This window comes from Lactuca saligna, chromosome 7 (assembly GCF_052625555.1).
Source record: "Lactuca saligna cultivar CGN05327 chromosome 7, ASM5262555v1, whole genome shotgun sequence".
Taxonomy (NCBI): Eukaryota; Viridiplantae; Streptophyta; class Magnoliopsida; order Asterales; family Asteraceae; genus Lactuca; species Lactuca saligna.
Window position 1 is genome coordinate 161,194,389 of NC_136423.1, and position 72,089 is coordinate 161,266,477.

The 72,089-nt window shown below is 35.4% G+C and overlaps 1 protein-coding gene across 1 annotated transcript; it reads left to right on the top strand.

The window, feature by feature from the left end:
• Positions 1-38,183: 38,183 nt before the first annotated feature.
• Positions 38,184-40,414, top strand: LOC145005883 (ras-related protein RABB1c). The gene is made up of 6 exons (XM_078964997.1): positions 38,184-38,469; positions 39,262-39,401; positions 39,507-39,589; positions 39,676-39,880; positions 39,963-40,031; positions 40,131-40,414. Exons 1-6 carry the CDS (start codon positions 38,424-38,426, stop codon positions 40,221-40,223), a joined length of 636 nt encoding a protein of 211 aa, XP_078821123.1. The 5' UTR covers positions 38,184-38,423; the 3' UTR covers positions 40,224-40,414.
• The last annotated feature ends 31,675 nt before the right edge of the window (positions 40,415-72,089 follow it).

Consider the following 72,089-nt stretch of genomic DNA (forward strand, 5'->3'; position numbering starts at 1 on the left):
TTGTCAGTGGATTTAGACATAAAACATTGCCCTGAAATGTTCTCTTCGCAATCCTCAAAACTTGCGAACATTGCTCCATGTGTGGGATGCCTCATTTCTTCGTCATCAGATCCTGAAGACCAGATCTGATAAGTTACACTTTCTTCTTCATCAGATTCTCCCTTAGCAACTAAAGACACTCCTTTGTTCCTTGCACGTAATTCTTCAATCTTTTCGGAATAGTAAGCTTCATCTTTGACTTTTTCTTTCTTTTCTTCTTTCTTTCGCAACATGCAATCAGCTGCGAAATGATTCTCACCATTGCAATAGTGATAGTAAATTCCTGAATCACCCTTCAACTTTTTCTCTTCATTCGCATTTTTCTGTTTTTCATCTATTTTCTCTATTTTCTTCCTCTCCCCTCCTCCAGTTCTTGTGACATCATTTTTCACATCACTATTATTTCCTTTTGGATTAAAAGGCTTTTTGAAAAACTTTTTAACTATGTTGTTTGAATAGTATGCTACTGCTTCATCATCGGAGTTCATCAAAAATCCTTCTACATCTGAACCATCTTTTTCATCAGTTTCTGATACTTTTGAAACAAGAGCCAAAGGACCACCAATAGCTTGTTTTGATTCTTCATACATTTCTGTGACCTCACATTCATGTGTTTTCAGTTGATTGTAAAGATCATTCATTGTAGTTGTATCAAAACATTGTTGATTCTTAATCATCATGCTCACACCTCGCCATTCCTTGCGAAGACTCATAATGAAAGTTAAATTGAACTCCATGATAGATCTAGTGATACCATATCTATTGCAGCGAAACATAAGCTCATTCAGATGATCATAACAATTTCCGAAAGTTTCTGTATCCTTTTGTCTGAATTCTTTCAGTTCAACTAGGCATTGCTTCATAAAGTTGATCTTCGTCTTCTCACTACCTTGATATTTTTCTTTTAGAGTATTCCATATCTCTTTTGCTGTTTTACAACTACGAATGTAATTGTAAACCACAGGAGGTAGAGCACCTCTTAGTTCTCTCATGCATCTCTTTTCATTTTTCTTCAGTCGATTTCATTGTTCTTCAACATCAGTAGATGCAGTGGATGTTCCAATTGGTTGAACATTAGCAGGAGCTTGTACTGTTCCATAGATACACTTCCAAAGTTCTTCATCAATTCCATTTAAGTAATCTTCCATTCTATCAGCCCACTGATCATAGTATTTTGGAATTAACATCGGAATTTTGGTTGAGGAACCAAGCAAGTGAGAGAAAGAAGTCATTGAATTCATGTTAAAGTTCGCCATTGATGAACACAGAAAATGTCTGAAAACTTGAAAACTTGATGAATTTTAGAATTTTCTCAAATGAATTGATCACAAATCACTAATCGATTACTCGACTTAACAATTCAAATGCAGAATCAATTCAAATCTGAAGATCAAAAGTGATTTTCAAAATCAAAAATGCGCGGAAAATTTGAGTGAATCTGTAACTCAAAAAGCAAATGATTCTTATACGAAAATCAGATCTAAGCGGTTTGAATCCTGCTCTAATACCAATTGATGAGAATTGTTATCGAGAATTTAGAAAAGAAAAGATAGATTTGAATGAATTAAGATGAAGAACACAGAGAGTAAATATTAATTAGATCTCATATTGATTAAGATTGATTACAAAATAAGCAGAAGTGAGTTCTAGCATCCATCTCTCTACTTCTAGCCTAAGTCCCTATTTATAGGGAACAAACAAAAAATATACTAAGTCTATACATTTTCACTTCGCATAAAAGATGACTTAGTAAAATAACATAAAATGCGAAACTACACAAAACACTCTATTCGACTTTTACAATATACATCAACAGGTTATAAGACTGGCACTAAATCCATAGTTGCTAATACTTGTTCGTAAAGCAGTAATTACATAGCTACTGGTACTAAATCCATAGCTACCAATGTTTATCTAGGTACTAAGTCCATAGCTACCAATTCCTAACATGTACTAAGTCCATAGCTACTAGTGTTTCTCAAATAGGCACTAAGTCCATAGCTGCCGATGTTATTTGTTAGGCATTAAGTCTATAGTTGCCAATGTTTACTCACATCATCTTTTATCTCTCATCATTCATCTAACCATCTCATACCCAACATACTTGTATATTTAAATTACGTATACAATTCAAATCATTTAAAACATGTATAAAAAAACGTTTATCCAGCATAGACAACAAGTATTCAGATAATATGCACACATAGCACGTAGTTTATATAAAATACTTCATATCTATGTGTAAGATGAAAGTAACTATGCACTCACCTGAGAAGGTGGTGACTCGGTACTCGGACAACGCTTCGTTTACTTTAAAATAATTTCCTTCGACGAAACCTAGTATTATCACCACTAGGTTTTAGTCTAATATTTACTGTGACTAATTATTAGTCTTATTATTATTATTATATAAACGTTTAAACAATACTTTCCAACCACTATGTACAGACAGGGCCAGACATAAAACACCGGAGGGCATGACCATTTTGGCGCATATCACTTCTGAAATCCAACAACCCTATGCGGCCCTTTAAACCAGATTCCCCGTACCGCGAGTAGCTAAAAAGATATTATAACGACACTTATATAAGTCATAATAATAGCTCAAATATTTATTATAAATTTATAATAACAATACTAATTTTAAATATAAACTATATTTAAAATAGGGTAAGCATAACTTACTTACAAGGGGATTTTAGCTAGGAGTCGGGCTCTGCAAGGGTAGAACTTCGTCGCTGAAGCTTTCTAAGAAAGATTCGTGCAGCGCTTCAGCGCTCGCCTTACTATACTAAAACTACAGAAAGAGAAGTCGAATCACGAGGGACCGAAATGCTCGGGGGATAAGGAGAGAAAAACTCTTGAATCAAGAGAATGGTGCAAGAAATATGAGAGCCCAAGCCTCTTATTTATAGTAATTGAATTTACAAAAACTACCCTCCATAATTACTTAATGACCTCATAGTTATATAAACAACTAAACACCCCTTTATAATACTATTTTAAATAGATTGAACGATATTTTCACTAAAATAATGTCGAAAGAACTTAACATTAGTCTTATAATAACCGCATCGTCGATACATTTCTAATGATATATACATATGTATATATATATATGTGTGTGTGTGTGTACGTATATATGATTTATACTTTATTTTAATATGTAAATATGCTATTATAATTTGTCACGCGTTCATAAAAACTCCATTTTTGACGTTATTTATATCCACGTGTAGGTGGAGACGTACTCTACAACTTTCGTTTAGACTCCGTCAGCTAATTTTGACTTTATTTTTAAAGTTATATTTTTAACAGGTCGGGACAGGATTGGTCCGTTAAAATCTCATAACTTCTTTATCCGATGTTCATTTTCGTCTGTATTTTTATCGGTACGCTACTAATAACAAGATCTTCAATTCTTGTTTAGGTTGTGTTCGCTAAAAACTGCTCGATCTAATACTCGAACTTCAGACTGTACACCGTTAAGCTAAAACTTCGAAAAATCATAACTTGCTCATAAGAAGTCAGATTTGGGCGTTCTTTTTATGGACGCTCTCAGGTTAACATATTCTACGACTTTCATTTAGATTACTAAGGCTAAAAGAAGCTCTATCATAAATTCACTATTTACGTCTTCGCGGTCGAACAAATCAGAGATCAAGATAAAGTTGATGATTTGGTTTGACTTATGTGCCGGGCCCGGTCAAGATAAAGTTGATGTGTTCAACTGAGTTCTATGTCGAACAAATCAGAGATCAAGAAATAAAATGCTAGACAATAAGTATTGTTAGCATGATATCTAGAACAGAGGATTATGTGATGCCTTATCTAAAGGACAGATTATTGGTCAGGGTTGACAGCGGCTATTGAAAGCTACGATTGCTATCGGGTACGGAAGTAATACGTGAGATATAGTTACTAGACTTATCCAAGTGGGAGACTGTTGGATTAATGTCTAAGTCAGTAACCATATTTGGTATATACTTGACCCGAGTGTGCATGGTCCTTTTGGGTTCCCTTCACCAAAGCAACTTGACAAGGTAATTTGATATGAGAGAGGAGATATTATGATTTACTAATATATTATAAGAATAATATATTAAAGGAGAAATCATATTTATTTAATTAGTATTAGTCATAAATTAATTAGGAATTAATTTGGTGACTAAAAGAGATTAATTAAATAAAGGGGTATAAACTGTCAAATGTGTGATAGTTGAGTTTTGGGCTAGGAAATCTAATGGACTAAGGGGGAACGAAATTATGATGAAGGATCATCATATTTTCGTCCAAGGCCTCATTCCATAAGGTTTCTTGGGCTGCTTGGTGGCTAAGCTGTCCATTAGGGTTTAGACTAAAACCCTAGCACCCTATAGTATAAATACATGCCCTATGCTTCAATTTGAGGCCACTTGATTCCAAGGGAACCCTAGGGCCGAAATTAGCATCATTCCCTTCTCTCTCTTAGTTGCCTTCTTGCTTCAAGGTGTTTGTGAGCCATTAGAGGCACTACAATTGTGGTGCTTGCTTTCAAGAGTTCAAGAGAGTTCAAGAGATCAAGGAAACTAGTTGTAATTACTATATAACAACAAAGGTATGTCTACTACACTTCTATGTAATTTTCGAAAATTATAGAAGCATGCCAGGGTTTATTTTGTGTTCATAAAGTTGTATGTCTTATAGTGAAAACATAGATCCAACTAGGGTTGCATGCACACATAGGATTGTTTGTATTAAACCTAACAGTGGTATCAGAGCCATTGGTTTTTTGTTTTCAATTGGATTTGATACATATTATGAATTTGACAAATTAGGGTTTATGGCAAGTAAACCCTAAGGCTTGGTGATTTTTGCAAATTAGGGTTGCAAAACCCTGGTTGGCGATTTTTGATAGGGTTCTTAAAACCTTTTTGCCTAGCCTCCAAATTTCAAAATTAGGGTTAAGAAACCCTAGGGATTTCGAAAATCCCTTGCCCCCAAGATAAGATCCCAAGATTTTAGGGATTTGGATATTGCTATCTTTGTGATTATCAATTTAATTGTTTAAACTAGATAATTGAAGATCTAGTATTATCCTTTCCATATATTTAAAAATCTAGGGGATAAAAGGATTAAATAAATTAATAGTTTGATTTTATGATAAACCTTAAAGATTTAATAGTTCAAAATAATTGCTTGATTTTGATAATTATTAAATCAAAGTATTTTTGGTGTTTAAAATTTTAAATTAAATAGCCTTAATTTTCGAAAATTTTAATACACATTAAGATACTAGTATTTTGAAATGCTTTAAAATACACCCTTATACAATTATGATATTATAAGATTAATTATTATATATGTATAAGAATAAGCTAGTCTTATCGCTAGTAGGCCTCATTCACGAAGCCGGTCTATAAGGTGGGTATAAGGTTGCTGCCTATAAAATGGTGCTTAATGGATGTACACTCACATCTACCGCTTGCCTGACTGGTGGAGAGTCGTTAGCCGAACGGATAGGATAGGGCACTTAACTCCTCATTAAAAGTATAATGGAAATATTAAAGTAACTATATTGTTTTACAAATTCCCACTCTTAGTTACTTTAGGGTAAAATGTGAAAATGATGCTAATCCATGGAATTACACTTCGTACCCATGTCAAACATTGATGGAGCGCGTGTGGCTAACCGGCACATCAATTTGGGGATGACATCGGTAGCGAAGGGTGACTCGATGTTTGTCATAGATCAATGGAGCGTGTGTGGTTCACCGGCACATTGATTAGGTGATAAAGACATTGAGTGCACCGCGTTGATTCGCATGGTTATTCACAAATTTGTTTGCGATCCTCGGCATCCCAGTCGCAAATTTGAAATGCGTATCGAGATTTAAACATGCCATTGAAAAGTTCAATGAATCTCAAAGATCTAGGAGTTTTCAATACATTTAAAACCTAAATTGCTTTTTCGTTTTTTATGGTGAGAATTAGTGAATCGTCATTCACTTACCTTCAAATTATTTACTTTTAGAGTACGGCATCCCTTTCTAAGTTGTAAATAATGTTGTTGGATCCTAGCCCTAATTACTCATTTGGGTGTTTAATTAGGGATTCATTTCTAATCAAACTTTGTTCCTTTCCTTTTCAGATGTCTACAAACAACAACAACAACGCTTCTGGGTTATTCTCGTTGATGAACTTGTGTCAGAAAGTGACATTTGATGGTTCAAACTTCAACGAGTGGATGAGGTATATCCGCATGATCACACGCTACGAGGACAAAGAATATGTCCTCGATGAAAAGCTTGAGAAGATCATCCCAGATGTTGCTACTCCTGAGGAATTGGCTGCCTTTGAGGCCCACGAGCGTGATGCCACGAAAGTTCACTGCATCATGCTGGCCACCATGAACCCCGAACTCCAAAAGTCCTATGAGGACATGTATCCATATGAAATGCATCAGGATTTGCTGGAAAGGTATCACCAGAGCGCGAGGCAAGAGCGCTATGAGAGCATTACTACCATGATCACCGCTAAGATGGGGAGTGGAGAATCCCTAACCTCTCATTTGCAGAAAATGCAGAGGTATGTTGATCGTCTTCTCAAACTTAATGTTAAGTTTGATGAGGATTTGGCTATCGACATAATCCTCCACTCCTTGCCCTCCTGCTACAATCAGTTTAGGATGACCTACCATATGAACAAAGAGTAGGTCTCCTTGAGCAAGCTCCAAGGACTCTTGAGGACTGCTGAGAGCAACCTCAAAGACAAATCCGTTGCACCGTCCCCTGCTGTGGCCGCTCCTGTGATGGCGATAGGTCAAGGAAAGGGTAAAAAGAGGAAGGCTCCATTTAAGAGCCACCATAAGGGGAAACCCCATGATGGTTCGTCCTCAAGTGGGACCAAAGTAGGCCCCGCTAAACCCTCTTCCGATCCTAAAGAAGCAGAGTGCTTCTATTGCCACCAAAAGGGCCACTGGAAGCGAAGCTGCCCACAATATCTGCAGGACATAAGAGATGGGAAGATCAAGCCCACATTTGCAGGTATGTATTCTATTAAATCTAATAACTCATCATTTGCTACTTCATGGATTCTTGATACAGGATGTGGTTACCACATTTGTTCTGATTTGCAGGGCCTAAAAAGAAGTAGGGAAATGGAGCATGGGAAGATGAACCTGATTATGGGAAACAGAAGATCATCGCCTGTGACCAAAGTCGGTGCTTATTCTTTAGTGTTGAGTAATGGGTTAGGAATAGATTTAGAGAATTGTTGTTATTCGCCAGATATGGCAAGAAACATTATTTCTTTTCACGGGTTGTTTAGACAAGGTTTCAGATATTCTTTTGATAATAGTAATGGTTCTATTAATGTTTATTTGAATGGTGTCTTTTATTTCAATGCATTACCTTGTAATGGGATTTATGAATCTGTGATGATTGTTGATAATTTCGAAAATAATGTTTTGAATATTGATTCGTCTACTAGTCTAGACAAAGCATGTTTGTGGCACTGTCGCCTTGGCCATGTCAACAAGAAACGCATAGCCCAACTCCAAAAGGATGGAGTGTTGGAGTCATTCGACCTTAGGGACGATGATACGTGTGAATCTTGTTTACTTGGGAAGATGACCAAGTCACCCTTTACTGGCACTTGTGAAAGGGGTGAGGGTTTATTGGATCTCATACACACTGATGTGTGTGGGCCCTTTAGATCCACCACAAGGGATGCTTGCCGCTTCTACGTGACTTTTACAGACGATTATAGCAGATATGGATATATCTACTTGATCAAGAAAAAGTCGGAAACCTTTGAAAAGTTCAAAGAGTTTAAGAGTGAAGTGGAGAATCAGCTGGGCAGGAAAATCAAGATGCTTCGGTCAGACCGAGGAGGAGAGTACCTAAGTCTTGAGTTTCACGACTATCTAAAAGAATGTGGAATCGTTTCGCAATTGACGCCTCCGAGGACGCCACAATTGAATGGTGTGGCTGAGAGATGTAATCGGACCTTGTTGGACATGGTTCGTTCTATGATGAGTCGGACTTCGTTACCAATAGCTTTCTGGGGGTATGCCTTAGAGACTGCCGCCCATATACTTAACTTAGTTCCCACTAAGAAGGTTTCCAAGACTCCTCACGAGATGTGGACAGGGAAGGCTCCCTCGTTGGCACATATCAAGGTTTGGGGTTGTGAGGCTTTCGTAAGACGAGAGACTCACGACAAACTAGAACCTCGTAGTGAGAAGTGTTATTTCATCGGCTATCCACAGAAGTCTTTTGGCTACCTTTTCTATAGACCGAGTTACAATGTTGTCTTCGTTGCTAGAAGAGGAGTTTTCCAAGAAAAGGAATTGATAGGCCAAGAAGACAGTGGGAGGCAAATTGAACTTGAAGAAATTCAAGATCAAAGCGATGAAGGAACCTCTGACACTGGCACTCAACTTGAGGAGGAAACTCCTGTTGAACCTGTTGACGTGTCCTTACCTCTTCGACGTTCCTCTAGGGCTAGTGTTCCACCCCAGTTTTATGGTTTTCATATTACTACTGAAGGGGATACATTTATTAGTGATAGTACACTAGTAAGTTTGGATGAACCTAGCAGCTATAAGGAAGCCATGGCAGGCCCAGAGTCTGCAAAATGGAAAGAGGCTATGGACAGCGAGATTCAGTCCATGTACGACAACCAAGTTTGGAATTTGGTTGATAATGTACCGGGTCGTAAGACAGTCGGATGCAAGTGGATCTTCAAGAAGAAGACGGACATGGATGGGAAAGTGCATACTTATAAAGCGCGATTGGTTGTGAAGGTTTTTACTCAAACTCCCGGAGTTGACTATGATGAGACCTTCTTACCAGTTGCGAAGATAAAGTCTATTAGGGTGATACTTGCCATAGTTGCGTTTCATGATTATGAAATATGGCAGATGGACGTGAAGACCGCTTTCCTTAATGGAAAGTTGGCTGAAGATGTCTACATGAATCAGCCAGAGGGTTTTGTCGATGTGAAGCATCCGAATAGAGTATGCAAGCTTGAGAAATCTATTTATGGATTGAAACAAGCATCTCGCAGATGGAATCTTTGTTTTGATGAGAAGGTTAAAGAGTTTGGCTTTCTGCGAAGCGAAGATGAATCTTGTGTGTATGTCAAAGCCAGTGGGAGTATAATAAGCTTCCTCGTATTGTATGTCCACGACATATTACTCATAGGAAACGATGTCCCAACCTTGCAGGAGGTCAAGTCCTGGCTTGGGAAATGTTTCGCTATGAAGGACCTCGGAGAAGCTGCTTATATTCTGGGAATAAGAATAGTAAGAAACAGGGAAAAGAGACTGATAGGACTCAGTCAGGATACATACTTGGAAAAGGTGCTAAAGCGTTTTTGTATGGAAAATTCCAAGAAAGGGGAGTTGCCAATCCAAAGCAATACCAAGCTGAGTAAGACTCAGAGCCCGAGTACAGAGACAGAGATAGCTGATATGAGCCGAGTACCTTACGCTTCCGCAGTAGGCTCTATCATGTACGCTATGACTTGTACTCGCCCTGATGTGGCCTTCGCTTTAAGCATGGTCAGCAGATATCAGGGGAATCCTGGTAGAGCACATTGGATTGCAGTTAAGAATATTCTTAAGTACCTTCGGAGGACCAAGGAATGGTTTCTAGTCCTCGGTGGGAGTGATGACCTAAGGGTACGAGGGTACAGTGATGCTAGTTTTCAGACGGATCGGGATAACTTCCGATCGCAGTCGGGCTGGGTCTTTACCCTAAATGGAGGAGTAGTGACTTGGAAAAGTTCCAAGCAAGAGACCGTAGCTGATTCAACGTGCGAATCAGAGTATATTGCGGCGAGCGAAGCGTCAAAGGAGGCTATATGGTTGAAGAACTTCATTGGAGACCTTGGAGTTGTGCCATCCATAAAGGAGCCCATGGAAATTTTCTGTGATAATGAAGGAGCGGTTGTCTTAACCAAGGAACCAAGGGATCATGGCAGATCTCGACATATCGACAGGAAATACCATTTTATTAGACATCGGGTAGAAGAGGGACTCCTCGTTGTGAAGAGGGTATCGTCAGAAGACAACCCAGCAGATCCCCTTACGAAGGGACTGAGTAGGGTCAAGCATTTTTAGCACGCTAGGAGCGTAGGGCTGAAGGACGATATTAGTTTAGATTAGATAGGTAGGAAACTTGTAATAGATAATGTCATATTCAACAATTGATGATTAAATAAAAGTGTGTTAGTTATAAGAAAGTTTCTATCTTGTGTTGATTATTTATCTATTGTGTCGATTTTGCATGTTTTGACTTCCTGAATAATAAGATTATTCGAACAGTTCACAATCGCTCATATGTTGGAAGTAGATATGAAGGAAGATTGTCATAAATTTGTTTGTAGATTGTCTAAAAAGTTTTAGACATAGCAAAGGTTTGCTGCAAAGTTTATGAGTGCTTATGAAATTTGTATTGAGCATTGAAATAGACCCACACTTGCTGGTATTACTTCATGAATGTTATCACAAGTGATCGCAAGATGATAATATCATATAATCTTTAAACCTAGAGATATGGTTATTGTTTGCTGGTTGATTATACATTGATAATGCGAAAACACATCAGTAACTTGATGTTATAAAACGTATTATTGTGTGTGGTTTAACTAGTAAATGATAAAGGCATATTAGTCGACGTTTTTCTGTTCCTTTTATTCTATGAGGATAAAAGCGATATCTCGGCCACTTGATGATTTGGTTTGACTTATGTGCCGGGCCCGGTCAAGATAAAGTTGATGTGTTCAACTGAGTTCTATGTCGAACAAATCAGAGATCAAGAAATAAAATGCTAGACAATAAGTATTGTTAGCGTGATATCTAGAACAGAGGATTATGCGATCCCTTATCTAAAGGACAGATTATTGGTAAGGGTTGACAGCGGCTATTGAAAGCTACGATTGCTATCGGGTACGGAAGTAATACGTGAGATATAGTTACTAGACTTATCCAAGTGGGAGACTGTTGGATTAATGTCTAAGTCAATAACCATATTTGGTATATACTTGACCCGAGTGTGCATGGTCCTTTTGGGTTGCCTTCACCAAAGCAACTTGACAAGGTAATTTGATATGAGAGAGGAGATATTATGATTTATTAATATATTATAAGAATAATATATTAAAGGAGAAATCATATTTATTTAATTAGTATTAGTCATAAATTAATTAGGAATTAATTTGGTGACTAAAAGAGATTAATTAAATAAAGGGGTATAAACTGTCAAATGTGTGATAGTTGAGTTTTGGGCTAGGAAATCTAATGGACTAAGGGGGAACGAAATTATGATGAAGGATCATCATATTTTCGTCCAAGGCCTCATTCCATAAGGTTTCTTGGGCTGCTTGGTGGCTAAGCTGTCCATTAGGGTTTAGACTAAAACCCTAGCACCCTATAGTATAAATACATGCCCTATGCTTCAATTTGAGGCCACTTGATTCCAAGGGAATCCTAGGGCCGAAATTAGCATCATTCCCTTCTCTCTCTTAGTTGCCTTCTTGCTTCAAGGTGTTTGTGAGCCATTAGAGGCACTACAATTGTGGTTCTTGCTTTCAAGAGTTCAAGAGAGTTCAAGAGATCAAGGAAACTAGTTGTAATTACTATATAACAACAAAGGTATGTCTACTACACTTCTATGTAATTTTCGAAAATTATAGAAGCATGCCAGGGTTTATTTTGTGTTCATAAAGTTGTATGTCTTATAGTGAAAACATAGATCCAACTAGGGTTGCATGCACACATAGGATTGTTTGTATTAAACCTAACAGTGGTATCAGAGCCATTGGTTTTTTGTTTTCAATTGGATTTGATACATATTATGAATTTGACAAATTAGGGTTTATGGCAAGTAAACCCTAAGGCTTGGTGATTTTTGCAAATTATTGGAAAATGGAAACAATTGTAACAAATAACCAACTAGACCCTTTCTCAGCTACTAATGAGAATGTTTCCTCATAATCATTTCCTTGAGTTTTAATCCATGCTAGTTTTCACATTGAAGATCGAATCACAACCCGCTATCATAAGACTAGGCTTCGGGTCAACCAATACCATACTTGGTTATCCTTCATGGACTAAATTTCACTATCCTTAACTTCTTTCATTGGCAACCTCAAGGCCTACCATTGTTTCCTAGTAGCTATTGGGCCTAACCAAATTGATCAATTTTTAATCTAATCAATGTATCTCCTTCCACATTTAGATGTAACTCATAAAACTTGGAAGTGCACTAACTCAACTAGATTGCAAAGAAACGAGGTAATGTCATTTGACACAACTGGTATTTAACCTCAAGTTGAGAGCTAATGCCAACTGTAGGTTCATTCGTTTCTCATCTAACGAAAGACCTCACAACACCATACTTAAATGTGAGGGAATCTTTCAACTCCACATTTCAAGACGTGTCTTCAAGCCTTCTTAGTTGATTACAAGGTTCAAAATATGCTCTTCTATTTCAAGTGTATCTTTCCTTAAATATAATTGGTAGCAAAGAACGTCTCATCATAGATCAAACCATATATCATTGGATTCTCCTTTGGAAGCATCATTACATGATGGTGTCCTTAGAAAAGCTAATTATGGAAACCATTACATAATCTCTAAGTAGAACTCAATACTAAGGCATTCTCTTTTCCTTTCAGATTGGAGATTTGTTATCTTCATGCCCAATTGATTCCCTACTTTGTTCTGATACTCTTTGAAACTTTTCAAAGTATTAGACTTATGCTTAATCATATAAGCATAATCAAATCTAATGAAACCAATAGTAAATATGATGTAGTAGCTTTTGTCCTCCTTTGTGGCGGATCTGAAGGGTTTACATACATTAGTGTGTACACGATCCAACAATCCTTCACCTCATTCACATGTCTATGTGAATGTTGATTTAGTCATCTTTCCAACAAACAAGACTCACATTATATATCATCCAACTCAAAGTCTAATGATTCCAAGTTCTGACACACACCCGAACCAGACGGCGGAAACGTCCGAGGGCTCTTGTGACTTAATTGAATACCATCACAATGATTATACATGAATCATAACATCATTCATCACCATGCATTGAGATATTACAACTGATATTGTTTACATTCAGTACATTGTTTTAAACATTACAATTCCATAACATAAACCGTTTGATAATTAATCTAAGCAAAACACCATGACATAAATTGATACATAATCTTCTATCTACCTGTTACCTGAGAATAAAAGTTATTTTGAAAACGGTCAACATATGAAATGTTGGTGAGTTCATAAGTAATGTTATGGAAAAATGATTTCTGTGAAGATTGCAAACCCGGAAAATCCGATATTTTTTGAAAAGAGTATTTGTAAAAAAAAGTGTGAAGATCCGTAAATATGCTTGTCGATTTTGAAAACATAAATAATTGTTGAACTTTGTATACATCACATAGGTTAAAATGTTGAACTCCCCGGGAAAACCCGATGTTTTCCCAATACGTAAATTACATGACTTATTTATTGTTATACCGTTACGACAATTGTTTTTTATTACCCAGGTGACATTGGATTAATTAAGGGTTGTGAGTTATTACAAGCACGCATTATTGAAAATGACTAGTTTATAACTACAAATTATGAACGATCCTTGAGGCATCGTCCATACTACTCACATAATCCAACCACCCTGACTTCTCTTGTTTAACGCCACGAATCTGCTTACTCGGTTTCTCATAGCCCCACAACCGAGGAGAAAGGAGGGTAAGAAGCCTCCTTTATTTCCATAAGTCATTCAAGGCTATCGGGAATGCGAAAGGCACTTGGACCGACTCGCATTTGACTTCTCGACTTCGCTAGTAGTACTAATGGACCCTTGGGGCCCAACAACACAATAGAGCTATTGAAAGTCCTTTTACATGGAATTAGGTCATAGAAGGCCCATTAACATGTAAGCGCATCCCCTTCGGGCCCAAAGATCATGCTATTCGACTAGCAAGGCCCAACAAGCACGATTTGAAACTTTCAAGCCCAAAGATTGAATATTGACTCCTCGTAGTTATCGCGTGTTTATTGAAGTACTATGGTTTATTGTTTTTTGTTTTGTTATTGATTCGAGGCCGAATCAATTCGTTTGGTAACGATATCGGTTGTTGAATGTGTACTTGTTATTACGTTTCGCCGGTAGTCGTGGATCTCGTATTTTGTCTTAAGGGATTTGTTTGTTTAAAGGTAAGATTTTTATCTTTTTACAACCCTTCTTTAATAAAGTTAACACTTTTAGTCCTTTATATATAAGAATTTCCATTTTAGTCCTTAAACCATTTTTCTTGACACTTTAGTATCATAACATGTTGAAAAGATGTTTTTTTAGCCCAAATTTGTTTTGTAAATAGCTTAAGTCCTTCCAAAATGAAGGTTCTCGGTTAGAACCCTCAATTTCGCAACTTTGTCAATTTCGGCCCAAAATAGAAAAATTTTACATTTTTTATCCTTTTTGAATTTGAAAAAGATTTTTGACCTTTGAAATGGTTTTAATACACTTTAAACCCCCTGTTTTACAGAAAACTTCCTTTTCAGCCCCTCAAACTTAAAAATCTCGCAATTTGGGCTTATTGGGCCGAAAAGCCCAAATTTAGCCCATTAAATTCAAAATTTACATTTTAAGCCCCTCAAAAATGTTGATGTTCAGAAAAACTGTTATAGAAACTGTTTGGACCCTTTTGAACCTCCATAAATTATAATTTGTCGGTTTGGGCCCTTAGTTTTGTATTTTTGACAATTTAAGCCCAAAAAAAAATGAGTTTTATGTCCAAATATGTTCATCCTAACCAAATGAACTATTTTTCTTGACTTGATTAGTGTAAAATGGTTTAGGTTAGGTTTATTTCCTTTCCCATGTTTTAGATCTCGGTTTTACACACTTGTTGAATAACATTTTCATCACAAACACCAAATATCACACACATACATGCATCAAATCACACATAGCATACATTTACACATAGATCTACACATTTACTTGTATTCTCCCCCATAAAAACTCATAAAAACCGAAAAGAAGGGGTATGAAACTCACCTTGTGGTTTGGATTTGGTTTTGATGAAGATTTGAGAGAAGATTTCGGCCCTAGCAACTTTTTGAGGAAGTTTTCGAACTTAGATGATTCTAGGGAGTTAGATCATGAATTTGCATGAGTTAAGATGAGATGTTTGATAAAACTAAGAGTCTAGATCATATATCTAAATATAAACTTACCTTGGATGATATTTTTGTGGAAAGTCTCTTTGAAAAGCTCTTGATTCTCGAAAATTTGATGAAGAAAGGTGAGGATGTTCTTTGAGAGAGTTTGTTTAATAAAAATTGGATTAAGGGTGTATGTTTGGGAGCTCTCAGCCGAGAATCAAGAAGATGAAGAAGAAGAAGAAGAAGAAGAGAGAGAGAGAGAGAGAGAGAGAGAGAGAGAGAAAAAGAGAGTTGAGATGACTAACTTAGATGCATGTTGGTCCATGCATGGAGGTATTGTTGGATTAGTGTCTAAGTCCATAACTATTTTGGTATGTACTTGACCCGATGGTGCATGGTCCTTTTGGGTTGCCTTCACCAAAGCAACTTGATTGGAGAAATGAATAAAGAGAGAGAGGATAATATGATTTATTAATATGTTATAAGAATAATATATTAAAGGAGAAATCATATTTGTTTAATTAATATTGGTCAATAATTAATTAAGAATTAGTTTTGTGATCAAATGTAATTAATTAAACTAGAGGGGCTGATTTGTAATTATGTGATAGTTACAAAATAAGGTAAGGGTTATCTTATTTATATGGTGGACGAATTTAAGGTTGGAAAGCCTTAGAATTCGAGTATGATAAGGATTCAAGGATTATCTTATTGGTTGCTTAATGGATAATCAACTAGATATGGATAATGAGTGAAACCCTATCTCTACACCTATATAAACACCCCTAGGGTCATGAATTCGTGAATCCCTTCCCAAGAGGTCCTAGATACGAATTCTAACCTCTCACCTCTCTCTTTATACGTTCTCCATTTGCTCTTGGTGTTTGTAAACCATTAGAGGAGTGACACTTGTGACTCTAAGCCTTCCAAAGTCAATTCAAGGAGATTTGGGATTGTTATTGCTACATAACAATCAAGGTATGATTTTAAACCTAATCACATGTTAATATGATTACTTTCATTCTAGAATTAGGGTTTATAGTCTTGGATTCAAAGCATGTACAATAGAGAAACCTAGATCCGAGCATTAGGGTTTGTATGAACACATAGGATGTCTTATGACCAAAACCCATCAGTGGTATCAGAGCCTAGCTTGGTTTCAATTGTATTGATGCATTGTATAACTGGAAAATTGTTTTTTGGGCTTTATGGCTGAGCAACTCGGCGAGTACCACAGTGTACTCGGCGAGTAGACCTCAAGTCGGCGAGTACAGTGTGGTACTCGGCGAGTTCGAGCGTCAGATAATGCTTATCTCGGGATTTCTTGCTGTTTTTGCATTTGGATAGTTACCTTATCATGTTAGATCAATATAAATCCGATTTTATGATATATATGACTATATTCTTGATCTAATTAAAGATAATTATCAATTAACAAGATAATTGTTTCCTTATAAGATAATTGATTAATTATTTTGAGTAAATTGATAAATTGTTTTGCAAGAAATCATTAAACAAATCAAATATGGATAATTATGTAACTAAATGTTAGTTTAGATTATTTGTTATTTGATCCTTGTTGTTATGAAAAAAGTTTCATATTTTCCCCTTTAGGTTTTATAGTTTAAATTTGAACCCAAAAGTTTTGAAGTTTTGAAATTTAAATAGTTAAAACCCTAATGTTTTGAAAAAGGTTTCAAAACTTGCCCTCAAGTTTTGGAATTTAAAAGTTGATTAAAAGGTTTAATTAGAAATGTTAAATTCTAAAACTCTAGTAATGTTATGAAAAGTTCAAATCACACCCTTATGGTTTTATTAATTAATTAAGGAGTATAATTAAAAGAGGTTTAATAAATCCATAAAAGTTTAGGTTAACCATTTAATTGAATTAAAAGTGTAATTGTTAAAGTTAACCATATAGTATTTTAAAAGTATAAAATACACCCTATACTATATATAACATTAAAAGTCTAACATTATATATGTGTATGAGTAAAAGTCAGTCTTACCGTTAGTAGGCCTCATTCACGAAGCTGGTCTATAAGGGGTGTTTAAGGAAATTGCCTATAAAATGGCGATTGAATGGGTATCCACTCTTACCCACCGCACTCTTGACTAGTGGAGGGTCGTTAGCCGAACGGGTAGGATAGGACGAAACCTTCCATTATAAGTATAATGAAATACAAAGTAACTAAATGTATTTCAAATTCCCAATCTTAGTTACTTAGGCAAAAGTGAATTGATGCAATTCCATGAAATTACACTTTGTGCCCTTGCGAAGACGTTAGTGGAGCGTGTGTGGTTTACCGGCACACTAAATGGTTCTAAGCAAAGGTAGCAAAGGGTGACTCAATGTTTGTCATAGTTCGGTGGAGCGTGTGTGGTTTACCGGCACATCGAATAGGTGATTGTAACATGTGAGGGCACCATGTAGTTTGCATGGTTATTCACACCCGCTTTGTGATCCTCGGCATCCCAGTCACAAACAAGAGGGGCATATCGAGATTTAAACATGCCATTGAAATGTTCAATGAATCTCAAAGGATCTAGGAGTTTTCATAGATTTAAAACTTAAATTTCTTTTTCGTTTTTCATGGTGGAAACTAGTGAATCGTCATTCACTTACCTTCAAATATTCTGCAATTTGGGTTACGGCATCCCTCTCCCGAGTTGTAGGATATTGTGTTGGGTCCTAGCCTTGGAATTTCATTTGGGTGATTTACCAAGGACTCAATCAATCAACTAACTTTAATTCGTTTTTCTCCCGATGTCAAAGTTCGACAACTATGGTCTTCTCAAATCCCGTGGAACAAGCATTCCACATGAAGATGATATTCCACGATTCGATCGAGGAACAAGAAATCATGCTTCACTTCCTCCTCCTCCTCCAATTATTCTCCCTAACCCAGAAGATTGTAAAATTGAAAAGTTCAATATCACTCAAGCCCTTTTGGTAAGTAAACATAAAGAGGGCAAGTCGGTGTGTGCACACGTCTTAGGGATGAAGTCACACATTGATAGATTAAGAATGATAGGATCCGTTGTCGGTGAAGCGATGGCTGTTGATTGGGTTCTTCAGTCACTTCCTAACTCGTATAGTGAGTTCGTAAGAGAGTACTATATGATGAACCGCGACGTGACCCTTATAGATCTCACCTATATGCTTATTGCTGCCGAATCAGCAATGGTTTGGCGCAATAGAAAAGCAAAGTTGATTGGTGAATCTGCCTTCAAGACCTCTATGGATATAGACAATGGAAATGAAAGACATGCAATGATCGAAAAGTTTGATCATAAGAGAAAGGCGATGTCTGAGGTAGCTCCATGTGTTGTTCCAAAAGAATCAGTTTGCTTTTATTGCCAAGAGAAGGGGCATTGGAGACGAAGTTGCCCTATTTACCTAAGAGATCTAAGAGATGGGAGAGTCAAAAGTATGACTACGCTTTAGGTAAGAATCCACTATCTAACTCCATTAAGTTCCTATTCATTGATTCTTAATACATGATGTGATAAGATTGCATTTGAATGTTTTGAAGGATCGGTGAAAAGAAAGGAAGCTTGATAAGAGAGCAAGGTGAATCTAATCACAAGAGATGGATCTTGATCGCATGGACTTGAAGATTGGATTTTGAGCTTAGATAGTTATGATAGAGTTGTTAGAAATTTTCTTTTTACATAGTTTTCAATAGATTTTGCATTGTAAGGACAAATGTTTTTCCGCTGCTTTTATAAATAAAATAAATTTTGTTTGACTTATTTATTTGTTTGCTTCCTTGCAATGAAATCGTTATGTGAAAATTGATGTTTGCATATTTCTACAACGAATGGATATGATTCTTAGTTATGTTATTTATGGAAATGTCGAGAATTTACCAAATAGGAAGAGTTTCTCATCACCCAAAGTTTCAATTGGACAGAAATTTGGAATCACGCAACTTGGTTGCATGATGACTGAGAAATTTCATATTTGGAAATTAGACTAACTCATTGACAAAGTGTCAAGTGAAGGACTAGGAGATCGAGTACACAAAGTTGTGTGTTGATCAAGTTCACCATAAGAGTAACAAAGATATTCGTCATGATTTACTAAAGGCTTAATAAATATGATTACACTTACAAGATTAAGTGTAATTTTGAATTGATTAAAGGGTTTAGATCAATAGCAAAACGAATAAGAAGAATCAAGTAGGCAGAAAGATAAGAGTTTCTCCATTCTAAGAAGAAGGGAGAGTAGCTTTTATGCGTTATGATAGGTCTTAATGATTAAGAACCATATCTCAATTGATCCTCTAAGTGAGTCTTGGTACAATTGTATGTCCAAGAAGAGGAATCAAAGATTGAAGAAATGGTCAAATCAAGAAGTCAATCATACTTCGTTCCAAAACAAGTCTTAAAGTCAAGATTGTGACATTGAGTGAATAGTATTAAGAAGGTTTATAACATTCATCAATTGTGGAAAGTTGTGATGTCTTGGATAAGACAAAGACCAACTAAGACCAAAATTATGAAGTGTTTTGTTTTGATATAAGCTACACTAACTCTTGAATATTTGTTTGTCAAGAAATGTTTTGATAAGAGAATAGTATATGTCAAGGAGTCAGTGGGAGTCTTAATAGTCTTGAAAAGTTTCAAGAACAAATCAAATAAACCTTATCGATCATCACTAGCACACGAGTTGAGGTTTACAACCTATCGTGAAAACATTATTTTGTTTCTGTGCCAATCCAATCGAGTTAATTATGCATATGAGTCCTATGAGTTCTCATTTGAATGCATAAACGGCAAGGACCTTGATCAATGGAAAGTACATTGATAGGAAAAGGTGAGCTACTTAACTACTTGGAAGACGTGGTGGGCAGCTGTGCTAACATAAGGCAAGAAATCAAGATTAAGAAAGTTCGATCCATATGAGTTTGAATTTGTCGTAAACTTTGGTTTTTAACAAATTCACATGGATAGGAACACATACACCGTTTAAATCTAAGTGTCATAAGATTTCCTCCTTCATGAAAATGATTGTGAGAAAATGCTTTCACTAAGAAAGATTTTAAAAGATAGTGATTGTAAAATTGCATTCTCGAATTCGATCATGGTTACGGCATCCATTTCCATAATTTGAATTGTGAGGTTTGGCAATTAGTCTTAATTGTTAAGACACACATATGAACTATCTAAGGCAAAAGTGTATAAGTTCAAGAAGCCTTGATAAAAGATTATCAAAGCACTAAGTATTAGAAACATGAACTTAAGAAATTCAATAAGTATTGTTTTCTGAAAGTAAAGATGTTTATGAATACATGTCGAAGCTAGTGGGAGCATAAGTGTTATGTTTTATAATAATCATCATGATAGTGGGAGCATAAATGTTATGATTGTATGATTATTAAGACACGTATTGCAAAGTTAGCAATATTAATTATAGAAAACAAGAGTTAAACCTTGCAAAGTAGTAAGGGTTATAAAGTTGTTTTGCTATAATTAAGGGAGAGAATATTATGCTTCATTTCAAATCTAAAGGATTAGGTTGTGAAATGTTGATAAATTTAGTCAAAGGTACATAGTGTGTTCTTAAAATTTCAATTATGATTACGGCATTCCTCTTCACAATTCGAATTTTGAGAACATAGAAAATAAAACATTGTGCGTCGTGTCCCATACGCTTCGAGTATAGGATCGATTGCAAATGATTTAATGTTTGACCATTCTAAAATTTTTCAAATGTCTAGTGCATTTAGAGGGAAAAGGGACTAGAATTGGTTTTGACTAAAATAATTAAACAACTATCAAAGGACAATCCAAAGTTCGACGAGGATTGGTCGCTTGTGAGTAGTTGGAAGCATGGTATTAATGGACCATATTGACATTATGATGAATAGAAAAGATTCTATTAAGAAATGAGTTGTCATATGGAAAGTATGGAAATGTATCTATATTGGGAAGTAAATATTGAAAATCTATGCTAGATTAGAAACTTTTGTGCAAAAGGATGTTCAAAGGAATGTACTTTGAGTGAGAGACATCATATCTAAGGAATTGTCTTGTAACAATCTCCGATAGAGGACTTTGTAATACCATTGGCAATAGTCTTTGAGACTTTGGTGCAGTGACATTAAAAAAAAAGGATCGTTGCATAAAGTGTTAGAATCTAGTATATTCTATAAGTAACAAGAATTTGATATTCTTGCACTTAAGAAAATGGATTTGGAGTTGTAAAATGAGAATGATTGGAAATGTGTTCAATTTGTCTATTTCAAAAAAGTAAGAACCATAGGTAAACATTGTGTGCATGCTAGGAGCATGGGACAAGTGTAATAATTCAAGTAAGAAGTTGATTACCCGAAACGACAAATAATGAGTAATCGATATGGTGATAAATAAAACGTGTTTTGTTTATACTCAAAGGTTTGAGGCCATATGGGATTAGTATTATTCTTGTGTTTCACCTTGCATGTTTTGACTTCCAGAACAATTGAGTTTATTAAGAATAATCGAATTATACAAACGGGCCACAGTCGTTCATATATTGGAAGTGGATATGAATGAAGACTGTCATGAATTGGTGTGTGGATTGTCTAGAAAAGTATTAGACATAAGCAAATGTTTGCTGCAACGTTCATGAGTGCTTATGAATATGATTTGAGTATTGGATTAAACCCACGCTCACTTGGATCACTATCTCGAGTGATTAGTGAGACGATAACATCTTATATTCTTGAAACCGAGATGTGTGAGTTGTATCTTGCTAATCGGTTGCACATTGATAATATGTAAACGCACTAGTAACTTGGTGTTATAAAACATATTGTTGTGTGCGATTTGGTTAGTGAGTGCAAGCAAGCATTGTACCAAAGTTTATCCGTTCCTTTTATCCAAGGTAGGATAGAAGCGATATCTTTGGGCCCCTCGATGGTTTAGTGATGACAAACGTAAATGCTCGGCCAAGCTAGGGCTAATTTGATTTGTTCAATTAGTCAGTCGTCATAAATCGGAAATCGAGATATAGTACAAAGAGAATGATTAGAAATCATATCTCATACGATATCTAGAATGGAGGAATATATGATCCCTTATCTAAGGACACGCGTATCTGATATGATCAGAGTTGACAGCGGCTTTGGAAAGCTACGATTGCAGATCAGGATCTGAAGTCATACGCAGAATAGTTGTTAGACTTATCCAAGTGGGAGACTGTTGGATTAGTGTCTAAGTCCATAACTATTTTGGTATGTACTTGACCCGATGGTGCATGGTCCTTTTGGGTTGCCTTCACCAAAGCAACTTGATTGGAGAAATGAATAAAGAGAGAGAGGATAATATGATTTATTAATATGTTATAAGAATAATATATTAAAGGAGAAATCATATTTGTTTAATTAATATTGGTCAATAATTAATTAAGAATTAGTTTTGTGATCAAATGTAATTAATTAAACTAGAGGGGCTGATTTGTAATTATGTGATAGTTACAAAATAAGGTAAGGATTATCTTATTTATATGGTGGACGAATTTAAGGTTGGAAAGCCTTAGAATTCGAGTATGATAAGGATTCAAGGATTATCTTATTGGTTGCTTAATGGATAATCAACTAGATAAGGATAATGACTGAAACCCTATCTCTACACCTATATCAACACCCTAGGGTCATGAATTCGTGAATCCCTTCCCAAGAGGTCCTAGATACGAATTCTAACCTCTCACCTCTCTCTTCATACCTTCTCCATTTGCTCTTGGTGTTTGTAAACCATTAGAGGAGTGACACTTGTGACTCTAAGCCTTCCAAAGTCAATTCAAGGAGATTTGGGATTGTTATTGCTACATAACAATCAAGGTATGATCTTAAACCTAATTACATGTTAATATGATTACTTGCATTCTAGAATTAGGGTTTATAGTCTTGGATTCAAAGCATGTACAATAGAGAAACCTAGATCCGAGCATTAGGGTTTGTATGAACACATAGGATGTCTTATGACCAAAACCCATCAGGTATGTGATGTATAAATGAGGTGGCAATCTCACAAGTCAACTCTTCATTCTTTGGATTGGGCTTGGGCCGAGATTTGGAGAGGGAAAGAGAAAAAGGATTGGGCCTTGTATGCTTTAGCCTATTTCATGGTTATGTTAAGTGATGTTTGATCCAAATAAATATAAATGTGATTTTTATAACCTATTAGGGCTAAATTAGGTTAATTATGGCCCAATATGGTTCATTTAAATAATTTATTTCATTCTAGGCCCAATATGGCCCAAAATATTGAAATAAATGGAAGTGGGTCCAATTAGAGCCCATTCAAGAGTTCTAAGCCCAAGATAGTCCAATTGGAAGCTTATTGGTCCATTGGGCCCAATAAGGAAGTCCTAGTCCAAAATAGACTTAAACAAGAACTTCTAGGGTTTCCAATTGCTTGTTGACTATTTGCAATGCTTGTATGAGGTGTTCGATTGAAATTCTGTTGTCATAGAGTAAGCATCATGCATGCTTTCATGTTTTTGATTCATAGTTGACATAAGTTTTGTAGTTACAAGGCACAAAAATTTCTAGTTGTGACAAGTTCGGTCTAATAAGAGCTTGGCGATACGATGTCACACCCCCAAACCAGAACGGCGGAAACATTTGGGGGCAGAGGACGTCAGGTACAGTATCATAACAATGCACAAGAGTAAACAAGCAACAACATCATCCATTACATTAATAATATAGTTTAATACAAGTGTGTTCTATGTATAGTTTAAAAGACACCAAAATATGAATCGAAATAAAAGACGAGTCTTGAACACGCTCCGTCTTCTCAAAACCTGGTCCAATATACTTGTCTACTGGTTACCTGAGAATACAAGTTATTTTGAAAGAGTAGATCAGCATTTAAGCTGGTGAGTTCATAAGTATTTTAGTGTCATTGTTTGTATAAGTTTGATGAAAGTATTTGTAAATGTTTGATGTAAATGTTTGTAAGTGTTTGATGTAAAATTTTGTATCTCCTAGAAAATCCTATATTTCTACTTATAAAGAAATGTAGTCTTCTACCAAGACCCTACTATTCTGTATGTTTGTTCTTTTGTAAAAGTGAGTATTTTTCCCAAGTCTGACTGTCATTACCAAAAATATAGTTTAGAAAACTATTTATGTGAGAAGATCACAATATGATGTAATGGGAAAATAAAGATGTACTGTAATATTATATATAGTAACCACCATTGTACTAACTACCTTAAACCAATTGTTTAATTAAGGTAAAATGTGATGAGATTATAACCATACTTGATCGACTAGTAAAACACGACGTTCGAAGACGTCAAAAAGGTATGACATTCGTCATCCGTAGACCTGCAAGTCCCACTGTAGCTAGCAGCAAAGTGTAGGATGGTCAATCTCGTATAGATCTATACACAAATTCATGCTCTCCCTCCAGGAGACTCTAGTTACAAAACGTGACATAGCAGTATATTTCCATGTCATGACGTAGTGGCTCACATTAATGTTATAGTATTATTGTATTTGTATAGTATATTCTCTCTGTTTTAGTGTATAGTATGTTCTCTCTGTTCTAGTGTATAGTATATTCTATCTGTTCTAGTGTATAGTATGTTCCTCCTTGTTTCTCTTTATAGTATGTTCTTTCTATTTCCCATTATAGTATGTTCTTTCTGTTTCTACATATAGTATGTTCTTTCTGTTTCTCGTTATAGTATCTTTGAATTGACTCTTTTATGTTTCATTGTTCTAGAAATAGTGAGTAGTAATCCTCTAAATTATACCTACTATACTTTACTATTAATGTTGTTTGAATGACTGACCATCTTTGTACACTTTGCTACCCACAGGTAATGAAATGATGAAAGAACTTTTGTATCTACATATATATATATATATATATATATATATATATATATATATATATATATATATACATAACATATATCTAAGATTCAAACGACACTCAGACAAACAAATGATACCCTAAGTCCACAACCAAACAAGGAATAGGATATAAAGTGAGTTATCAGTCCTAACCCCTTTTAACCTTATTTATATAACTATATCTATTCAGACATGATTTTGACAATATATAAGTTTAAAAGAGTTTGATAAAGAGTTTAGCATATAAAAGATTTTTAACCATTTGAATGGTTATTGATGACTTGACGTCAGCTTGTAAAATGTTTTGAAATAGTTTGCTTGATAACATAGTTTTGAAGTATAAGGAATCCACTTGGTTGATAGTTATTAATCACATGTGATTGATACAATAACTATAATGTTTTCTACTTGTATTCCCCCTATAAAAGCATTTAAAATCATTTAAAAGATAATTTTAGGGGTATGAACTCACCTGTAGTGGGTGATTTGAATGTAAGATCGATATAGGATGCTAAGTGTCAAGTGAAGTCTCGAGCACAAACGGATCCTATTAAGCATATAATTACATATATATATATATATATATATATATATATATATATATATATATATATATATATATATATATATATATTAGTGTATATAACAACTAATCATGATAGGAAACCACCTTAGGGACTAGGAAACACTTGGAATGAAGTGTTACAATCACATATGATTTTTTTAAAGGTGTTCACGGCTACACAATGGTGTGTTTACGGCCTAGATGTGTTCACGGCCAAGGCGTTTACGGCCATAGGTGTTTACGGTTAAAGATGTTTACTGCCAAAACATGAAATGGCTTGAGTTTACGGCCAACGATGTTCTTGAGAAGGGTTTACGGCTAAGGGAGAATTTATGGCCGTAAACTCTTGATATTCTTGATGAAATTGTTGTTTCTAGTATGTTAATCAAGTGCTTCTAATGAATATCAAGTATATGGAAAGGATACTTATGATTTGGAAGCTAGAAAGGGTGATTACAGCCCAAAGAATTAGTGTGTCTTCTTGGTGTTCTTGGTGTTATTGGTGTTCTTGAAAATCTAACCCCAAAAAGAGATGAATTCATGGATGAAATCATGGGGTTTTACTAGATTAAGAAGGATATCAACTAATATAGGAAGAATCACTTACAAATTTGTCGAGAAATAGAAGTATTCTTGATGATACTTTAGAGAGAAATGAGTGTTCTTGAGTTGGAAGTGTGAAAAGTGAAGAAAAATGAAGGAATAGCATACTTAAGGAACTAGTTCACGACCAAACAAGAGCTTACGGCCGTAAGCTCTAGTTTACGGTCGTAAACTCCACATGATGGAATATTCTGGCTTGAATGTTGCACAATGAACTCTAGTATATACTTCCTAACACCCAATCCTTGAATGTACTAGGCTTAGAACGCCCAAACAGACCCTTAACAATGTTAAAATATAGCAGAAACTAGTTTGACTTTTTATTGAATTGAATGGCTTTACAAGATAGAAATTTCGGGTACGAATCTTACTTTTGTAGCCAAGGTGATTATGCTACAAGGGTGATCATATCTAAACTATTAGAGGATTCACTATCTAAGTTAATCTTAGTATTATTAGAAACACAAACTACAATTTCATGAATACCAATTTCAAGAAGATGTTTTGAACATGAAACAACCATCTTTATAAACTAGAATATATTATCCCCTATCCATTATAAATTGAAAATTAAAATTCATGTTTATACAATACATAAAATGAAATTTGGTTTCTTGATATTTCTGACGAGTAATAGAAAAAATAACTCGATCTATCTTAACACCATACTAAGCACAAGCTTGAAATCCACAATCATCGAGACATACGACATTTATCCATTCCAATGATTAGGTTTAGTTGTCGATTCTTAGCTTCCTTCTTTCGTTTAAATCCTATACTGCCATCCAAATGTCATTACCACATGATGTATTAAGGAATAAAAGACATTCGTTTAGATCCTATAATGCCATTCATATTCGTTTAGAATCAAACATTTGACTTTACCATCTCTAGGTGCTTTGGGAAACTTTGTTTCTTATCTCGTAGTCTTTGCATTAATGGAACTTGCCTCTTTTGAATCATGGTTTCTTGGAATAAAAGAAACACCAATTCCATTCCCTCATAATTGGAAATCCCAACCAATACCGTTCCTTTCCATTTAGGATTCAAACATTTTCTCTTCTTTCCACTAACATTCAAAAAAAGATAAATGGAATTGGATAAAAAAAAAAACTAATTCCTTTCTAGATTCCTTAATTTGGAGAGATTTTAAAAAATTCCATCGATGTTCTCCATGCTATTAATATGATAAATTAATTTGAAATGATCATAAGAACTAATGAAAGATCCAAGCACAAGATCTATAGAAAAGACTCTTGTTGTAGATAACACTACCATTCTTTAGTTTATCTATTTAGCTCTCATTGCTTGCATACAAAACTCTTCCCTTCAATTCGAATGCAATTTGGAACTTTTGATGATTTTCAAATCACTCTTGCTTTGCCTTTTGGTGAAACATTTCGCTCAATTGCAAATTCATTTCATATGTTCTCATGTTCACCAAATACTTTTGGATCATCGAGGATATATACATAATGATGAAAAAGACCTTTTTTTTACAAATCTACATGATTATGGGAATAACATGTTACATCCCCAATTTCACGGCCAGAAAAGACCGATTTGTTTATACTTTATTTGAAAATAAGAGTATACTTTTAAAGAAAATATGTTGGGGAATTTGTTCCCAAAATATGATAAAAAATTTATCAAAGCATTTTTGAAGAAATGTATTTTCATTATATTAAAAACCTTGGGATGTCATTGTCAATACAGATCAAAAGCACAAATAGAAACAACATAGGCCTTAAAACATCTATTTATTCTAATGGCCTATAATCCATTGATCTCTCATCAGATCATCACTCCTGTGCTCTCTTGCCACTAACTATAATGCAATAAACTGAGTGGTTCAGGCTTGGAAGCCTAGTGAGCGATAAAGTTTTCAACCCACACTAATTAAGTGTAGGAGTGTTCGTTTAGATGGATCGGTTTGACCCGATTCAATTAAGCGAATCCAAATTGATTTCGGTTTTCAAAACATGGATCCAAATAGTCCAAACTAAATTTAAATCCAATCTGATCCGATACAATTACAATTCGGTTGGATCGGTTTTTATAATTTGGTTTTCAAAAACAGAAACATTTTAAAACGACAAATAATTATAATATTACTAAACTGTACACAAGAAACAAAAACTAACTACTTTGTTGTGTTTTGAAATTTATAAATAACTAATAAGAAGATATATTATAGTTAAATATTTTATAGATAGAAAACTTTTGAGTGAAAATGCATATTAATGTTTTTTTATCGGGTGAAACGTTCCTATTTGAAAAAATAAATTACAAAATTAATAAAAAACTATAGATATATATTATGAATAGATAAATAATAAATATTTATTCGGTTTTTTTGGACTATTCGGTTCTTATTTTATAAACCAAAATCAACCTGAAATCCAAAATAATGATTCGGTTTTGTTGAAAACAAATCCAAGAATCCGAATATCCGAACCAAATAGTCCAATCCAAATTGTCCAATTGGATAATTTGGCTTTATCCGAATAGTGAACAGTCCTAATTAAGTTCATTAATTTCATCAAATCATTCAACCCGATTACCCATTCCCGTTATCCTCACCTTACATCCCTAAAGCATCTACTATAAGGGACCTAGCCTAAGGATTTTCATCGGGGTGGACAACATTGCTTAGGGGATTCCTTAACAATACATGTCAAATAAGGCAACCATGAAGGGGATGGAGTACACCTAGTGAGGACATAGTTCAAATAAACACATATAGGTTGCGAGTCTGCTAGCATTCCACTGGGCTGTCTAAAATAGTTTGTGGTCGTTATCTATACTCCTCTAGATGACTGGATCATCATAAACATCGAGGCCTCTCATCATTTTATTTCATCACACATCAATTATTTCATGTACCCATGTTCTACCCAAGATATTTGTGGATTATATATATATATATATATATATATATAGTTTAAATCATTTAAAACATGTAGAAATCGTTCATCTAATATAGATATCAAGAACACAAATAATATGCATACATAGCACATAATTTATATTAAATACTTCATATCTATATGTAAGATGAAAGTAACTATGCACTCACTTGTTAAAGTGGTGATTCCAACTTGGACAACGCTTCGCTTCTTAACAATATAATTTCCTTCGACGAAACCTACTATTATTACCACTAGATTTTAGTCTAATATATCACGACTAATTACGAGCGTTATTATTTTATAAGTGTTAAACAATACTTTTCAATCATTATGTACAGACAGGGGCCATACATGAAACACCGGAGGGCGGGACCATTTTGGCATTATAGCACTTTTGAAATCCAATAACCCTATGCGGCCCTTCAAACCGGATTCTCTATACCGTGAGTAGTTAAAAGATATTATAATAACACTTTATATATTATATTTTATAATATATATATATATATATATATATATATATATATATATATATATACACACACACACATACATATTGTTTATAAGTTCATAATAACGATAATAAATTTGAACCTAAGCTATACTTAATATAGGTAGGCATAACTCACTTACCAGGAGGTTTGCTAAAAACCGGGCTCAACCGGGCTCTGTGGGGGCAGAACTTTCCAAGCCAAAAAGTTCTTTTTCTCAGAGCCTTCTGGCACTCTGGGGCTTGCCTTTTAGCACTAGAGAAGTACTAGAGCTTGAGAGGGATTAGAGAGAAGCTAGAGAGAGAAAGAGAGAAGAAAATAGTTTTTGGTGTGAGAAATATGGAAGCCCTCGCATGGTATTTATAGGGCTAGATCTGTGTTACGCTAGGCGTACCCTCGCATGTACGTTGGGCGTACTTCGGTATGCATGTAACATCCAGAATCAGAAAGACTAAGAAAGGAAAGGAAAACCATAAGTCAAAAAGGTCAACTCGTCGAGTCCAGGGTGGAACTCGACGAGTCCGAGCGGGATCCGGGTTGAAGAGTAAGTGACCGACTCAACGAGTCGGAGAGTGGACTCGACGAGTCCAGTCTGGATTGGGAAACCCTAAGTTCGGGACTTGGTGCCCTATTTAAACATCTCATTCTCTTCCCTAGGCTTCATATGTAGTCTCTCTCACCCAAAATACCGAACCCTAGCCACCGTATCCATTTTGAGCAAGCTCTAGCCTTGGTGAAGTGATTTGAAGCTTGGAAGAGAAGGAGGTTTATAGTGGTGCAAGAGGAAGCCTTAGATACATAGTTAGTGTGACTTTTCAGATCCTTTGAGGTAATAAGCTGACCTTATTGCATTAAGATATATCTTATGATTGAGATTTGGGCAGTTTGAGTATGGAGAAGGTTTATTTCGAGTTTGGAGTAGATCTGAGGTTGCTACCTCAGATCTAGGCAATTAAGGATCCAGAAAGCCATAAAGTTGATGCCAATAAGTTGTTGGTGAAGCCCCTAGCTCAAGAGTGTTTTTAAGCCTATAGTCCCTTAGTTTCACGTAAAGTTTGCAACTTTACGTGAGGAATAAACTTTGGAAGAGTGGATCTATGAGATGGAGCCCCTGCATGGCTCGAAAAGCCACTGTATGGATTAAGAACTGAAGTTACTCGGCGAGTCACATGGGTAGACTCGACAAGTTGGATGAAGATAGGCAGGAACTCGACGAGATGGAAGAACAACTCGGCGAGTCTGTTGAATATTGCCATGGACTCGACGAGTCTGTTCATGGACTCGACGAGTTGGATCGCAGAACCTCAACCTTTTCTGGTTAAGACTTAGATCGGTGAGTTGAGTGGTGACTCAGTGAGTTAGGCAGGATGAGACTCAGAGATCGTTGAACTCGACGAGTCTTGGGGTGACTCGGCGAGTTGAGTCGTTTTATGGGAGTTTCTGAATTCATGGACTCGATGAGTCTTGGGGTGACTCGACGAGTAGAATCAGGCAAGAAAGTTGACTTTGACCAGGAATTTGACTTTGGCAAGAGTGGACTTAGACGGTTTCTAGAAGTTCTATTTCGATCTAAGTGTTATGTATACTAATATTGGTAGCTCGGGGAGCTAGTAGAGCAGCGGTTCAAAGAATTGTCGGTCAGCAGTCAAAGGGTTATCAATAAGAGTTCCTCAGTGCAGGTGAGTTTCTCTTTGTGTGAATGGGTCTAAGGCCACAATGTCGGCCCATGTAGTTACGAGTAGGAAGACCCGGGGGTTAGCCCTAGGCACTGTTTGCTATTATGATATTCAGGACCAAGGTCCAATGTCGAGTGGGCGCCTAAGGAGTGGTTTACATGATAGAGTATACTTGTTGTCTGTGTGGTGCATGTATGTGCCTGGTAGGGAGATGAGTGTGGGCGAGGTCCCATATCTCACCAATAGGAGAGTATGGACGGTGTTCCATATCTCATTAGTAGCAGAGCAGGGATGAGGCCCGAGATAGGTATGGAGTGAGTGTGGGAGGGGCCCGTATCTCACTTACAGTAGGAGGTTGGACGGGGTTCCATGACTCACTAGTAATAGGATAGGGGCGAGGCCTTAGGACAGGAATACAGTAGGGTATGTTCAGTTATGTGTTATATGCTATTTTGTAATATGTGGTTAGCGGGCGGGGCCCAGAGACAGACGGGGCCTAAAAGAAACAGATATGTATCCGAGTGGGGCTCGAAGCCAGGCGGGGCCTGGAGCGGCAGGGCCATTGTAGCGGGCGAGGCCTGGAATAGCGGGCGTGGCCCAGTATGTGCAATATGTGTTTATGCAGGGTATGTGGTAGGTTGGGGAAATCACTAAGCTTCATGCTTACGGTTTTCAGTTTTGGTTTCAGGTACTTCCGGTAACGGAGGGAAGAGCTCGGGGTGATCGCATCGCACACACCGTTGATTCGTCAGACCGGGATGTTTTACTCTGATAATGAAATATGTTTTGGAATTAATACTCTGAATTATGATATGCTTTATGATAGGTTTTTATAAAAATGGTTTTAGTAATGATTTAAAGAAAAATTTTTGGTACGGATTTTTGGGACGTTACAATGCAAGGTGTACTAGCTTACGTTGTGCGTACGAAGAGACAAGTGTCCGAAGTCTGTTGGGGCGACATGGTTGATCCGGAGCCATGCATGCAAGAACGCGAGGCGTTCCCAATACTTGCGCGGGGCGTTCTCAAGCAGTCTCGCATTTAACACTTCCGTCTTCTAAAATCCGTAACTTTCACATACGAGCTTAGTTTTCGACCTTCTTCATATCCACTCGTAGGTGGAAACATACTCTACAAGTCTCGTTTAGACTCCGTCGGCTAATTTTGACTTTATTTTTAAAGTTGTATTTTTAGCAGGCTGGGATAGGTAAATTCCGTTAAAAATTCATAACTTTGTCGTCCGATGTCCGTTTTCATCTGTATTTTTAATCGTTGAGCTCCTATTAACGAGATCTTCGATTCTCATTTAGGTTGTGTCGGCTAAAAATCGACCGATCTAATATTCAAATTCCGGACTACATAGTGCTATGTCAAATCTAAGAAAAGTCATAACTTTCTCATACGAAGTTAGATTTGGGCGTTCTTTTTATGCACGCTCTTGGTTTAATGTATACTACGACTTTCGTTTAGATCGCTAAGGCTAAAAAGTACTTTATCATAAACTCATTTTTTACGTCACACAACGTCGAGCAGTTTTGTCATGAAAATTCGACATGTCATAACTTCTTCGTTATAACTCGGATTTCGGCATTCTTTATATCTCCATAATGCTTGTCACGGCCACTACAACTTTCTTCATAGATATTGGGTTTATCTATTATTTTATTTTTGATCGTTTATTTTAATTCTTAATTTATTATACCTTATAAATAAGTATAATGCACATAAAATCATATAATTCACATAATAGTAAAGTAATTCCTCATAATCACATCACAAATCTATTTTAGGTAAGTAAAACAATTCACCAATTTCAATCACAATGAAACTCCTAGATATTTTAAGATTCATTGAACTATCAATGGCTTGTTAATCTCGGACTATGCTTTTGATTTGTGATTGGGATACCGTTGATCACAAATAAGATGTGAATAACAATGCAAACCTGCACGAGACCCTCGATGTGTTTATAATCTCACATTAATATGCCGATTAACCATACACACTACATTAACAACCATAAATTTTGAGTATGACCATCATTTCAACTTTATAGCCCCATACTAGTATGTCGGTTAACCACGTTTGCTTCACTAACGACTCACAAAGAAATAATATGTGTTTCCATGGATCAGATACAATTTCACATTTTTTCGAAGTAACCAAAGTGAGATTTTATGGAATGTTCTATTACTTATACATTATACTTTTAATGTGTTTATTAGGGATGGAAACAGGTCGGGGATGGGTTGGGTTTCACATCCACATCCCCATCCTCGAATCTTATATCTCATCCCTACCCTCATCATCCTCCTATCGTGTGTGGGAATCTATTCTCCTCCCTTTGAAAATTGGGCCTCCCTGTCTAACCCCGGCCCATCCTCAATAGTATATTTGCCCTTTTTAATATTACAAAAGTTATTTTTTCTTACCGATGAAAAAATGTAGTAATTTATTTATTAATGCAACTAGTGTACCGATGAAGAAAAAGGAATATGATTAGTCTGTATATAGTTTAATAACTAAGTATTAGAATAAGACTATTAATTTCTAACATCAACTTCTTAAATCGCTTAATATATTACTATTTAGTATTAGTATTTACTATTAACTAGATAAAATGCAAGTAAATGATTAATTATTACATTGTTTAATAACCAAAAAATTAGAAAATAGAGAATTAATAATACCAAAAACTAGAAAAAAACAAGTATATCATTAATTTCTATATGCGTTCGTCTTCCCTAACATACTCCTAATGCTAATCATTCAAAGTTTAGTTTAGGAAAACATTACTGATAACTATTTTTTCATAGTTTACAAATCATACCAAATTATAATAGATCATGGATGTAAGAAGTATAAATTAATCCTAAAAAATAGAATTATGTATTATCAGTTTCCTTTTCAATAGATGCAAGATATCTTCTCATTAAATATGTACATATTATCTATTTGTAATATGTGACATTAATACATAATGTTTAGCATACATGCAACATAAAGTGGGGATGGGGCAGATAGGGGAATATGATACTCGGCCCCTCCATGGTTTTTAGCTATACTTTAATCAATATATATTATATAATTAAAGTAGGACTTTAAAATCTTCAATTAAAAAAAAAAAAAAAAACTTATTTTTGCAGATGCAACCTTAACAGGAATAGTAAACATGATTCTATATATAATAAATGTATTAAGAAAACAATCAACTCGTTTTAAAAGCTTTATAATATCAGTTGATTTCATTTTTTCCTAATGTAAAAGATGTAAAAGTAATTTTAACTCAACATATAGGTCATTTACATAGATATTTGATTGTTCCTAAATTAGAGAAAGGAAAGAAACAACCTTATTTTCGATTTGGGGGTTTCTTCTTGGTTCTTGATTCTTAAACTCAAGTAGTAAAGTATAACAAAATTGTAATAGAAAAACGTAAATGAAATTAGCAAATTATATTACATTAACATAAATTCAAATCAGAAAAAAAAGAAAAAAGAATAAAATAGAATCTGATTTTCGTGTGCTTTAAAAAACCAAAAAGTAATTCCCTAATAACTTTGGTCTTTCTTATTTTCGAAACTAATTTGTATGCCTTTTCAATAATCAGATTTTTGAGAAGCTTATGAGAAATAGAAATAAGAAACATATTAGAATTCAGAATTACAAATCTTATTCATAAACAAAAATAATAATGAAAAAAACAACGAATCTAATTTGCTTTTACCTTGAAAAATTAGAAATGTATTTCTCGTTCCTAATTTTCGAAGTTGATTTGTATCTCCCTTCTAATTTTTGAAGTTGCTTTGGGGGAAAATCCGCAACTTTGAACAAAAACCAAAAAACAAGCTAAGTTATGCTTCTGATTTTTGAGAAGGAATTGAAAAAAAAAAAAAACAAATAAGATTGTTGATTCTGATTACCTTATGACTTCGAAACTGTAGTTCTAATATCTGATTTTCGAGAATCTTACGAGAAATAGAAATAAGTCAGAATTCAGAATTACAAATCATAAACAAAAACAATAAATAAAAAAAAAAAATCGGATTTGCTTTTACCTTGAAAAGTCAAAATTTTATTTCATGATCCTGATTTTTCGAAGTTGATTTGTGTGTCCCTTCTGATTTTGGAAGTTGATTTGTTTGAAAAATCTACAACATTAAACAAAAAACTAACCAAATTATGTTTTTGATTTTCGAGAAGGAAGATTGAAAAAACAAATCAATTAATCAAAATTGAAAACAAAAAACAATCAATTATCTTGTACCTTAAAACTTCAAAATTGCAACAACCGAAAATCTAACTTTTTAGAAACTTTTCTATATACGAACGATTGTAAGATTTCAAGAAGTTTACAAGACTGTTGCTTCTGATTTTCGAGAAGGAAGAAAAAAGAAATTGAAACCTGTTAGCTTGTTCTAATTTTCAAGAAAGAGGAAGAAAGAAATCACAACCTTGTAATCAACTAATTTTATACAAAGATTGTGATAGTTGGAGACGATTCATTATCCATAATTAGAATTGAAGAGTTTATTTTCTTTTCCCCAAATTTCAATCTAATTTCTTGCTCTAATAATGATGGTTGATGAAAGATGATACGTGTGTTGACTCTTGAGACGAAAGAAATGTAGATAACATATTAACCTAATTCAAATTTGGGTCTAAACTCAACCTAATTTAATATATATGCTAAAAAAATATTGAATTTTATGACTTAGTAGACCCTATTCATAGACACTCCTTGAATCCCTTTAGATCGACCTAATTGTGTATATAGAGTTGATCTTTCTTTAGAAATGTTTTTTTTTTTTTTAAATTACATATATCTAAAAGAATATGTTTTCATTCATGAAAAAATATGACTTTTTTTTTTGGAAAACTATATGTAATTTAAAAAAAAAACATTTCTTTAAGATTGTTTGTATTTTTTTGCAAAAAAATATAATAATTAATTTTAAAAAACTGATGTGATTATATTTGTTGCCTAAAATAAGGATAAACAAAATGTCTACATTATCCCTACCACGAATTTGAATTTTGAATTTTTAAAAAGATTACTAATAATAAATACAATCGTATTTTTTTAAGAACGATTTTATTTTTTATTAATCAAATTACCAGAATTTAGTTATACAGTTACATAATAGATATCATTTATATTTATATTTAAACCTAATCATATCATTATCACATGTGATGAAGTGGAAAGGCACATCATGTTAAGGGCTATTTTTTAGATCGACAAAAGATGAATTTAGGATAAATTACACCATCCGTCCCTCGTGCATATGCACAAAAGCATGTTTAGTCCCTATTTTGAAAAATTAACTCGGACTTTCCTTATGTTTGTTTTTTCTTGCGCGTTTAGTCCCTCTGAACATAAAAAGACTAATTTGCCCTTGATAATTTCTTTTTTAGTTTTCTTTTGTTTATTTATCTTATTTTAATTAAAAAAAAAAAGAAAAAAAATATATCTCCATCAAACACACCACCCCTCCTGCCTCCCGTTTCCCCATATCCCTTCTACCCAGTAGTCTTCATCTTTCTTATCTTTTTCTTTGGATCTGTTGGATCTAGATCACCGGAGCCACCATTGATGGAGCAAAAAGGAAGCACCGGGATGTTGGTTCCATACACAAATAGCAACCAGACGTTGTTGTCCTTGTGGCCCTAGTACACTGATTCTGTCGTTGGGTTTATGGGAGGAGATGGTGACTTGAAAGTTGGGGAAGGAGGGAGGGGGAGGATATGGGTGGATTCATTGGAGGAGTAGATGGTGGCGTCTTGGAGCTGCTGAATCTACATGGTGGGTCGTTTTTATTTTTGGCAGGCGGAAGAGTTGATGGTGGCAGTTTTGGAGCTGTTGAATCTAGGTCGTCGGAGCTACCATCGTTGGAGCAAAATGGAAGAACAAAAGTGCTATTTTCTGCCTCCATCTCAGTTCGAAACCCTTGCTCCACCTCTATTTCTTTAAAATCAGGCAAACCCTCTTTTTCACCCCCTCTTTCTTTGCATCGATATAACAACCACCATCGTGAGTGATACAAGCACCGTCACTGACGTCTTTTCATGTCAACGAATCCCCCGAAGAACATAGTTATGCTTCCTTCGTGGCGCCTCCAGTCCAGTGGTGCTCTTGGTGGCACCGGGAGATCTTAGAAATGAGATGATGAAGGTGAAGGTTTGAAACCCTAGGTGGTGTCGATGGTGGAGGGTTAGACTACTCATTGTCGGTGTATTGTTCTTGGATCGAGACATGAGTTACTTCTGGTGTTTCCGCTGGTGATGGCAGTATCAGATTCCGATGGTGGTGGTTGCATCAGATTCCGGTGGTTGTGGTTATAGTAGATTCGACGACTCTAATGTGTGTCAGAATTTAGAGGAAAGAGGGTGGGTGGGGTTTTTTTATTTATTTTGTATTTTACAAATAATTGTAAGAAAAATAAAATAAATGAAAAAATAATTAAAAAAGGGTAGAATAGTCATTTCATGTCTCACAAGGGATAAAGCATGCAAATTTAAACTAAAGAGGGATGACATGTGCAATATTTAACCAAACGAGGGACGGTTCGAGTTAAAATTTAAAAATAGGGACTAAACATGCTTTTGGACACATGCATAAGGGACGAATGGTGTAATTTACCCATGAATTTAAGATAAAACTGTGGAGTTTAATGATTAAAATATGTCAAACAAAAAATAATAATAATAAAAGACAAAATTTGAACAGAAAAAATAGTTATCTGACTATTTCAGTTTTTACCAAATACTAATATACTAATATACTGTAGAAACTAGAAAAGTATGTCGACGATCTAAACTGTTTTATAAACAATTAATAAAGGGGTACCCCGTAACGTGACGGTGCTTCGTTGACAGCTACGCGCACACTATTTCTTTCATCTTTCCTTTTTCTCTCGAACCTCCACGAATAATACGTTTTGCAAACTCTCGAGATTGCTTCTTCTAGACAAAATCCTCTTCTTCGTTCAACTTTTCTTCATCGCTGATTCTCTTAATTGAAATCATTCTTCAGCTATACTTGTTTCGATTTGGTATTTCTACTCTCTTTGATTGAAAATTCCGGAAGATCTGATTAGCCATGTCTTACGCTTACCTCTTCAAGTACATCATCATCGGAGATACTGGTAACGAACTTAAATTATTTCATCTGTGGTTAATATTGATAGTTGTTGCAATATCTGTATCGAATTTTGTGTTGATCGAGTTATTTTGTGGAATTTTCAAGCAGATGGTATGAGAATGATAGGGCAATCGTTTTTCTTTTTTCTTAGTTTCAGTTTTGTTTTTGAATTTGTATGTCTAAATTAAGGAATCTACTTGATTTCCTTCTTATGATTTACTTAGTTGTGCTCGAATGTTATGTTTGCCCTTAAAACTTGCAAATTAAGTAATCTCAACCTGAACACGATTAGTTTTGGGTATAAGCAAGGAATTTGAATATTGAACAATAATTTCTTTCAATCTGGACTTAATGTACAACGAAGCTGTATAATAATATTGACGATGGGACATCTAGTCTAGGGCATCAGCAATCCACCTGTTTTTGTTACTTGAAACTAATGATCATCTTGGAATTTTACAAATAATTGGGGATTGGGATCGTGTAGACAATTTACTTACTTTATCGTTTATTCATATGATTGTGCTTGATGCATTCAGATCCAAGGGATTGTAGTATTTGATCTCAGAAACCCTATTTCTCTTAATTCCTTCTGTTGGAGTTTTGTTGCTTCATTCCATTCTGAATTTCATGTTTAAACTAATTATTTCTTGTAGTGTTTATTAATTAGCAATGCATATATCATATATATTCTCACCTGTTTCACTAAATGATCACTCCATGTTTGGATCACCATTTCATAAAACTGAATATCATTAACCACTAAAACTTTATGTGCTGACAAATCATTCTTCAGGTGTTGGAAAATCTTGCCTTCTTCTTCAGTTCACAGACAAACGTTTCCAACCTGTTCATGACTTAACAATTGGTGTTGAATTTGGAGCCAGAATGATCACCATTGACAACAAACCAATAAAGCTCCAAATCTGGGACACAGTTTGTTTCCTTCTTTTCTTCTACACCTTTCTCCCTTCCTTGTTACAAATATTATAACAATAAATCCTAAAAAATGTCTTCTTTTTTTCTTTATCTATTTCTAAGGCTGGTCAAGAATCATTTAGATCAATCACAAGATCTTACTACAGAGGTGCTGCTGGTGCCCTTCTTGTTTATGACATCACCAGGTCTAAATCTCTTGTAATTTTTGTTTATGATATTTTACTCTGATTGATCTGAAAATGTGTTTCAATTATGTTGATATGGATTTTAGGAGGGAAACTTTTAATCATCTTGCTAGCTGGTTGGAGGATGCTAGACAACATGCAAATGCAAACATGACAATTATGCTTATTGGTAACAAATGTGATCTTGCACATAGAAGAGCTGTTAGCACAGAAGAAGGTGAACAGTTTGCAAAAGAACATGGTTTAATTTTCATGGAAGCTTCTGCAAAAACTGCTCAGAATGTTGAAGAGGTAAACCAACATTTCTTTTCAAGACCAATGTATTGTATAATTTGTATGTAATCAGTCTCTTATGTTGATAAATCTGTTTCAGGCATTCATAAACACAGCTGGAACAATTTATAAGAAGATTCAAGATGGGGTTTTTGATGTATCAAATGAGGCAAGTGTTGCTACATCTATAAGAAATTAAGTTAATCGAATTTTAAATAAAAGAAAAGGAATGGATAAGCTAATGATATAAATTGTTGTTTTGTGACAGTCTTATGGTATTAAAGTTGGATATGGTGGCATTCCTGGGCCTTCAGGAGGAAGAGATGGGTCCACTTCTCAAGGAGGGGGTTGTTGCAATTAATAAAACAATTGGGTGCTTTGAAAAACTTTTTTTTTTTTTTTTTTGATTGATGCAATCATCACATTGTGTAAAAAAATTTATAGATTTGGTAAATATTTGTGGTTGGGTTTTGTGTAATTCGATATGTATGTTTTAAGGTTGTTCATTTCCACATTTTGGAGTGATGTTGAATATGCAAATTTGTTACGTTTTTTTTTTGTTTTTTGAATTTAGAAATGTGTTTAGCATGCAAATTTCGGTGTCTTTGGTTTAACCTTTGGTTTTTGTCTTGTGGTTTTTTTGTTGGCCGTGGATCAATATAGATTTGGAACCAAGAACTTTTCTCATTCTAATTTTTTAAAGAGATAAATATATTTTTTGATTTTTATATATTTGGCTATTGAGTTTTTTATTTTTGTTTATATTTACCCTTTCAACTTGTTAAGCTGTATACATTCAGTCATTATGATCGGTTATTTTAAGTTAACCGAAATGTACGAACTCCGTTTTCGTCTTTCTTTTTATCGTTGAGTTCCTATTAATGAGATATTCAACTCTCATTTAGGTCGCGTAGGCCAAAAACTGCTCGAACTAAAATTCGAGTTTCGGGTCGTGCACTGTTATGCCAAATCTTAGAAAAATCATAACTTCCTTATACGAAGTCAAATTTGGGCGTTCTTTTTTTGTATGTTGTCGGTTTAACATATACTACAACTTTTTTTAGATCACTAAGGCTAAAAATTCCTCTATATTAAATTCACTATTTACGTCTCTCAGTGCCGTGTCGGTTTTGTCGAAAAACTTCGACGAGCCATAACTTCTTCGTTATAACTCGGATTTCGGCGTTCTTTATATGTACGAAACCATTGAGACATATTCTACAACTTGGTTAAGATTATTTATTCTAAATAATCTTTTGTCGAAAAGTCGTTTTCGACCCCTATTATCTCTAAATTGACTAGCTCGGATCTACGGACGTTACAGAATAAGATGCTTAAATAGGGGGGAAAAGCCCGAATTTAGGTTTTTCCAAACCCAACACTCGCCGAGTTGGTCCTCCAACTCGCCGAGTAGGTTACTAAATCATGTGTCCTTATCTTGCTTCTACTCGTCAAGTCACCCTCCATGTACTCGGCGAGTAGACTTCTTTTCTTAGGGTTTTTCTTCCTTTAGCTTGCCTCATGGATTACGAGTGTTACACATATGGTGGTGGGATAGGTTGAGGTGGGCTTGTTATATGTTGTAGTGCGGGCCAGCTATAAGCCATAAGCACAGATGCTCAAGAAGAGCGGTTGAGTTAAGGCGACATGTTGATAAACCCTAAGTATTCCAGTCTGATGACTCGTTAGACCTGTTGGATGTTGGCATTCTAGTCCAATGACTGATTGAGCCAAGGTATTCCAATCTGATGAGCATGGGCCCGATATGCATGATAATATGTTTGTTGTATCACGTATTCTGGGGAAAACTCACTAAACTTTATGTTTACCCAGTTGTTTATGTTTTCGGGTTCTATCATTGATCATGAAAATGCGAAGGCATGGCAGTACACATTCATCAACAATATTGAGGATTCCACGTTTCTTATATTACTCTGATTTTCGATAATAATTGATTTATAATTAGGAAGTTTTTCCTTATTTAAAAATGAAAATTTTTGTTGTGAAAATAAGACGTTACACATAAACATCAACAACCCCACACATTTCATAAATAATTGTTCTACATAAGATGTCGCGAGAAAACCTAAAGAAATTATTTATAAATACTAAATAAGTATAAAAACAAAATTGACTTATTTTGAAACAAAAAAAAAATATTAAGGACTAAATATGTACAAAATGATATATATATATATATATATATATATATATATATATATATATATATATATATATATATATATATATATATATATATATATATATAACCCTATTAGGGAAGGTACTTAGGAATAAAGAAGATAATGGGGATGGGTAATTAGGTTAATTGTTTGATGATTAAACATAATAATTATATTATTTTGGGTTGAAAACCCTATGTACTCACCAGGTTTCCCAACCTGACCCACTCAATTTACTTGTATCACAGGTGACGAGGTGAAGTTACATTACACTGAGAGATTAAGAAGATATAGATCACTAGTGTAAATGAATGTACGTTCTGTTTATGCTTATGTTTCTATATTGATGAAGACATCCCAAATGCTTTAAAATGAATAAAAATATATTTCTTCGGAAATGCTTTGATAATGAAATTATCATATTTTTCTGGGAACAAATTCCGCAACGTTTTTAAAAGAGATACTCTGATTTTTATAGAGCATAAACAAAATCGGTCTTTTCTGACCCTGAAAATGGGGGATGTCACATGTTCTCCATCTTTCTACCCCATTCTCATCCCCTACTGCCCAAACCCTATTGCCTTTCATGAGCTTAGGAGCCATTTATGAGTGTTGTTGAGTGATTTGAAGCTTAAAGAAGAAGGGGAGACTTTGGGGGTTCAAGAAGAGACTAGCAGATCCAAAAACCTCTTGATTTCTTCATCATTTTCTGGTAAGAAAGTTCCAACCTTGATCATTATGCACTTAGATTTCTTTGTCACTTTTGAGGGTTTTTGGTCCAAGAACCCTAGCATGTGAGTGATGGATGTCCCAAAGGCTTATGTTTTCAGATCTAGAACCATTAAGGGTTATTATGGCATAAAGGTGCAAGCTTTATGCCATAGGAGTCCCCCATGCAAGCATTAGAGTGTTATTTTGTCCCTTTTAGCTCAAAGGGCCATGTATGAAGGGAAAAAAGCGGGAGCTTTACTTGGTTATGAGATGTTTGGGTCTAGATCTATGGTTGGATGCATTAGTATGGTGTATCGGTGAATTGTGGACCAAGATCTAGGTTCTTCAAAGTTAGGGGTTGAGTGAAATCCTTCAAGCAATGGTATTATCGGGTAAAGTTGGAAACTTTCCCTTTCTAAGGCCATATCCAGGGTGTAGTTTGGAGTTGGGATCTGAAGTATAGGGGCCTAACCCATTAAGTTAGCTTATTAGACTAAGGGACTCGACGAGTCCAAGTGGATTGTCCCGATTCTGTATGGTTGAACTCGACGAGTCTGAGGAGTGACTCGACGAGTTGATGGGATGAGTCGCGACCATGAGTAACCAGGAAGCTCAACGAGTCAAGGGTTGACTCGACGAGCTGGGTCGTGAATTTAGGATTCTATGTTTTGGAACTCGACGAGTTGGTGAAGCAACTCGGCAAGTTGATTCAACCTGATGCGTTGACTTTCACCTTGTCCAGAGTTGGCCTAGCTTGACCTTTGATGGTATATGGTCTAAGTGTTATTTTGGTATTGATAGTTTGGGGAGCTGAAGGATCAGCAGTTCGAGAATTACCAGTAGTAGTCACTATTGTATGAGTCGAAGGCACCAATGTCAGCCCATTTGGTTTATGTATGATAGGAAGACCCATGATTTAGCTATAGGCACTACGTATGAAAGACCATGAGGTGGCGCCTGGTACTCTCTATGTTATTATGTATGGTAAGAAGACCCGGGGGTTAGCCCTAGACATTATGTATGAAAGACCAGGAGGTGGCTCCTGGCACACTGTATACTATTATGTGTGAAAGACCAGGAGGTGGATCCTGGCACACTGTATGCTATTATGTATGAAAGACCAGGAGGTGGCTACTAGTACACTGTATGCTAAATGGTTAAGTAGAGTAATACATTAAAAGAATATATTTTTATGTAAAGGACGCAACTAGCTAAATATATATTGTAGGAATAGTAAACTGTCTAAGTATTTAACAAGATTGGTTCCTAAGGTTAGGTATGTTGCTTCTTTTTTTTTTTTTTTTTTTTTTTTTTTTGCCACTTTTGATCCTCCAACTTATATTGGTTTTAAAAAACGACTTACAACATTGACCATTCACCTTTATGTTTTTGTTCACAAACAACCCTTTCACTTTCGTTTGAATTTTTCATAACCCTCGCCTTTTGTTACATATTATTAGTATTTAGTATTTTGGCAGAAATGGTCCTTTATTATTATTATTATTATTATTATTATTATTATTATTATTATTATTATTATTATTATTATTATTATTATTATTATTGAAGTGTTTGGCAAGATTGGTCCTTAAAGTTATATATGTTTGCTCCTCTTTTTTTTTTTTTGACAATTTTTGTCACTTTTGGTCCTCCAACTTATGTTGGTTTTAAAAACTATTACAACATTGACCATTCACCTTTATGTTTTTGTTCACAAACAACCCTTTCACTCTCCGTTTGAATTTTTCATAACCCTTGCCTTTTGTTATATATTATTAGTATTTGGTCTTTTGGTAGAAATGGTCCCTTATTATTATTATTATTATTATTATTATTATTATTATTATTATTATCATCATCATCATCATCATCATCATCATCATCATCATCATCATCATCATCATTATTATTGTGTTAGAAAAAAATAAACGATTGGTCCCTGTGGTTTACCATAACACATTGAGACAACAATAGAAACCGAAATCACTCTTTTACTCCTAATCCTATTTTTTTTATTAATTTATATTTCTCTTTTTGGTTATAAATTAATGTTTTATTTATAAGAAAATACCCACCCAATACCATAAAGCCACTCACCAGCTGCCATCACCACCACCGCTAAAATTACATAAATGATCCATATGGTTTACCCGTCGTCACAAATTCAGTCTCTACTACCTTAAAAGACCAAATTACCCTCACATTAACTGACAAAAAATAAAGGTCTATATTTTCCGGAATGGTTTTCCTACCGCTGCCATACATGACAATAAAGTTCAGTTTGTGAGACTATTTCTTTATTTTCCTAATTTATTGCAAGAAATAATGACTTAGATTTCTTTACTTATGTAATTAGATGACATTGTTTATCTTCCTTTACTGGATTATCTCAATGCAATTCAACATGCCACTTTACTTTACAAATCAATATCTTCCGATCCCGGCAACGCCGGAAAATCTTTTCTAGTTTATATCAAAATGGTGTAGGAAAGAGAATAGGGTTAGAGATGATTCCACACCTCTTTAATATAAAAATGGGTTTTGGTGTTGGGTTGGAAATGCTCCAAAGGGCTAAGGGCAATTGAAGTTAATTTTTCATTCCATTCAATTTCCCATTAATAGAGAATACGATTCTTAGGCATAAGTAATAAATACATGTAAAAAAAGTTGAAATACTCTAAGGTTGTGTTTCGCGCCACAACTAGCTGATAAGCTAATTTATTTTTCGAGCTTTTTATGTTATCGTGTTTGGTAAACCAAAAAGTAGCTTATAAGCTAGCTTTTTGAAAAACTACTTAGACTAGCTTTTTAGGAGTTTTTTTAAAAATTTCCAAATAGACCCCTTAATTAATTATAGAAACACATACTCTCACATGTCCTTTTATGTACTTTTATATATTTCAGCTAGCTTTTCAGCTCGTTTACCAAACGTCATTTTTTATCAACCAGCGTTTCAGCTATCAGCTAGCTTTTTATTTAACAGCTAGCTTTTCAGCTATCAGCCAACTTTTCAGCTAACAACTAGCTTTTCAGCTAGAACGCCAAACATAGTCTAAACAACTATTGTCTCTTCCATTTGAATGCTTTATTTTTCCATCCCCCGGGTCCTAAAAGTTTTTTATTTCATCATAATGCTATCATTTTTTTTTAATGACAATAACCTTTAATAAGTTGACGTAGTGTTTTTCGTCCAACGTGGCATGGCATAACCTTTTTTTTTTCAACGATTTCTTCCTGATTGTATTTTTGCACATCGTTTTCCACATTGTGTATCATTATCGAAATTTAAATTGATGGTTTAAAAATCAATCCAGATTCAAAAGTTTTTTGATTTTTCACTGCAATTAAAGTACATTTTTATTGTGTTTGGACCTTTCACACTATGTATTGCTATTATACAATGCTTTTAAAGTACATTGTTATCGTGTTTATCAATTACCTACAATGCCATTAAAGTATAATGTTATTATTTACATTTATTAAAGTCACTATTGCTAAACTACAATTAAATACAATGATACGAAACTATCCTAGTCTTGCATATCAGATTTATAGAAAAAGATATATAGAAAGTACACTTCTACATGAAGTCACATGTTTAGAAAGTATAAAATATACATGCACAAGTCACCAATGGTATTAACTAACAGAAGTGAAAAATTGTTATGTCTAAAAGTCATTGTAAAGTCCCTAATCTGCCCGTGTATCAATCAGATCCGTTTGATGGTGCGGAATCCCAATCAAACGGATGATGCCAGATCACAATAGAAGAGAAGGAGAAGAAGAATAATATGAATCTATGTATGAATTGATAATATGAATTAAATTCCTTACACAAGATTCACCCACACAAACGTTCCTTTCTCTCTCTCTGGCCGTCAACTCTCTAGGGTTTATCAATCTATACTCCTCACCCTAACACCTATATTTATATTTGGAGAATATGGGCTTGGTGGACATGAGCCGTAAATGGGTTTACGGCCGTAAGGTGTTTACGACCGTAAACTCAACCGTAAACATGACCGTAAACTCCATAAATATTACAGAAATATATAATTGCCCAGAAAAGCAAAGTATAAACCATATTTTTGACCCAACAATCTCCCCCTTGGTTTATAGCTTTCTTTTCTTAATTAACCAACAAACTCCCCCTAAAAAGTAGCTGGCTCTTCTTGTCAATCTTTAATGAGCTTAGCTTCAGCTTTAACCTTCGATTTCTTCACAACATCAGGATGAACATATGAATCTTCAATGAATGACTTCATCTTGAGCACTTAAGGTTTTCTTCAGAATTTGGCATTGAAAGCACATTGGGTGAGGAGGCTTGACGTACTGATTCTTGAAAAATGGCGCTTTCAGCTTGAGAATGTTCAGAAAAAACAAATCTTCTGGATCACTTCAGCATGTACAAAGATAGCAACAGACTGATTGAGGAGGCTTCAATGCAATCCGTCACATAATCTTTAATTGCAGCTTCACCTTGCTTCTGGGGTTGAAGGATTAAATGTTGAGAGAATAATCTTCATTTCTTGCTCCTTCGAATGAGAATTCTTCTATGCTCACGGACGAAGCTTTTGGCTCAGAAATCTTCAACACAAACTCCATGAGTTTCATCTATACCTGAAATCACCTTTCAAGACAGAACAAAACTAAAAGAAAACTTAGCACACAAATTAAAACAGAAACAAAAATATTTTTTGATTTTTTGATTTTTCTGAACAAGAAATAAAACATAAATAACACTATTTTTGGATTTTTAATTTTTCTGATTTTTCTTTGATTTTTGAATTTTTCTGATTTTTATTATTATTAATTCTCCCATAATATTTAAACTAGAAGAAACTATGACAAATTTAACAAAAATAAAAATGATATCTAACTTTAAGAGTGATTTGGGATCAAAGTTTTTAGACGGCATTTATCCACTTGTCGGTACCTTTCATATTCGCATCTTTGTCTGGTCGATCGCCGCTATTGTTGTCCACTTAAACACGAAAAATTGTGACAAAATTAGGACATACTATTAATTGTAAGACAAAGTGATCCTAAGTTCCTAGATATTATATCTTAAGGACCATTCAGCTGACGACGACCAGGGATATTGTTGTCCACCTAAATTGAGCAGCAAGATCTACAAACAATCTGTATGAGTTCAATTTTAAGTGTACTGGAACGTGTTTCCCGCTTCCTGAGATGCCCCAGCCATCAAGAACTTCCAGAGTACTCCTTACACCGGGTGAGCAGACAACCATTCAGAGAGAGAAGAGATTCAGAATTCTATTGCTAACTACTTCAGAGGGGTTGAGAAGAAGAATGTTGTGTACCAGGTCGGATTAGAAGTCGCGCAAAGGAGACAACATATGGCTAACAGATGAGAAGTATTTCACACACATATATATATCCTGCAGAGAAATAGAGTTGCATATGTTGTGTACCAGGTCGGATTAGAAGTCGCGCAAAGGAGACAACATATGACTAACAGACGGAAAGAAAGAAAATGATATTCTACATACCTAATTTATCGGAATTTACCAGTCGCCCCATCCAACCGGAATTAAGGACAAAATCCGCACATCGAGGAAAAGTTAAGCCACGGTTCCAAGTATGGGTTCAATTAATGTGACGAGTAGATTCCCATATATATCTCCCTGCTCAACCTATCCGAGCGTCGTATTGTCAGGCTGAACATATCTAACTAGGTCAAGATTTGTCAAGTCTATAAATTTCCTAAGTTCAATTCTGCCTAGTCAAGTCCATTTAAAGTTTTTCGTGCCTACCGACGCATCAAGTCAGAGCATAGACCCTTCAACTTCGGGTACGTTACGCAGACTCAAGTTGCCTGTTATCACTTGATAATATCACTTCCCAAAACATCTCCCTAAAGCACATTTCATAACCAACATATTTTTTTATTTTCTGATTTTTTGATGTTTTTGGATTTTTTAAAATTTTAAAACTTTTGTTTTGTTTTTATTTCTCCCCCTAAATTTGTGCATAGGAGAGAAATGAAAGTAAATGCGAAAAACAGATCTACCAATGATCAAAGATAATCACAGATGCAAACACGAATTAATAAGCGAATATAGAACAAAATACCAAGCTTGCATACGCTTCACTGCTATAAAATGTCTGATACAACTTGGGAGAATACGAAAGCATCAACAACAAATAATGACTGACACAACCCCTATTTATAAGCTTGACTCACGTCCGTAAAGAGTTTACGGCCGTAAACTCATTCTGACCGTAAACTCATTACAAAAAAAATCATAACCACACATTTTTTTATTTTCTGATTTTCTGATGTTTTTGGATTTTTTTAAAATTTTCTAATTTTGTTTTGTTTTTATTTCTCCCCCTAAATTTTTGCATAGGAGAGCAACGAAAGTAAATGCGCAAATTTAAACTATCCTAAAACAAAAATTAGTCTTTAAAGCGAATCAACTTAAGAAAAACTCAGGAGTATAGAGAAGAAAACGCAAACCATAAGTCATCGATTGAATTTGCATCCAGAAGGTTTGAGAACAGCACGCATAATCTCAGAACAGATCCGAAAATTCTTCATGTCATTAAGCACTAACCCCATGTGATCCCTTCTTTTCTTCCCTTCTTTCCTTTCCCGCATAGGACACAAACTCTCGAACAAAGTTATGAGTGCTATATATTTGAGAGATGTCCCTTATCATATGCCAGGAGCAGGAACTACCAACAAACCGAAGTGTGATGATATGCCTCCATAGCTGCTCCGACACAGAGCGGGATCAGTTGGTCTTTGGAACCCAGTCCATTTTGAAACTGGGTCAACCTTTTTCATCAGCACACAATACTTTCTCCCATGACATATCCTGCTTATCACAAACAGAAGATGAAGAAATATTAGAGTCATTAGTTGATTTGGGAGATTGAGCCTTTGGTACCCATTGGTAGTTGGGTTTAACCCATTTCTTTTTCGATCCTATGGGTGCCTCGACACTTGATTTAACACTTGAAGCCAACTGCCGAGATGACTTTGACCTAACCGGTCTTTGTTTCACTGGAGCATCTCTTAAACTAGACTTCTGGGTCAACATTCCCTTCTTGTTCTTGGGAGTTGGATGCTTGACCATGGGAGTTGAATTCTTAGCCTTTTGCGCGTTCCAGTTATCATGGTCTGAACGTGACTTTGAGGGGTATCTTTTGGAGTGTCTCCCTCTTGACGCGTTCTGCCGGCCTTGTGCGTAGTAGGGAACATACGCGCGATTAGGAAAATTTCTGGCAATATGTCTAGGTGTTCCACAGTGAAAACATGTCCTTTTCTTCACTGTGAAGTTGTCTCTTCCTGCCCCTGGTGGCGTTCCCTTTCCTTGTCTTTTGTTGTCCCCACATGCACACTTGCCACAAGAACTCTGTTGCGCTAGAATTAGAGGCCTGTATTTCTCAACGACAGGTTTATCAGAAGCAACTGAGTTCGAAGCAACAGACTCAAAGCTCAAAGAGACATTTGTTTGTTCAATAGTGTTCTCCTTGTTCTCATCTTCTGCTACTTTACCTGCACATGAAGTAGCAACATTAGTATCTTCAATATTAATAACTCCTCCTGACACAAATCCAGCTCGTTTGCCATATTGAAGATGTGCCTCCCTGCTAGTTTTGTCTTGTGTCATAGGGATGGATGTGTAGTTATGATTATCAGGAGGAGGAACACTATCATACCCTAGACCCTTGTTTTGATTTTCTTTGAATTTTAATTGGGTTTCATATAAAGACTCCAGTGTCTGACTTGACGCAGTATAATTTTTGAAACTGACATCTGTTTTTCCACACTTAATTTTTAAAGTGTCAAGTTCTTCGGTTACAGCAGCAAGTTGTCTCTTAATATAATCATAATTTTCACACTTGTTGCTATACTCTTCCTGAAGTTTCCTAAAGTTCTTGGTTTTTGCTTCTAATTCAGCCTTTAGGGGTTTCTGTCATTTCCTGAGTTGATATCCTTTATATCTCAGGTCCTCAACTTCTCTTTTTAATAAATCAATTTGTTCCCGAAGAAATTTAATCGTATCTTCACATGATTGAGAACATGAAACTTCAAATGAATGAGAACACGACACTTCATTGACAGGAAGGTTAGCTGAACTCATTGTTTTTCGACAATTCAAAGCGTTAATTTCTTCAATTATATCAGCCAAACTAAGACGATTGAGATCTTTTGTCTTCTTGATGTCAGCCACGTCCATATCCCACAATTTTGGAAGTGAATTCAATAGCTTTTTGTTTATCTCAGATTTAGACAAGAAGATCCCAGCTATATTGATCTCGGTAATAAGTGTAGTAAATCGCTGCAACTGAGTTTCGAGGGTTTCTCCAGGTATATAATCAAAAATGTTGAAATTTTGTCTTAACATATCTTGATGACTCTCTTTCATGTTTTCAACTCCCTCGTAGAACTTAAAATCAATTAAAAACCACAACTAGAAGCTAAGATAAAAATTAAACGTCAAATTTAAAATGCCTTTTTTTCAAAAGTCAAATTTAAAAAATTAAACTCAAAAGTCAAACCGAAAAGTTAAATTTGAAATTTTAAAAGTTAAACGAAAAAGTCAAAATTTAAAATCAAAGATCAAACTTGTAAGTCAAAGTCAAAATTTTAAATAAAAAGTCAAAAAATAAAAGTCAAAAATAATTTTTTTTAATTATTTATTATTATTTATTTATTTATTTTTGTTTATATAATTTTTTTTTTTAATTTTGGATGAAAAAGGAATTTAAAATTTAAAAGGAATTGAATTTTGGGTTAAAAGTGTCAAAATACGAAAAATTGCTGCGAAAAACATGGGTTATAGTTTAATTTCCGAAGGAATGTAACAAGTGATTAGTTAGCTTAGTTGGATAAGGTGCTGAACTGATGAGCAGGAGGTCGCGGGTTCTAAACCCGGCACCTTAACGCGAAGAACAAACCCCCCTTATTTTTGCGATATCTATCCAAAAACGCAAAAATATTTCGAAAATAAGATCAAATAATGCCCCAAATCTGATAAAATTGACTGATACAACTTGGCTTTGATACCAATTGTAAAGTCCCTAATCTGCCCGTGTATCAATCAGATCCGTTTGATGGTGCGGAATCTCAATCAAACGGATGATACCAGATCACAATAAAAGAGAAGGAGAAGAAGAATAATATGAATCTATGTATGAATTGATAAGATGAATTAAATTCCTTACACAAGATTCAACCACACAAACGTTCCTTTCTCTCTCTCTGGCCGTCAACTCTCTAGGGTTTATCAATCTATACTCCTCACCCTAACACCTATATTTATATTTGGAGAATATGGGCTTGGTGGACATGGGCCGTAAATGGGTTTACGACCGTAAGGTGTTTACGGCCGTAAACTCAACCGTAAACATGACCGTAAACTCCATAAATATTACAGAAAAATATAATTGTCCAGAAAAGCAAAGTATAAACCATATTTTTGACCCAACAGTCATTATAAAATTATATTGATAATAATATATAATCATGTAGGATCATATCTTATAACAAGTTACTACTAATTGATTATTTATTAAAATAATTTTGATTATTAATAAATATCAAAACTTTTATTTAATTTTAAAAATATTATGTTATTAGAGTAATTTTGATTATTAATAAATATCAAAACTTTTATTTAATTTTAAAAATATTATTTTATGATAAAAATATTTTACCAACATTTTGGGAATTATTGTTTCTAAAAAATAATAATAAAAGAGAATATGAAACTAGTTACATCTATATGCTATAGATATATATGTTGTGTACAACATATTGGACACTTAGAATTTTTCAAATAGTTAGGATCCAACTACACACTTGGTCTTGACTTTAATAGTCAAAATCGTAAGCACCTTTAGAGGGTTATTGTTTGTCTATAAACTAATGAGTTTTAGGCATAACAAAACAAACTTAAGGCTCTTAATTGTGCATATAACCTAAAACAAGATCTATGTTTTCTTTATTGAACATATTATGAACATCAAAATAAGAACCTTATAAACCCTAGGTAATTTTCAAAAAATACATAAAAGGGTTTACGATTACATACCTTATTGTTATTATAGCAAATAACAATGATCTTTAACTTGTAGAAGCTTTGGAAGCAAGCACCACAAATGTTGTACCTATAGCGGTTTACATCTAAGCTAGCAAAAAGGAGTTTGAGGAGAGGGGAGAGAGCAGTGAAAATTTTTGTCCAACCCTTGGGAAAGAAGTGATAGTCGAAAATAAATGCTTAGGGTCCTTTATATAGTGTAACAAGGAAGCCCTGGTAGCCCTAATCTGAATATAATAATAATATTTCAAATTGGTAATTATCCAGCTCCATATTTATCCACATATGATAATCAAGAAACCCTAGATTATCCTCTAGAAACCGTCCAACCTCTTGGTGGAAGGTTCTAGACCTTTTTGTTCAACTATTAAATAATTTCACTTTAGACCCTACACTTTTAATTAATTCCATTAATCCAAAATTTAATTCAAATTTTTAGGTTTGAGGGCTACCCAAAAAGACTATGCTACCATCAATTCAAGTTTATACCAATTATATTTATAGGCTTAGATACCTTATCCAACAGTCTCCCACTTGGATAAGGCTGTAACTATGATTGTCAGTATAACTTCCAAATCAATCAGCAAATTGTAGCTTCCAAAAGATGTTGTTGAACTATGGCCCAGTCAGTTACGTGTCCTAAGATAAGTGATCATATAATCCTCTCTTCTGCAAGATATCATTTAGCCATGAGACATGGAACATAATCAATCTCAATGTCTAATACTTTTTTTCTCAATTTTGGATTTGTAATGACATAGAACTTCTAATCGAAGACATCAATTTAGTCATGGCCCGACCTGGCACTATAACTCAACACCAAATCACTAAAGGGCCCAAATATATCTCTTTTCCTGTTATGGAAAACGGAACGAATAAACTTTGACTTATATGTTTGCACCATTTACTCATCAAATCATGCATACCAATACATTTTATAATATTAAGTTACTAATGCATTTATGTATCATCAATGCACAACTGACTTGTAAAACACAACTTATATATCTTCTTTTTAAGATTATAAGATATTATCATCCCATAAATAGTCGTGATAAATTCCATGAAGTAATTCTCTAAACGTAGGTTAATCCAAAACTTAAATCTACATATCTAAGTACTCATGAACATTGTAGTTGTAACATCCATAAAAATCATGCCAAATTAAAAATTTTCAAATCATCTCAAAACCATTGAACATTACAAAATTTGTTTTCAAAATAATATAATATCAGAGTATCGTAGAAACAAGGTCATAAAAATATGAGGACATGTACGATCATGCATTTGCCTTCCCGCGATAATCTGATGTACCTGAAACAACTGAAACGGTAAGCCCAAAGCTTAGTAAGTTCCCCCAAAATACCCATACATACAACAATACACATATAATCGCAAACAACATATTATGGGTCCAGTCAACCATCGGGCTGGAATACCCCAAACCCTCAACCATTAGGTTGGAATGCCAATATACTATGGGTCCAATCATCCCTGGATTGGAATACCCCAAGCCCACAACCAACAGGTTGGAATTCCCACATACTACGAGTCCAATCATCCTCGGGATGGAATACTCATGGACCACAACCATCGGGTTGGAATGCCCAAGTCTATTGGCTTTCGCACAAAGCAGACAAGCTTCAACCACCAATCAAACATATGCACATATAACAAATAATCACATAACAGTCTATAGACAGATAAACCGATCTAACAGATCATAGGAACATAATAACATCCTATCTACCAGGATACTGATCTAACAGATCATAATACATATACCATCCTATCTACAAGGATACCGATCCAACAGATCGTACTAGCATAACATATTATGATAACAATCCAAAGGGGGGCGGCCTTGGTGCCTTCGACCCTTGAGTATGGTGTGGAAAACTCACCTCACAAATGTTGAACTGAAGTGATAAGCTTAAACTATTGAATCACAACCACGGAATCCACCACCTATATTTACCATAAGACCATTTCTATAAATTTTCAATTTACCAAAATACCCCCAGAAGTCAAACTATTCAACCCTTGGTCAAAGTCAAGGTCAACAGTCCATGTTGACCCAACTTGTCGAGTGCAGCTCACTGCCTTGTCGAGTCCTTCCAGAACTTAAGAAGTCGTGAAACCCCCATAGTTGACTCGTCGAGTTTCCAGACAACTCGTCGAGCCCATGCGTGTTTACAAGTCGAGGAAATCACTGACTTGTCGAATCGTCTTGCTGACTCGCCGAGTTCATGCAGAACCTTCAATGACTAATCTTCATCGGACTCGCCTAGTTGGCCATGCAACTCATCGAGTCGCTTCAATCCTTTGTTGGCCATACAAATCGTCGATTCGATTCATTCCTTTCTCTATTCAGATGATTTTAAGCCACATATCTAAGCTCCTAAGGCATACTTCCTACATAAAGTTGCAAACTTTACGTACATGCAACGTGTTAAGGGCGAAAATCAAGCTAAAGAAGAAGTTCTAGTTGGGGAAAAGGCATTATCTTGCTAAAGGTTGAAGCTTTATGACTATAAGAACCAAGATGAGCCTAGATCTGAAGTTGCAACTTCAGATCACGCTCAATACCCTGAATGAATCACCAGTCATGCTAAAATGGCCCTAATCTCAAGCATTAAGAGATCTAGATGGAAGGAAGGTTAAGATCCACCTTCTAAGATTAAAACACACAAATATGGAGAGAAAGCACAATTTAGGGTTTTTGAGCTCAAAGGGGGTTGTAAGGGAGGCTAATGACCCTTTAAATAGGGTGCAAAACCCCAAAAATTAGGGTTTTATCCTCCAGCTCCAACTCGTCAAGTCGTTTCCTCCAACTCGTCGAGTTGGTCACTTAAAGCACATGGCCAAATCCGTTCCTACTCGATGAGTCAGGGCATCCAACTCGTCAAGTCGATCTTTAAAATTGGAAATATAAAACTGATAAGTTTATACCTGAGAGTCAGGGTGTTACAATTTTCACCCACTTGAACTAGACTTCATCCTCGAAGTTCATTATGGTGAACAACTCCGGATAATGCTCCCGAATCTCAACCTCCGGCTCCCAAGTCGACTCAGACCTTCCTCAGTGTTCCCATTGTAGCTTTACCAAAGGCACCTCTGTGACATCCCCAAAAATCACGGCCAGAAAAGACCGATTTTGTTTATGCTTTATAAAAATCAGAGTACTTCTTTTCATAAAAATGTTGCGGAATTTGTTCCCAGAAAAATACGATAAATACGTTATGAAAACATTTTCGAAGAAACGTATTTTATTTATGTTAAAATGTTTGAGATGTCATCGTCAATACAGAAACATAAGCATAAACAGAACTTACATTTATTTACACTAGTGGTCTACATCTCCTTAATCTCTCAGTGTGACTTCATATCAATACCTGTGATGTAAATAAACTGAGTGGGTCAGGTTGGGAAACCTGGTGAGTACATAGGGATTTCAATCCCACAATGTTATACCATATATATAGTTTAAAACTCAAAATATACAATTTCACCATATATATATATATATATATATATATATATATATATATATATATATATATATATATATATATATATATATATATATATATATATATATATATATACAACTCTTATCCCACCCCGTCGATCCTCGCAACAAGGCTATCCATACTCTTGGACCTAAGATTAGTCGTTTTACCTACTCCATACTCCCGGATCAGAAATAAACGAATTTACCAAATCCATACTCTCGGACTAGGGACGAATGACTAATCCATACTCTCGGATTAATGATGAATGATTATGCCTAATCCATACTCTCGGACTAGGGACAATAGCTAATCCATACTCTCGGATTAATGATGAATGATTATGCATAATCCATATTCTCGGACTAGGGACAATGACTATGTCTAATCCATACTCCCGGATAAGTGACATATACTAACTTCTATTCTCTGAGTTTAACTCACTTGTACTCGTAAGAATATACTACCCAGTATTCCTCATATTTAATTTAGGTCTACTCTTTATCCTAAATTATCAAATATAATCATGTATGTTCTTTAACACGAATTTCAAGCAACATCAATTAACTCGCACATAAACATATAATTAATACTTAAATCAATACTTGTATTAAAATCATGTTCATGAAAGGGACTACGCACTCACTTGAAAGGTGGTGACTCAGCACTCGGACAGCGCTTCGATACTCTCAAAACAATTTCCTTCAATAAAACCTAGTATCAACACCACTAGGGTTTAGTCTAACGCTAACCGTGACTAATTAATAGTCTAGATATTATTATTATTATATAAGCGTTAAATAACACTCAATATAACTCATAATAATAGCCCAAATAATTATTTTAAGGTCCTAATAATGTTACTATAATTAATTAGAAGCTATATTAAAACTAGCGCAGGCGTAGCTCACTTACAGCGGGTTTTTCGCAAAACCAAGCTTCGCTGGAGCAGCATTTCCCGAGCTGAAAGGCTCTTTTCTCGAAGCCATCGGGCGCTCCGGGGCTTCCGCCTCGTGCTAGGGAGTTACCCTAGGCTTTAGGGGGTTAGGGAGGCTTAGAGAGAGAGAGAGTTTAGAGAGAGAAAGAAGGCTTGGCAGGTGTGAAGAAGAGGCTAGACCCGACACCTCTATTTATAGTGGAAAATCTGATGGACTCGCTGAGTCTGAGTCATGACTCGCCGAGTTGGTGCATGTGGCAACCTTCTGGTGGTGCCACGTGTCCAATTCTGGTGGTGCCACATCACCCCCTATCGCGTATCAGCCTGCAAACTTAGAAAAATCATAACTTTCTCATACGAGCTCCGTTTTCGACGTTCTTTATATCCACGCATAGGTAAAATCAATATCTACAAGTTTCGTTTAGACTCCGTTGGGTAATTCTAGACCAATCTCAAATTTAACAGTAGGAGGCGTTTAGACTGTTAAATGACCGCGAAGAATTCATAACTCCTTCATACGGACTCCGTTTTCATCTGTCTTTTTACCGTTGAGTTCCTATTAATGAGATCTTCAACTCTCATTTAGGTCGCGTAAGCCAAAAACTGCTCGAACTAAAATTCGAGTTTTGGGTTGTACACTGCTAAGCCGAATTTTAGAAAAATCATAACTTCCTCATATGAAGTCAGATCTGGGCGTTCTTTTTATCGACGCTCTTTGTTTAACATATTCTATGACTTTCATTTAGATTGCTAAGGATAAATCTCGCTCTATCGTAAATTCACTATTTACGCTTCCCGGTGCCGTGTCGGTTTTGCCGTAAAACTTCGACGGGCCATAACTTCTTCGTTATAACTCGGATTTCGGCGTTCTTTATATGTACGGAAACCTTGTGACATATTCTACAACTTGATTAAGATTATTTATTCTAAATAGTATTTTGTCGAAAAGTCATTTTCGACCCCTATTGTCTCTAAATTGACTAGCCCGGACCTGCGGGCGTTACAACCTCCTTGTTCCGTAGAACCTTCACTTTACTCTCCAGTATGACCACTGGCCTCTCTATGCATTTTAGGTGCTCGTCAACATGTATGTCCTCCAAGGACACCACGACCGCCTCATCTAATACGCACTTTCGCAACTCTGACACATGGAAAGTGTTGTGGATCTGACTAAGCTCCTATGGTAGCTCTAGTCTATATGCCACCTTGCCAACCCTTGTAATGATCCTAAACTGTCCGATGTATCAGGGATCCAATTTCCCCCTCTTCTTGAAGTGAATCACACACTTCCAGGGCGAGACCTTAAGGAGCACCGTGTCACCGACCTAAAAATCCAGCTCAGATCCGTGTCTATCAGTGTAACTCTTCTTGTGACAACCCAAAAATTTCCGTTAGTTTTAACGTCGAAATTAATTACGTCAAAAATTAGTCAAATTTATCCCGAAAATATTTTTGACCAGATTTAAACCCGTTGGAATATTTTAAATAATATTCGTCAAGCGAAAAAAAATTAAGACAGTATAATTTTAAAATTTGCCGTGATTAATAATAGTTGTGAAAAACCCCGTTTGCGGTTGGTGTCAGGTGAACCTCAGCCAGGCCATAAACTCCACCCTATATAAGGGTTGAGTGGGTTTCATTCCCACCTTTTTCCCACCTTAAACTCTCTCTCGCTCTACAAATCGGGTTTACTCCAAAAATTGCCCCTCTGAGCCTCAAATCGGTAAGTAAACCTTCCTAGCTTGTTATCTAACTTATCTAGCTTGCAAATTCGTGACTTAAACACCCAAAACCCTCAAGAACATGAGTTTACGGTCCAATAACACCTTCATGGACCGTAAACACTCATAATGGGGCTTTAATGCTAAAAAACCCTTCCAAACCACTTCTCATGCTTAGCAATGGCTTAGAGGCTTACCCGAAAGGACTTAGAACACAAAAATCGGACCAAATGGGGAGTAAACATGATTTTACGGTCTAAGGATGTTCTTAGACCGTAAACCCATGTTCATGGGCCATAAACACCTTTTAAGGTGTTAAACTACCCCTCAAACACCCCCAAAAGCTTCTATGAGTGCCTAGAGCCTTGTAATCCTTCGTTTGAGGCACCAAAAACGTGATTCTCGGACATTTATGAGTTTACTACCATAAACTCATGTGTTTAAGGTAGTAAACTCCACAAGAACATCTTCTTAGACCGTAAACACGTTTCCAAGGTGTTTAAGTGTCACACCCCGAAACCGAAGGCGGAAATGTTCCGGCGCGGACTCCACGTTCAGTATCAAATCCAATGTACATAGTAAGCAGAGTAAACAACCATTACATTACATATTAGAATTTACATATGTTCAAAAGTAAAGTGTTACAAGTGTTATACATATGTATATATGAACAAAATTAGAGACGAGTCTTCTGTACGATCCGTCTTCTCCAAAAGATCGCGGGTACCTGTCTAATATGGACCTGAGAATACAAGCAGTTTGAAAATCAGCATAAAGCTGGTGAGTTCATAAGATGTTTGTTATTGAAAATGTACAAGTTCCCTTTGGTTTTCCGAAAAGTTTGTTATCCAAGAAAATCCCATATTTTCTTATATGTAAAGTTTGATTAATTGTTTTATTACACAATTCTGGTTATGTACAATTGTTATCCCAGGAAAATCCTATATTTTCCTAAAAATAAGTTTAGTTATTTAATTTCGATGTAATGTTTGATTACCTTTCGTACTTGTTATATTAGCTAGGTATTCTGATATCCTAATTGTGTTACACTTGAATGTACCTAAATGTGTGCCTTCATATTCGTATTCTTATTGTTGATCATATTCATATTCATATTTTATATTTGTATTTGTATTTATATTTGTAGTCCTATTTGTATTCATATTTGCATTCGTATTCGTATTCCTACTCCTAATTCTAATCCTATTCGTATTCGTATTCGCAGTCATATTCGTATCCCTATTCCTACTCCTAATACTATTCGTATTCGTATTCGCATTCGTATTCGTATTCGTATTCGCATTTGTAGTCGTATTCGTATCCCTATTCCTACTCCTAATACTATTCGTATTCATATTCGCATTCGCATTCACAGTCGTATTCGTATCCCTATTGCTACTCCTAATACTATTCGTATTCATATTCATATTCGTATTCGTATTTTCATTCGCATTCGTATTCCTACTCCTAATCCTATTGGTATTCGTATTAGTTCTAATTGATGATTAGTATGAATTATTTGTAGATTATGAAATATAATTTATATTGTAACATTTTATCAAGAAATCTATGATTTATCTGAAAGCTAACTTCGTAATTCGAACTATTTGATAAACATAGTTTTCGATATTAAAACATACAGAATATAGACATTTAAACTCAAAACAATAGGTATGAGTACAAGATTTCCTTGTACTTTTGCTTGTATTCCCCCTCGAAAACATTTGAAAAACATTTGAAAAAGGGTAGGGGTATGAACTCACCGGTTGAGGAACGCATCGGTTTGGATCCCAAACGTCAGTTCTGGGTTTGCAAACGCACAAGATTCCTATGTATTGTGAAAAGATACAAATTTGTATCTAATTAGGACTTGAATTATTTATTTGTTAGGGACAAACACTTCTAGATGAGAAAACACTTCATTACAAGCGTTTGGAGGGACCCGGGTGGCATTTGAGGACACATAAGGCTTGGATATTGAGTTTACTCTTCAAGAGTAAACTCATACTAGAGTTTTCGGCCCTAAAGTCCTATTTCCCATGATTTTATGGCCGTAAACTCATGGTGGGGTGTTCTATGGTGCAAAATGGCTTTGAATCAATTGGATAATTTAGCTAGGATCACATCTAGGGCATTAGAATGGATTTATCTCACATATGGACCATTTATTGGAGTTTACGGCAGTAAACTTGGAGTTTACGGCTGTAAACTACCCTCACACTAAGTCCTTGATGTTTTGGTGGTCCTTATTTAATCCAATGTGATTTCAAGCTACTTTACAAGTCTAGGGGTAAATTTTGGGCACCATTTGACATAGTTTTAGGAGTTTTCGGCCCAAGAACCCCTTTTGGGAGGGTTTACAGCCATGAACTCCTAAGGGAGGTGTTTTCATTGAGTTTAAGGCTTCCAATACGTTTGTGGTTGATTCTATTTATTCCAAGGCTATTGGTGTGTTTAAATGGCAATTTAACACCTTAGAAGGAGTTTACTCTCCATGATAATGAGTTTACGACCCAAGCATGTTCTTGGGCATTAAACTCATGTTTACTCCTCTAATTTGATGTTCAAGGTGTTCCAAGTCCAATTCCATAATTCTATAAGTCATATCTAAGCCTCAATGGTGTTTTGGAAGGGTTTTAAGGCATAAAAACCCCTTTTATATGTGTTCACGGCCCAAGGGTGTTCCAAGGCCGTAAACACATGATTTTGGTCCTATACCATGATTTGAACTTGAATTGGAAGGTCTAAGATGCTATACTAGGTGTTAGGGTGGTTACCTTGAAGATTTGGGGCTTGAATTTGATGTTTTTAGACCTTAATCTTGAGTTAGAGGAGAGAGGTTAGAGAGAGAGTAGTGAGAGAGAGGAAAGGCTTCAAATGAAGTCTTTTGAACTTTAAATAGGTCCTAAATTCAGGACACGGTGGAATTCTACCCGATACCGACGTTAAATGGGGCTTTTGGTCGCACCCGATTAAGTATCGTAATCCGGCGGGATAGAATTTGGAGATTTTCAATTTAATGATTTTGGGCCATTTTCATGAGTTTCTAAGGGATTTGAGCACTCATGAGATTATAATAAACATATAAGTTTAAATAACTCAGTCCAAAAACGAGATCGGAACGAATCGCTATAGACGGATTCTTCGGACGAAATGAGTTTTGGCGATGGACAACTTCGGGGTGTCACATTAAGTGCCCCAAACACCTTCCTATGCTCCTAAAAGTGACTAGAACCTTACATTCATGAGTTAGAACCACCAAACAACGAAAGAAATGGCCAAGCATGAGTTTACCACCGTAAAATCATGTATTTACGACCGTAAACTCCTCAAGGAGTGGTCATGGACCGTAGACTCCCATAAAATGGGTTCATTTGGAGCCTAAACCACTTCCTATGCCCTAGAATTTAACCTAGCCAAATTCCACAAGTGTTATAAGACCTTAATGCATCCAAGAACACACCATCCATGAGTTTACGGCCTTAAAATCATGAGGATAAGGTCTTAGGGACGTAAACTCTATAAAGAGTTTACTCTTGAAGAGTAAACTCCCTATCTAGACCATACACACCTTTAGATGTTACCAGGGACACTCCTAGCACTTGACTAAAGTGTTTTCCGCATTTTAAGATGCGTATATGTGTTTAATTAGTATTATATTTACTAATTATATATAAACATATGTCATCATATGTTAATAGGTCACTAAGTGTGTTCAAGTCTTTACTTGACACTGAGCACTCAACCGTCACTTTCGTTCGATCCGCTTACAACAGGTGAGTTCATACCCCTAAATTAACCTTTTAAATTTTTTACATGCTTTTATGGGGGGGGGGGGGGGGGGAATACAAGTTAAACATGCCAGTTATCATATCAATCACATGTGATTGATAACCCGCATGCACAAGGATTTATTACACTGTCAACTATTTTACCAAGTATGATACTGTAAATGGTTTTCCAAAACGTCTCTAATTATTCAAAGCTTTTCTCAAATTGCCTCACGCACTGTATGTTTTATTCAAACTCAGTTACAACAACATTTTAAACAAAGGTTTTTCTGTATTTATATTGTTTTATCAAAGTTATAATCAAAACTTGTTTATGAATGATTTTCAAGGGTTTCTAAAGGTTTTCAAACTTATTTTACAGAAGAATACCAAGTCATGATTTTCTTAAGTATAAAGGCTTTCCAAAGGTTTTCATCAAAGTTTTCTTCCATGTTTTTATACTCCTACTTTGTTAGATACTACTGCTTCGTTACACTTCTATTTAATTAATGCTCCTACTTAGTTAAATGCTACTACTTTGTTAACGCTTTTACTTCGTAATATGCTCCTACTTATTAACGTTGCCACTTCACGATACGCTCCTACTTCACGATACGCTTCTACTTCACGATACACTTCTACTTATTAACGATACTACTTCACTATACGCTTCTACTTCACAATACACTTTTACTTATTAATGATCCTACTTCACGATACGCTTCTACTTGTTAAACACTTCAACTTCATTAAATGTTCCTATTAGTTAAATGTATGTCTGTGCTTGTATAGTTATATAAATAATGTTTAAAGGACTTAGGAAGGCTAGTTCGCCCTATTTCCTTTTCTTCGTTGAGATTTGGTATGTCGGGATCGGATATCCGTCCGAAGGTCGTTTGATCATTAATTATATATTATGTATACAAGCATAGACATATAGCTTTACATCGGTCAGTTTAGTTGTGAGTCTCTATCACTAGTCCAATATTTTACATCAGATCTCATTATATGAGATGCATCTTCAGGACACGACCTTCTCCGTTGTCTAGTTGGTAACTAGAATCTCCTGTATGGAGAGCGGGCATTGTGTGTATAGATCTATACGGGATTGACACCCCCACACCCTGACTGCTAGCTAGAGTCCACAGCCTACCAAGCCAAGGGATGACAAATGTCACATTCTTTCCGACGCTTGCAGGGCGTCAAGTTCTCTAGTGTCTATCAGTATGGTTACGAGTATCTCGGGGTTACCTTATAATTCATGGCCTTAAGGTAACGGGAATTAACACTGTATTCACTATTTTTAGATCTTGCTAGATGTATCATTCAATTGATACTGTCTGGGGTCTGTGTTCACTGTTTTTAGACCTTGCTAGACACATCATTCATTTGATATTGTCTGGGGTCTGTATCTCCTTTTGTTAGACTGAGCCAGGCGTGTCGTTCATTCAATACTCTCCTGGAGTCTATGATTTCTTTGCCTAAGTCAGCAATATCTTCTGGTGAGGAATATGATATTTTCCCTTAGTACTTTTACTAGTAATATTCTCCTACTTTCTTTAAAGTCAAATACCGTATTTTGGTAATGATGATATTTCAGGGAAATTATCTTTAAAACATAACACTGTCGGGTCTTGGCAGAAGACTGTTTTTATTTAGAAAATATAGGATTTTCTGGAAAGGACTCTAATACACCATCGACTCTAAACTACTACTTTTATAAAGTTATTTTGAATAAAATACTTACTTACACAAATGACACTAAATACTTATGAACTCACCAACATTTATAAAAATGCTGATACTCGCTTTCAGAATAACTTGTATTCTCAAGTCAGCAATAGACAATAGACAGGTACATCCCAAGAGCTTTTGGTGAAGACAGTTTAGTACCAAGTTGCACCTATATCATTACTTGTATTACTTTGATGTTTCTATGTAATGTAAACTATGTAAAACTATTACTATTAATGCAATGGTTGTTGTACTTTGATTACTATACTGCATATGTTGTGATACTTGACATGACGTCATCTGTCACACCCCCAAACCAAAGATGGCGGAAACGTCCGGGGGTGGAGGACTTCATGTAGAGTATCACAACAACGAGTATAATAGTGCTCAAAGTAAATACAACCATCATAAATATAATTGAAAAAGTTGCACCAAAGTATATGTTTACATGTTTCAAAATCAATTACATTATGATGACAAACTAAATTGTTGACAACTTAACGTCCCATCCTCAAAGCACTGATGTTTTCCTGTTTCACTGATTTCCTGAGAATACAAGTAGTTTTGAAAAAGTGTCAACAATTAAGTTGGTGAGTTCATAAGGGTTTTGTTTTAAAATGAAACCGTTTTCCTTGTAAAAGTAACAAAGTATGTTTCCAGAAAATCCAATATTTTCCTCATTACGTATGGAATGAATGCTTCTATGTTAGGCGATAATAAATCCTAGAAAGACTCATAGATTCCTTCTATAATCACTCAACGTATATAAATTATATAAAAATTTACTTAAATAAACCGTTGAATATAATGGGTCCGCCTCAGGTCCACAACCAAACAAGGAACATGAGATAAGGCGGGCCCACCAATTCTAAGTCGATTTTGACTAGATTCTTATATAACTCTAGCATATACACTTAGCAATTATAGCTGAAGTCTAACAATCCTAGATGAAACCGGTACTTTGTATCTGTACCCCTTTTCGTATAAAACCGGTACTTTGTACCCCTTTTTGTATATAAACCCAGTGCTTTGTATTTGTACCCCTTTTTGTATATAAACCCGGTACTTTGTATTTGTACCCCTTTTTGTATAAAAACCCGGTACCTTGTATTTGTACCCCTTTGTGTATAAAACCGGTACTTTGTATTTGTACCCCCCTTTTTTTGTATATAAACCCGGTACTTTGTATTTGTACCCCTTTTTGTATAAAAACCTGGTACTTTCTAATGTAAATGATCATAAACTACACCTATTATAGTTTATCAAAATGTTTGAAATGTATATGCAACCTAACTATACTTATTATTGTTTAGTATGTTTATTTGTGGTGTTTAAGAACCCTTTCTATGTAAGTCAAATGTATAGTACAATATAGCTATGTTTATCTTGCTTTGTTTGGTAATAATGGTTATGATGGAGGATTCTTATAAATTCAGTGAGTGTTTTTATATTATATAATTGTACCACTACAAGAAATACTTGTAATATATGAAGTTATCAAAGATTTAACACTTTGCTCAACATGTTACATAGTGTTTTGAAAGTTATAAGCTGTTAATTAACTCTAACCTTTCTGCGTTGTTTTAGAAATGTTATAGAAACATCATACAAAGTCGAAAACTAAATCCGTAAATTTGTAGAGTTCCAAAAATGTATCTAGTTTACTCATAATTTTTATCACAATTTTTAATGACCTCCAACTTGGGTGAAAGAGTCCATAATCACAGACTGGTCCGGATTGATGTTTGAAATGATAGGCAGTTTTGTAAAAATCACCATAAATCATAGAAAAATCATATAGAGATGTGCAAGTAGTCATTTTATAGCTAATAACTTGAAATATTTTCACCTAATACAGTTTTGAAAAATAAAATGTTTAAGTTGTCCAAAATAGTCCGTGAATGGAGTCCAACTTTTCTGATGAAAGCTGTTAGAAATTTTTAGTTATGTTCTTGGTGTTTTGACTTGTATTCCCACCCTAAAAACTTAAGAAAACATGAAAAAGTAGGGGTATGAAGTCACCTTGAGTGATTTCAGTAGATGGATGATGGAGAAAAGAAGTGTTCAACTCAAGAACACTTGGGAGATGCTTGAAGATTTGAGGAGCTAACAACAAATATGACGATATTTGTGTAAGAAATCTATGATTTGAGTAGAAGGAAGTGAAATAATCATAGAGAGGATGAATTATACATACCAAGAGTGTGAGAAAGCTTGATAATCAGCCTTGAATCTCGAATTTGATAGAGAAAGTTTGAGAGAAAAGTGGAGTTGGATCCTTGGTGAAATGAGAGCAAATGAGAGAAGTGATGAGAGAGGATGGGTTGTTCCAGCTCTAAGAACGTGGGGAAGGCTGATAATTGAGTGGAAAGGACATTGAAGTGACCTAGGTAAGGTGGGGAGGTGTGGCTGGTCATAGAGTGGGTGTGAGGGTGGTTGCTTGTGTCATAAGGTAAAGCAAAGTCAACACTCAACCTTAATTATTCACCCACTAGATTTTATTATTTAAATAAGGATTTTCATGAAAATATGATTAAATTATGAATATTTAGGGTTTATTATATTAAAATACGAGTTTGAGTGAAAATCCCGCATTAAAACCTCGAAAAACGAGCTTAAAATGTTAAAAATATTGAAAACGGGTGAAAAGTGTCAAAAATCCGAAGTCTGGCCGGAGGTTCGGCCTCTGATGCTTGGAACCGAGACAAGAAGAGAAGGACCAAGAGGAGGGGAAGGGACTGAAGGTACATGAAGCGAAATGGCCTGAAGGCGAGATGAGGCGAAGGCGAAAGGAGGGTTCGGTCCGAGAGGACCTTCAGGTTCGGTCCTATGTGAGGTTCGGGATCGGTTCAGCAGGGCTCGCTTCTTACTTTCGCTTCTCATGCTTTTGCTTCTGATGGTTCGCTTCCTAAGAGGTGTTTCGGGTCCTTAAGAGGGTTCGGCTCCTTAAGAGAGGTTTCGGGTCCTTAAGCCTATTTTACTTGTTTTTACCCCGTTTCAAGCCGTTTTTGACCCGGTTAAGGGTCGAGATGGCCCGAAAGACTATAAAAAGTTTAACGAACTTTTCAGAGAGATTTGGGAGAGATCACATTCTTGGAGAGATTTCTCATACAAAGGGAGATTTGGGAGAGATTTCACATACTTAAAGGGATTTCTCATACAAAGAGAGATTTGGGAGAAATTTCACATTCTTGGAGAGATTTCTCATACAAAGAGAGATTTGGGAGAGATTTCTCATACTTGGAGAGATTTCTCATACAAAGAGAGATTTGGGAGAGATTTCACATACGTGGAGAGATTTGGGAGAGATTCTCGAGAAAGAGAGATAGAGTGAAAACGATTGAGAGAGGTTTCGTGTGTGACATTTGTGAGTGTCTGGCTTCGCAATGCAAGGTCCATAAACCCTGTTAAGCCTTGTTTAAGGATCTTACACACTCCCGATGAGTATGCAACATGGTTTTATCGGTTTGGCTCGTCACTTAGCACAGTTTTAGGTTAAGGAGATCTGGATGTACGTACTTTTCGATTTATGATCTCTCGTCAGAACAGCGAGTTGTTTAATAATTACATAACGTATGCCCTAGTACACCAGGGTTAATTGCGTTGACCGGTTTGACTTGTTGACTTTATTTGACTTTGAATTGACCAGAATTTGACGGTTGTCACATCATCCACCCCAGAACGTTTCCACCGTTCCGGTTTTGGGGTGTGATAGATTGGTATCAGAACATTGTTTAAAGTGAGCTAAGTATATCAATTCATAAAAGATAGACAACCTATTAGTACATAGGGATAAAACACTCTGACCAAGAATTATATTATAAAATATAACCATATTTTACCAAAGTTTAAGAACATCCAAAATCTAAACACTCGAACACAAGTATCACAAGAAGAACAAGAATAAAAGTCTTCGGATGTTGAGCATTACCATCAAACCTGGGCAGTTATGTAATTGTAAGCTGGAATAAATGTAACCTGATCAACTACATTTCTTCGAGATGCGATGAACGTGTGCTTGGGAGTGATAGTGGTGTTGTAACGAGTCTGAAACTTACCAACTAGGAATGCTAGAGCCAAACATAAAGTTTAAAATACTATGGGAGTATTTTGAAATACTAAAAGACTCACATTAATCCTAGAATCGTATTCAGAAGATAAGAAACAAACAAGAAATTAAAATACCATAGGGGTATTTTAGGATCCATAGATAACCTTGTGTGAAGAACTAAAAAGATCCTTATTGATATACCTACAATTACAGAGGGTATACTCCCAAGGTTATATATAATAAGGATCCCATAGGCTAAGAATGTGTGGTTTCGCTCTACTTCCTTTTCCTCGTTGGGATGTGGATATAGAGTAGTATCACATATTCGAAGGCCTATCGGATCTAAGATATATATGATTTGTATACCCTATGTAATCGTAGCAGGACTCGATATGGATCACTCAGTGAAATGTTAATAATCTCTTAGGATTCTTTAGACATTTCCATTCTTGCACGAACCCTGTAGAAAACCATATCCACTTCAGTACTCGGCAGAAGAGGTGATGCAGACCCAAAAGAGGTTCATTGAGAGGATTTCCAGTTCGAAAATAAATGAACATGGTCGAGACTATTGAAACCACCAAGTGCCTATATCTTTTCAGGGACATGGTGGGAAATTTGCCTAAACTTCTGAGATTTCCAATCATCCATCGTGAAGCGATGACACTTAGAGTCGGAATCAGAAGGAAGGAGGAGTAGAGATTCAATATGTCCATACGAGGAGAGAACCCTAGGTAACTACCCGAAGGAAACCAACGTCGGTCCTAGTCAAAGATACGAGGTAGACAGAGGGAGCCAGTACATGGAACCCGAGAAGTGTATTTTCCTCGGGTCCGTCACGCTAATACACCCATAAAATAATACAATTTAGTGAGTTGGTGATTACACTACTCACGCTACGTGTTAGGCAAATCGCCTTTTCCCGTTGCAAGTAATACGCTTAGAGCGGATCCCCAACACCTCTATTGAGAGTGTTTAGCCAGAAGTCTTCATGAGCCCTTCTTCCTGCAGTCTTAGTTCCGAACTATTCATAGATCTTTCCAAGCCGGAGAGTGAACCTTTCCCAGTATAAAGGTAACTTAGTAGGAACGACTCCCATCTTATGGCTTTTCCGATACTCATACTCCTACCTTGAATACCTGGACTACATCATAGGGATGTAGTGTTGGATAAGGTGTCTAAGTCCATAACTTATTTGGTATATACTTGACCCGACCGGCATGGTCCATTTGGGTTGCATCTCATCCAAACTATTATGGATAATTTTATGAGACTTATACACATATGTTTATTAATATATTATGGGTTATAATATATTAATATGAAGTTAGATTATTTAATTAGTTTTAGTCTTAAATTAATTATGAATTAATTTAGAGATTAAAAGGAATACTAATTAGATTATGGGCTATTTGTTTTATATAGTGTGGGCTAATACTCATTTGTTAATGGGCTAGGCTTATGTGGAAGTCCATGGATGATCCATGGAGCTTTTAACCCATGGATCCTTGGAAAGGAAAAGACATGGGTTATTAGGGTTTCACCCTAACCATGCACACTATATAAGCATGCTTATGGAGCATGAAATGGAGCCTAAGAGGAAACTAGTGAACTAGTGTGTGTGTGCATGTGTGTGGCCGATTTTATACAAGGGTGTATACTCTCTCAAAGTTTTCCAAGAGTTTGTGGTGTTTGTGATTCCATTTGAGGCATTCACACTATTGGTGCTTGGCCCTCAAACTTCTTAGAACCAAACTCACCAAAAGGTATGTAATCTCTTCTAACTCTTTTATGTTGAAATGTTCCCCATGCCATGTTAGATAGGTTATAAACCTTGGAAAATTATTATTTTGCATGTATATAGACAAACATAGATCCAAGGTCTATTAGGGTTGCATGCACACTTAAGAAGTGTTAGATTGCTCAAAACCTAACAGTGGTATCAGAGCCTAGGCTTGCTTGTTTGATACTTGATGCAAAATAGTGAAAAAAGTCGAAATTGTTGCTGTCTGCATGGTGGACTCGCCGAGTCTATTGGGGGGACTCGACGAGTCCAAGGCAAACTTCAACCTACTCGACGAGTCAGTTCATGCACTCGACGAGTAGGATCGAAAGAGTGCAGATTCTCGACTTTTGCTGCTGGAAATGGACTAGAAACATTACCCTAAATTGTTTTGGTGTTATAAAACTTATTTTAGTTGGTGTAATGGTTGTTCTAATCCATTTACAATAGCATATATCAAAATTCCATGATTTTATGTGTTCATATAATTCTTGAATTTTTGATGATCATGTTCATGTTCTTATGAATTTAGAAAAATGATAGGAATTATTTGCTGAATAGTTTAGGATTAATTCTTGATCATTTATGTGTTTTAATGGAGCCCATAATTTGTCCTCAAGTTATGGATTTCCAAAGGTCACTCTTATTTAACAAACACTTAAAACACATAAGTTACATGAAAATGAAGAGTCTTCATTTTTATGAACCTTTAATTCATAAGTTATGAAATGAAGAGTTTTGCAAAGTTACAAAACTTGCCCTCAAGTTTTGGAATTTGTTAAGTTTCACACACTTTAATAAACTTTAATTCCAACCCTTAGAGTTTTAATAGTTAAAATTCAACCCTTATACTATTTATAACATTAATGGTTAATTATTATATATATGTATAAGAATAAGTCGTTTTACCGTTAGTAGGCCTCATTCACGAAGCCGGTCTATAAGGTGGGTATAAGGTTGTTGCCTATAAAATGGCGACTTAATGGGTGTATACTCTCACCCACCGCTTGCTTGATCGGTGGAGGGTCGTTAGCCGAACGGGTAGAACAATGACTTTAAATCCTCATTAAAAGTATAATGAATATTATAAAATAACTAAACTCTTTTAATTCCCAATCTTAGTTATTTTAGGAAAATGTGAACATGGTGCTAGTCTATGGAATTCACACTTTGTACCTTACCAAGTCGTTGGTGGAGCGTGTGTGGTTAACCGACACACTAACTAGGACTAGTAAGGATCACGAAGGGTGACTTAATGTTTGTCATAGATCAATGGAGCGTGTGTGGTTAACTGGCACATTGATTAGGTGATAATATTAAGGGTACCAAGTGAATTAGCATGGTTATTCACACCTTGTTTTGTGATTCTCGGCATCCCAGTCACAAAACTTGAAGGGCACAATCGAGATTGAAACATGCCATTGAAAAGTTCAATGAATCTTAAAAGAATCTAGGAATTTCAAATCCAATTAAACCTAATAAATCATTTCGTTTTCATGGTGGAAATTGGTGAATCGTCATTCACCTACCTTTCAAATATATTATTACTTAGATTATGGCATCCCTCTTCTAAGTGTAATATATTGTGATTGGATCCTAGCCTTAATATTACATTTGGGTGTCTTATTAAGGATCCTAAATATCTAATCTAAACTTACTTTCTTCTTTCAGATGTCTTCCAACACTAATGCTTCAGGCTCTAACCCAACTGGTTCTTTCTCTCTCATGAATCTTTGTGGGAGGGTCATC

Coding starts and splice junctions, on each gene's coding strand:
- LOC145005883 (XM_078964997.1), top strand. CDS start 38,424: ATGTCTTACGCTTACCTCTTCAAGTACATCATCATCGGAGATACTG. Junction 38,470..39,261: donor CATCATCATCGGAGATACTG/GTAACGAACTTA, acceptor ATCATTCTTCAG/GTGTTGGAAAATCTTGCCTT. Junction 39,590..39,675: donor CTTGTTTATGACATCACCAG/GTCTAAATCTCT, acceptor TATGGATTTTAG/GAGGGAAACTTTTAATCATC.